Genomic DNA, 72,089 nt, shown 5'->3' on the forward strand with positions numbered 1-72,089 from the left:
CGATAAAAGCCCATCCAGTCTACAGACATGTCCTCGTTCATGTAAGAACCAGGAGCACTTGTTCAGTTCTACCCCAGACCCCTGTTGTTTCTCTGATCTTCTGGACTGCACAGAGGCTTCACCAACCCAAGGCCAGCTGATTGTTGGCTGTTATTTTGAACTTTTATTGCTATTGTCTCCAATAGTTTGTTGAAAGCTACCTCTCACACCCAAAATACAGCTTTGATATCGGACTATGGCAAGCCTTTCACAGTTTTCACCACTGGCACTAAACTATGACTGGTACTTGTGTTCTCCTTGCAGAAGTCTGAGGGGCCAGGCCTGGCAGGCGACACAGACCTCACCATCCCCACGTCCAAAGAGGAGCAGCAGGAGTACCTGCACTGGAAGAAGGAGCGTGAGCAGATCGACCGGGAGCGCGTGGCCCGCCACAGAAATGCCAATGGTCAGTGGAGGCGGGCGTGGGACATGGACAAAACAGAGAATATGTAAGCCCACTCCTCCCATTCCTGGCTGCTTTGCACTTCGCTTTAGTTTGCATTGTCAATAATTTCAGTTTCTGCATGTTTGGCTGTTCCATTTGCTTGATGCATGTTTAAGTGCTCATTTTTCATTTGATTATAAAGTCATGTTACAATTAAAAATGAGTGTACTCTTCTGTATGTGCTCGTCTTCTGGTCTTTTTGTTTTCACATATCAACTTCAGCTTGCAGCTAACTACCACACATGTCATGTCTTACCATGCAATATAGACCATGCTTTTGTCATTGTAACTAAACTAACACATTAACTCACTCCCTCATCAAGCAGATTACCTGCTCTGTTACCTCGTTGTTCAATAGAGGAAGTAGCCCGGTCTCTCTCTTTTCTCTACTTTTTGTCTACTTCTATACATAGCCATTGACTGTTTTCTAAGGAAGCGCAGAATGATGTCTGTGGAGAAGACAGTGGTAAAAACAGGGAGAGCAATACTGTGATGTTTTTATTCTCATGGTTATGGTCCTTTATCAAATTACTGCTAATGAACTAATAGGCTTGTTCCTGTTCTGACTCTCTAAGGTACTTTCAGTATGTTGAATTAGGCTGATGGAAGATGTCAATTGTTTGTAGGTATTAACACAACCCACATTTTGTGTCCTGGGGCCCCAGCCTCCAACCCAAAATAATTATATATTTTTGGTTGGGGGGGCCCCCCCAGAKAGCATATGAACATGTCATAAGGTATGGCAAAATGTTTATAATTGCAGGAAATTTGCTTTAAAACTGCCATTTCCTCTCAGCCTCATGGCAGAATGTGTAGAATAGCAGTGAATTGGCTTTTAAACTGCAACATTTTCTCTCAGCCTCTTGGAAAACATTTTAGAATACTGAACAGCATGAGATTACTATAAAACTAATCCTGGAGGTCGGTGCCCTGTGGCCCCAGATGTGGTGGTCCGGCCCTGCCCGTGCCTCATCCCATGATACTGATTTCACACTGTCACAAGACTTAATCCAAACAAGTCACAAGACCGTAATAACAATTCACAGCAAATTGGAGACTGGCATATAATGCTATTAGAGGGAAGAGGGATGACCTGGCAAAAATGTGTTTGTTTTCTGAGGTAACATCTTTATTGGATCACCTTAGTTTGTGAGCCATTCTTAGAAAAAGGCTTTGTTAGACCTTGAAGGGGGAAAGATGCCCTCTTAAAATATTTATCATGGAGTACTCGAACTACCTTCTCCCTAGTACTCTAACCTCCATCTCCCTTGGTTAGCTATTTTAGACATTGGGCGCTTCCACTAGAATAAGTTGACCTGTGGTTTGTGATAAGCTGAAAGGCAACGTGATGGAACTAGGGAGAAGTAGAGTTGACCTTACTGACTCAACTTTGGTACACATCTTGATAAACCTAGGCCAGTTTAGGCTTACTAGGGAGTTTGTCCACCCTTTGCTGCAATAACAGCTTCCACTCTTCTGGGAAGACTTTCCACTAGATATTGGAACATTGCTGCGGGGACTTGCTTCCATTCAGCCACAAGCGCATTAGTGAGGTCGGGTACTGGGCGATTAGGCCTGGCTCGCAGTCGGTGTTCCAATTCATCCCAAAGGTGTTCGATGGGGTTGAGGTCAGGGCTCTGTGCAGGCTGGTCAAGTTCTTCCACACCGATCTCTACAAACCATTTCTGTATGGTCCTCGCTTTGTGCATGCGGACATTTTCATGCTGAAACAGGAAAGGGCCTTCCCCAAACTGTTGCCACTGAGTTGGAAGCACAGAACCGTCTAGAATGTCATTGTATGCTGTAGCATTAAGATTTCCCTTCACTGGAACTAAGGGGCCTAGCCCGAACCATTATTCCTCCTCCACCAAACGTTACAATTGGCACTATGCATTCGGGCAGGTAGCGTTCTCCTGGCATCCGCCAAACCCAGATTTGTCTGTCGGACTGCCAGATGGTGAAGTGTGATTCATCACTCCAGAGAACGAGTTTCCAATGGCGGTGAGCTTTACAGCACTCCAGCCGACGCTTGGCACTGCGTATGGTGATCATAGGCTTGTGTGCTGCTGCTTGGCCATGGAAACCCATTTCATGAAGCTCCCAACGAAGTTCTTGTGCTGACTTTGCTTCCAGAGGCAGTTTGGAACTCGGTGGTGAGTGTTGCAACCGAGGACAGATGTTTTTTTACGAGCTTCAGCACTCGGCATCCCGTTCTGTGAGCTTGTGTGGCCTATCACTTTGCCGCTGAGACTTTGTTGTTCCTAGACATTTCCACTTCACAATAACAGCACTTACAGTTGACCAGGGCAGCTCTAGCAGGGCGGAAATTTGACAAACTGACTTGTTGGAAAGGTGGCATCCTTTGAGGGTGCCACGTTGAAAGTCACTGAGCTCTTCAGTAAGGCCATTCTACTGCCAATGTTTGTCTATGGAGATTGCATGGCGGTGTGCTCAATTTTATACACCTGTCAGCAACGTGTAGCTGAAATAGCCGAATCGACTAATTTCAAGGCGTGTCCACATACTTTTGTATATAGTGTATAACCTACATTATTTGATTTTGAAACCCACTATTTGGCTATGTATTGAGGCACTATCCTTTCAGACAGTGTCATCCTTACTACCAGGAAAAGAAAAATGAACACCCCCTTCTTTTTCTGTTGTTAGGTTTCTAACACAGCTGATGTGCTGTGAGTGGCCCAGTGYCTGGATAAATAAAAGTACTGTTTAGAAGAAAGAAGCATCTAACTTTAAAGAGAGGAGAGAACAGGAMACTATTTTTAGCTGGGGTTGGGATGCCTTTCCTTTTTTGGCATGGTTTAAAAAAGGCCCCTGAGACTAAATAGAGCAAGAAAAGTATTTTTTTGATTCAGCAGCTTAGATGTTCTCAATGAATGAGGAGTAGAAGCATGACTTCAAGATACCATACTCATKTTTGTACAATGTGTTATTCTATCTCTGAGCTCAGAACATAATGATACAGGGAAATGAATATGGCTGTAAATTGTTAGGTTAGTGGAACAATACAGATATTTAAGAATGTCCAAATGCATGGGATCCTTCATGAACCCTGGCATGAAAGAGTTTGCCTGTTTACTTTTTAACACCAAAACCATGGCTTCATTATCTGGTAGTTATTCTGTTGATGGAACATCCTGGCTGTGTATTTGGTTTTAGTTCTTTCACTGTAAACGAAATGTCTCTATTTAGGTTTTCAGATAAATCTGAGGAGAGAGTACAGGGGCCTCCAGATAGAGGTGAGAAATTCACTCTGTAATAAATTGGAAACATTCTTGTCAACTCAAACACTGAGGAATAGTCAGACCATAWTCAAGTGATACCCAATAATTGTTGAACTTGTTTCATTTCAAGGAGGAAGAAATGCAAGGAGAGGTTACCCCAAATCAAATGCTGAGTCACGGGGTGAGTTGGAATGCTGTAAACTGTGCACCAGCAGCTGAATCAGTTCAACATCAGTGTTGAAGTTCTAAGTACATGCTACTTACTGATCGAGGAACCATTCTGATGTTTCTCTTGTTTGTATTGACAGTTCAGCAACCACGGGGAAGAGACAAGGGGGTTAAAAAAGTGCCAGCGGTCAGCAGTAAAGCCAAGGGCAAGGATCGGCTGACTGGGAGGGCCAGGAGGTGAGTAGCAGCAGATTTAAATTGTAGTAGCAGCCCGTGTTGAGAGAAGGAAACCACACACATACAGTAGCCTGGCTGTATGCAAAACACACTGGGACTTACTCTAAAGGTGCACATTTGTCAAATGATAAAAAAACATTCACTTTCTCACACTTATTTTAAAAAGCCAACTGTTCCAGCGTTTTATACTGTAGCCATTCGTGAGGCTAGAATGCTTTTAGTCTGTTAGCAGTGCTTGAGAGGCAGGTGTAGGTGGCTGTGCAGTTCTCTGAGATTGAGCTAGCCATGGGAAAGAGCAGTCAGGTCTGTCCAGACAGTGGTCCCTGGCCTCAGTGGCCTGTTATTAGGCTTTGCTGCTGGTGCAAATGGGAAAAGAGCAGCGCGTGAAGAGAACTGCTGAGACCAGCCTAGAGCATCTCTCAGGATGTGCAGAGACGATGATTAAACACACACGTGTGTAAGAGGACCTATCATCCTTCTCCATTTTCTTCTCGTCTCACTCACACGCTATATTTATTCTATCTCTCTCTATTTGTGATACCATACAGAACAGAAATAGTGTTTTTTCTGTGTATTTTTCTAAGCGCAAAAGCACTCTTTGTTACCTGGATACTGAAGTACATAGACCACTCATTCTGAATGCTTCTAATTATAAACCTTTTAACATTTCAGATGGGATGCCAGCYAGGATGGGGATGGTTTGCAGGTGGGGTTTAAACTGAATGCTTTGCTTTGATAATGTACACTGAACAAAATATAAACGCAACAAATACTGTAAAGTGTTGGTCCCATGTTTCATGAGCGGAAATAAAAAAATCACAGAAATGTTCGATATGCACAAAAAGCTTATTTCTCTTAAATTWTGTGCACAAATTTGTTTCCATCCCTGTTGGTGAGCATTTTTCCTTTGCCAAGATAATCGCTCCACCTGACAGGTGTGGCATATCAAGAAGCTGATTAACACAACATGATCATTACACAGGTGCACCTTGTGCTGGGGACAATAAAAGGCCACTTTAAAAGTGCCGTTTTGTCACACAACACAACACAATGCCACAGATGTCTCAAGTTTTGAGGGTGTATGCAATTGGCATGTTGACTGCAGGGATGTCCACCAGAGCTTTTGCCAGAGAATTTAATGTTKATTTCTCTACCATAAGCTGCCTCCGACGTTGTTTTAGAGAATTTGGCAGTTCGTCCAACTGGCCTCCAGTTGGTCTACAACCGTAGACGGTCTACAACCGTAGACCACGTGTGCTGAGGAGTATTTCTGTCTGTAATAAAGCCATTTTGTAGCTCAGTAAAATCTTTAAAATTGTATGTTGCGTTTTATATTTTTGTTCTGTATAGCTCTGTGCTTTGATGAAAGATGGCTGTGCTTGGGCTCATATTACCAATGGAATTTGTTTTTGGTTCTTTAGGCCTCCGAGACAAGTTTGGAYGAATTCTTAGAAGAGTTTGATGCTTTGGGTGGGCCTGACGTAGACGACTCCACTGCAGAAACTCCAGAGGTCAAAGATGTTTACCTCAAAATTGAGTCTTTCCTGACCCCGGATGTGGTGAAGACCGAGYAGGTGAGTGGACCCGTCAGTCCTGCCCTGGACCAAGCCGACTGGTTTCAAGCCCCAGCCGACACCTCAGAGGAGGGTACACCCAGACAGGAGAAGGCTAKGGAATCGTCCCCTCGAGCTGCAGAGAAGAAGGTCCGCTTCTCGGTGGAGCTCAAGGGGCCCGGGGCCTACGAGCAGCCCAGTACGGGAGCCCAGAACTCTGCCCGCTCAGAAACCAAGGGAGCCAGCACTTTAAAAGTGTCCTCCCCCAGCAAAAACAGCTATGAGGTGGAGAAGCAGGCCCCCGAGGGCCCTCCGAAGGACGCTGGTAATGCCCTGGACCAGGGTAATAAACCTGCTAAAGCTCTCCAGGCACAAAGCTCATCGGATSGGCAGACACCGGGGCAGGAGGGCTCTGAGCTTGCCGATTCCTCCAAAACAGAGTGTGCTGAAAGCGGCCATGACAGTGTGCCCACCCCTGTTTTTCCCACTTCACACAGCAATGTCAAAGACGCTGCCCCTCCACAGGAGAATGCTGTCCAGCCTTTAGAACATGCTAAGAGCAATAGCAACAGAAATACAGGTAGGCAATTGTTTTGTTCATGGATGCTCCCTGTCAAATAGGTACAGTGAATAGTTATCACTATGATGTAACGTTAAAAAAAATGGGTTCCCTTCACAGAGGAACTGATTGACTCTAGTCTGTCTGTTCTGAGGCTGGAGTCAGGAGAGACTCACCCAACCCACACCACCAGCACTGACAAGGTCAGTACAGACTGAGAGGATGGATGGATGGATGGATGGATGGATGGATGGATGGATGGATGGATGGATGGATGGATGGATGGATGACTCATGTGCATTGTAGTCTGGACTGAGAGATGGAGCGAATGAGACAAAAAAACTGGATGGATAGAGAGATAAGTGTGTATGATTCATCAGGGCTGCAAAATGTGGATATTTGATTGCTGCATGAGGGTTCACTATGCTCTTCTGTAGTGTTCAAGTGGATTTAAAATAGCTGAGAGACCATGCATATTCAGATTCCAGCTCTTCACCACTGTAGCATGGTGCATTACCAACCACTTGTGCAAAAATAAGTACTGTATGCCTACCATTGAGTAAAAACAATAATGTACTTACTTACACTTATTTAAAAATGCACATTGTTTAACCCCTTTTTCATTGTTTTGTTTCATAGGCAAGAGAAAATGGGAAGATTGTTTGAAGGACTTTCAACGTTTATATGAATTAGTCAATATGTAAAACCAAAACATGCTTAAGTAGAGAATTTACCATAAGCCTTTTCAGTTTAAAGTGGAACTCKCAGCACTTTAACTACTTTGCAGATATGAAACAGACAATCATAATATCAGTCAAAAATATCACATTCCCAGTTCATGCTACAAAACCAACTTTTTATAAGAGGTTTTAAAAATAGGTTCTATTTGACAAAAAATTCCATGACGTAGAGTAAGGCATTGTTGGCAGAATAGATGGATGCAGTTCAATGRATGATTCATATAATTCACCAATACATTTCATGGTAGTCCAAAAAATATCGCTATCAGCTTGTAAATCACAGCTGGCCTGGTACATTGTTTGCTGCCTCCATTCGGGATGCACTGTTTCAGTTTCAATGACGCAATATTTTGTCCAAAATATTGACAAATATAATTTAGGCTCGGAATGTCAATACAATAGTGATGGACATTCAGAGTATTTTCTGTGAGTTGGCTAATTTGGCTCCGTTCACTTAAAAGAGCTGGCTCATTTGGCTCTGAAACGGCTCTTTGTTCCAAATGCTTAAAAATGGACTTTGACCCATGATTTTTAGAAKCACCTAGAACCAATCTCCAATGTTAAGCCCAAAAAGTAGGCTACCATTTATATCAGATCGGGAAATTCGGATTCAAATATATTTTTACCTGGCCAAATTTATTCGATTATTATTAGTTTAAGCACTGCAAAAATTAGTGTGGACCCGAATATATGCATAGTATTTGTATAGTAGCAGTATGCAAATCAGGAAGCCAAATGAACGTCTCTTTCAACAATGCAATTCGGTTCCCGATGTTCACCAAAAAGTTATGTTCAAGCTAACGACCCATCACTACAATCAAACTAGCAAGGGCAATGATCACAAGTCAGCCATAACYTGGCTAATAGGCTAGCGTYTCTATTTATGTAGCTATTTATTTAGCAAGCTAAAAACACTGAGCCAAATGAGCTAGCTGCTGGGAGGATGTCATGTCATTGGATGAGTGGGTGAGTGACCGACTTTTTCCACTCATATCGTTTTTCGGTGGCAACAGCTAGAGATTAATTTGGTTAGCTAGCAAGAGATGTGAATCGCTTGGCTAGCTAGCTAGCTATGCTGAACTTGAACGACCGTTACACACAGTTTGCATGCAGATCTCTTAGTTGTCAATCAAATGTATTTGGCATCAATCAAATGGGCGGGCAGGCAGTTCCCATTCAGTTGTCAAAACGTAGGTTGGGACAAGCATGCATTGGCAGGCAAGCTGCAGAAGGGTTAGCAGGCTACTTATTCTCAATCGTTTCAGTGCAATTTTGAGGGCCAACTACAAGCTGAAAAGGTTTGAGAGGGTTTATCTATTCTTGCATCGTTAGATTTTAAATCATCTAGCTCTGGCTAACATTAGTTGTTGATTTTAGGGAGGGATAATCTACCTGTTATTGATTGTTTGTTCAATTGGACGGTAAAGTTCCCAAATGTAAGAGGAGTCCCGTGGTGTTTACATATTTGCAGAAATCCATTTTCAGGTGTATTTTTTGGCTAATGGTTTAAAGTCACGCTGTTGCTACTGCCTGTAAACACACAGTCCAGTTCAAAGTGAAAGATGGCAGGCCCATGTGGCAAATGGCTTATTTGCATATAGACCTACTGTGTAGAGTCCGGTCTGTGTAGAATCCGGTTCTGGACAGGACTGACACGTTTTTAATTAGGTTTTATTTACTGCGGTGTCTATTAATTGTCCAAATGCAGGGCCGCTTTCCCCACTACATATTACTATAGAATTTTCACAAATGCCTTACTCTACATAATTTCCAAGCATTCTATGAAAGTGTGAAAGTAGGAAAAAAAAACATTTTAGTGCTCGCTTGTCAGAAAATGCTGTCAGTTCCACTTTAATAGCACATTTGCTTCCAATAGCTCTTTGAAGATGTCCTGTGCCTAGTTGGTCAAGAGACTAGCATCCACAATGTTCTTTCATTTGAAACGATGCTAGTTGCTCACAGTGGGAAAAGGAAACGATAAATGTTCAAAGTAAGTCATTTTGAGAATTTTGTCTGCTTGAAAATACTTACAAGCACTTTATTCTTTGAGGTATGAGTATTGACATGTCATACATTATGTAAGTGTGCTATTTGAATGGCAAACTTATGTTGAATGGCTGTCTTTGTTTACATTTGAAGTATTATTTCAAAATACCAGTCKTAATGCTTGTATTAGTTCAGTTCCTATGGATGACTAACCTACATGACCTGAACAGGCCCTGCGTTTAAACTTCACCCGCCGCAAGTGATTGTCAATCAAATTACCTGGTGTTGTGTCAATCTTTGCCTTAGCAGTAGGCCTAATTTGAATGATGAAATATAATTAGCATTATAAGCTTATAGTTCTACTGTACACTGGCTGTATTTACAGTGCCGTGAAAGTATTTGTCTCCTTATACRCAATAACTGGTTGTGCCACCTTTAGCTGCAATGACTGCAATGTGCTGCACATATTTTTGTGTCTGAATGTTATCAGATCTTCAACCAAAACCTAATATTAGATAAAGGGAACCTGCTTTTACAAATAACAAAAAAATATGCAGTATATACTTATCTTATTTATTTAATTAACAAAGTTATGCAACACCCAATTCCCCTGTGTGAAAAAGTAACTGCCCCCTTATATTCAAWWACTGGTTGTGCCACTTTAAGCTGCAATAACTCCAACCAAACGCTTCCTGTAGTTGTTGATCAGTCTCTCACGTCACTATGGAGGAATTTTGTCCCAGTCTTGCATGTAGAACTGCTTTAACTCAGCGACATTTCTGGGTTTTTAAGCACGAACTGCTCGTTTCAAGTCCTGCCACAACATCTCAAATTGGGATTAGGTCTGGACTTTAACTAGGCCATTCCAAAACTTCAAATGTGTTGCTTTCTAGCCATTTTCATGTAGACTTGATTGTGTGTTTTGGATCATTGTTTTGCTGCATGACCCAGCTGTGCTTAAGCTTCAGCTCCCAGACGGATGGCCTGACATTCTCCTGTAGAATTCTCTGATACAGAGCAGAATTCATGGTTTCTTCTATTAAGGCAAGTCGTCCAMGTCCTGAGGCAGCAAAGCATCCCCAAACCATCACACTACCACCACCATGCTTGACCGTTGGTATGATGTTCTTACTGTAGAATGCTGTGTTTGGTGTTCTCCAGACATAATGGGACCCATGTCGTTCAAAAAGTTGACTCAAGTTTGTCAAAAAGCACCTGAAAACACCTGGATGATAATCAAGACTTTTGGAAGAATGTTCTATGGACAGATGATTCAAAAGTATAACTTTTTGCACACTGAGTTACAGCAGTTTTGCATTGAAGAGTGGGCCAAAATTCCTTCACAGCGACGTGAGAGACTGATCAACTACTACTGGAAGTTTAGGGTTCCAGTCATTGCAGCTAAAYGTGACACAACCAGTTATTGAGTGTAAGGGGGAAATTACTTTTTCACACATAAAATAACTATGTAATTGTTGTGTTATTTGTTCACTCAGGTTCTATTTATCTAATATTAGGTTTTGGTTGAAGATCTGATAACATTCGGTATCAAAAATATACAAAAGTAGAGAACATTAAAAAGGGGGCAAATACTTTTCATGGCACTGTATGTAACTTTTCTTATTATCAATTAACTAGAAAGCGCCGACCATTGCACTTATCTGTTGATATGATAGCTCATTCATTCATACAGTAGTTTACGGCTTGGTTTGGTGAAACCAGTTACATGAAGTAAAAGTAAATTCAAGTGCATTATTTAAGTGTGGGATTAATATGTAATATAAAGTTCAGTATACATTTTCTGCTATTTTCAAATACAAATCGTATTGGCAAAAAAAGTAAATATAGCTAAAATGCTAGAAGGTTCCTCCTTCAATGATGGTTGTTAATTGTTGCATTGTTTTTCTTCAAAGAAGATGTAGGAACTACTTCACGTTTAGTTTTGAGTGATGTGCTATTAACGAATGGTCAATGTTGATGTATTTCTCTCAATTGGATTGTCAAGTACTATTTGCTGGAGTYTAAACTCTTACTTGTTGACATTAGCAGATGGATTGCTTTATTTAAAGTAAGGAAAAGGTCATTATTCATTTCTCTGTTTTATCATACTTTGATAGACTGACAACAAAATATGACTGAGTGCCTTACCATGTAATAAATAGTAAGTGTATTAATGAAACACTTTCTTCTTTTTAGAGTACTTCTTTATGCAATTCAGTGTACAGCACATGTTGGAGAACATGGTATTAAAAGCACATTGCCATAGCCAAGTGACAATTTACAGGAGCAAGTTGAGGTTCTTTCGATTGTTATTAAAAGGAGCTGTGGAGGTGAAAAATAAAGAGTGAAATTGAGAGTGAACAGAATTGAAGTTATTTGTTGGGAGAAAACAGAAGTGAACAAATTGATCCTGGGAGAGGGAGAAAGGGAGGGAGTTGTACGTAGGGAGTTTTTTGTGCGAAGTAGTGGAATTGACTTCAACCATGTGACTGTAGTGCAAAACGTACTTCTCCTGTTCAGTGCCTGTTCGATTTTAGATAAGGGTTACAGTTTGTTTGTTTGTTTGGTAAGTGTATTTATTGCTTGATATTTACGTCATCACCAAGCCTTGCCTAATGACACTTGAACATTTTAGAAATGATTGTCTGCCATATTACTGCTCCTTTCAACATTAATGTGTATCACTGTGAGCCCTGTGCTCCATGGACTCACACAGGATGTTTGAATAATTCAAAAAAAGTGTGTCCATCGAGCTTTTTTACAGTCAAATTTCTTCTGTGTTTGTATTAACTTGAGTGCAAATTCCATGATTGTAAAACAGTTGTAAGTTAGCATACAACACAATAAAAAAGTACCCCCTGTTTCAGATTCTGTCTTTCTCTTTCTGTCATGCTTTACACAGAGGTGCACAACTGACTGCACAAAAATATTATCTCTTGTCCCCTAACCCAGACCTATAGAAACATCATGAAAACGGCGTGAGTGTGACAAGTATTTTTCCTATGTAATATACACACTGAGTATACAACACATTAAGAAAACCTTCTCTTTCCATGACGTAGACTGACCAGGTGAGAGCTATGATACCTTATTGATGTCACTTGTTAAATCCACTTCAATCATTGTAGATGAAAGGGAGCAGACAGGTTAGAGAACAATTTTTAAGCCTTGGGACAATTGAGACGTTGATGGTGTATGTGTGCCATTGAGGGTGAATGGGCAAGAACATATTTAAGTGCCTTTGAACAGGGGGTAGTCGGTGCCAGGCGCATTTGTTTGTGTCAAGAACTGCAATGCTGCTGGGTTTTTCACACTCAACAGTTTCCCGTGTGTCTCAAGAATGGTCCACCACCCAAAGGACATCCAGCCATCTTGACACAACTGTGGGAAGTATTGGAGTTAACATGGGCCAGCATCCCTGTGGAATGCTTTCTGAGGGGTGCAACTCAACATTAGGAAGGTGTTCCTAATGTTTGGTATACTCAGTGTACACTACAATATGTCATGTTTTATATACACATCTAATTCACTTCACATACTCATTTTGAGCACTGATAAGCAACACCATTACATTTCCCAAGAGAGGTTTCTGATGATTCACATACATGCATGGGAAAGTTGGCTGCTAATATGTATCTAATAGCTTATGTAAAATYCATCACCACCACTGATAGCATGCCAACTTTAGAAAAATATGATTCTGTGTCCCATAAGAGATTGAATAATGTGATATGACAAGATAGCAGCACATGAATACCCTTGATTTGATTACATTTGACTGAACTTACAGTAAAAAACAAATGGGGTTTCAGAGTGGGAGACTGTGACAGTATGGTGTTGCCTGTGTTAAGCTGCCTCCATGTGGGAGTCATTTTTGATTAATTTCAAATGAGCTCTCCATGGGACTGTTGTGTTGGAGACCATTCCCTCCATCTCCTCTGGTGAGAATCCTCCAAGGTGTTACTCTTTTAATTACCTTTTCCACAGGTGTTCTCTAGGGCCACCTTCTACCATTAAGCCCCTGGGTCCTGTGACCTCGGCATAGTGCTTTGTTGCTCCTTGTTTTTCAGTTGAGTCTGCATCAGCCCTTTCATGTTTCATTGCCTGTTGTTTTCTTCCAGGTAATAGGCTATACTCTGTCCCTTTTTAAAACACATCTGATTCTCATTTCATGGCCATGGGGGCACAGTCTCTAGGCTTTCATTACATTACTTACATTTTGTTTATCTCACTGAACCACCAGATGTAACTATTAATCTGCAGTTTGATTACATTTAGTGTGGTCTCCCTCCCCAGTCCTCCCAGTGGCGACTAATAGATGTTGAGGGGTGTGATGCAACTCAATGCTTTAACAGTGGGAGTACAGGTAGCTCTGGGAATTGAAGAGGGCTGTGGGATTATGTCACCAGTATTCATACACAGTGGGATAAGATTTGAAATGCAGAAGGTATTCTGTCATAAAGGAGGTGACAGCAGCTCAGCTGTAAGTCTAAAGCCCTGTAACGTTTGGTAGCAGAAAGGCTCTGAGCGGCAAGCCAAGCCTGTCACCAAGGGCATTCACATGTTTCAGTCCTGACTCCTGCATTCTCACCCGGGGCTGGTACTGAAGCCTCACAAGGTGTCTCCTTCAGACATGCTCTGTCAAAGCCAATTTCTAATCGGAACCAGGCTCAGAGACGCTTGCAGCTCTCAGTGTCGGGGTGAGGAAAGTAAGCTCCTAATGCTACGCTCTTTCTCTCAAGTGTGTGAGAGTGACTCTGAGGCGCCATGACATTTTACATATATGGCTGCGTTTAGACAGGTGGTCTTTGGCAGGTCTCTTCCCCAACTGAGCGTGTGCGTCATCCCTCTGCCTTTATATGGCCCAGGTTGTACCAACCAACCACGCCTCAGCAGCTGGAGTTATCTGAGCGTGTTCTGCTCTTCTTTTCCTCACGCCCCGCTAACAAGGCTGTCAATGTACAGCTTGCCTTATTGATTTGAGCCATGGCGTCATAAAACAGCTCCAGCAGACAGCCTGGCAGACCACTGTATGGATTGTTACTGTGATGTGTTGTATGAAATAGATCTATCGCTCTCTCACTGAAGTCGTACCGATTCCACAGGTTAAAGAGGTCAGTCAATCTGAAGGTCCAGGCAGCCCCCAGTAGCCTTCTATATAACAGAAAATGGTGGGTGTCAGTAACAAACATTTMTTTTCCTGTTCACTGTTGTTCTGAACAGAATATGGATGAGCCAAGATTAATCTTTCCTGTTGGGAACCGTAGCTAAACTGGCTGGAGACCAGCATTTCTGTTGTTCCCTATAATGCATTTTGTTTTGAAAAAGCAGCATAGGGTCTTGGCAGGTGTCGTTTGAGATGTTCAATAGACAGCCTGGTTCTGCAAAGCATAGGGAGAGAAAACAGCATTTAGGTCACCATCTGCTTATTGCATTATGTCATGATTCTCCACCTGTGCCCCATGTTGTCATGGTGAAATCATGCACATCTTCATAGTAAAATGGCCCTGAACTTGAACTTACATTTACACAGTAGCTATTTGTCTCAGGGTCAAATAAATCCCAGCATGGTTTGGGACACTGTATAAACCTCTTGCACTGCACCATATGTTATCTTGCGGTAGAGTGACTGCTACACCATGGGTCTATCTATAGTTTGAGTAATAATGTACGGACCCATAATTCTTCCCTGACGTTAATTGAAGAGCCTATTATGATCGTGCTTTATATTGCTCTCCTGTGTTGCAAACCCTCATGAATTATTCACAAGTATTGTGATAGTGTCTTGTTCAGACAATGAGGTTCTAAAATGCCTTTGTTTTAAAGGTTTCTCCTGGGTGGCATTTTGGCACATTGAAATAATGCTTGGTGTCACTGCAGTACATGCTGAGACTGATGAACAGAAGAAGTTCTGCGAGATCCAAAGTTAGGCTGTGCTATTGCTCTGATAACAAACACTGTCATCAGTATCAACAGTAATTAATCCTCTATAGCTGGCATTAAGCTGTGTAGTCTAATGACCAATGGTAACTCTCAACACCCCGGGACCCAAGATGTTGCCTGCTCAGCATTGCATTGCCCCGGTAGTGGTAGCTGTGCTTGAGCTCAATATACTGTAACATCTAATCGTGCTGCAGCTGTGAGATTGAGAAAAACGTTATATTTTTAAACACATACCTTAAAAAAGAGGACAACAGGACAGCTTTTATATTCTGCTAGATTCTCTGACTCAGGTGTGTTTTATTTCGAGAGGTGTGGTGATGACTAGGGCCAGGTCACATGGTCAGGAAAAACAGAGCAGTGATGAAAGAGCAGCAACCAAAGAATTTGCAATTTAATAGGATCTCTGTTGCAGCAACCGCCATCTCCTACGGAGTACTCCATCCTGTAAACATTCTCCCGGGTGACTGGGAGGTCAAAAGGTAACTAGCCCCTCCCCGTCCTTGTCACGGACATGTTGCAGGGCCTATAGAGAAACTACTGTAGTGATATCCAGTGTGTTCTGTGCACAATTCTGTTCAAAGTACTCTGATACTGCCTGCTCTTTTACAATAGGTGTCGTCATGACAGGGTTGCAGTGCAGCACTACTCAACTGAGGCTTACATTTCACTGTGATGCTCGCCACCAGCAACAAAACCTCTCTACCACTCAGTGAAAAAAAGAAGCCTTTCAAAGAGCGTTATCTGGAAATAGTACCGACCAGTATTGTGTAATGCATTCCTTCTTCCTTTCTGCACCGTAACTACCGAGCGCTCAATCGATACACCTCCCTCACATGCTGTTCAATGTGTTCAGTTCAAGTAGATGCATACATACAGGCTTGTTGTTTTCCCCTCTCCAGAGTTCACCAGAAGTGAGTCAGAAGCAGGAATGAGAGAGAGAGAGAGAGATCTGACTATAAGATGTGGCAGACTGATAAACAATGGGCCATTTTTTTTTTTTTTTTTTACCTCTGTTCACAAACTGAGGCTTGCCTGCTGTAAAACTCAGATTTAATGAAGTGCTAGGCTCACATGAAGACATTGACAGTAAACTGACTGTGCTTTGAGCTGTCGGACTAATAATTGGCCGGAATATTCCTGGTTCTTTGTTCAACTGGGTAGCTGATAAAGAGTGAACTATGTCAACAATAATCCCTTTGACTGGATAGAGATATAATATACCTGATAATCTGATATGTATCATATTTTACCAGAGGATAATTAGACTAGGTGGTTTTAAAACAGCTTCTATCAAACTCCAAAACATCAACACTTGACATTTTTTTCCATGTACGATTTCAGATCACTCAAAATAAAATAATGTTTAATATTAAAGGGGTTATTATTAAGTTGCTTTGCATCTGCTTTGCATGTAAAAACAAAATCTGATCGAAGAAACATTTTATAGGACGTTTATTTTCCTTGTGATTTAGACCTAAGTGACATAGTCTTAATAAAAAGTATCTAATTAGACTAGAAGTTAGATCAAGGCCAAAGGATGTACACTATCTGCCCTATATACATGARCAAATACACAATACATTTACATGGTTATATGCACATATACCTGAGCTTAACTCAATAATACAGGTTCCTATATACCAGGAATCCAGATGTATCCGTGAAATGAAATATAGAGGACACAATGCTTTGTAAATGCATTCCTGTTGTTCAATAGCTCGGCCAATCAATGGCAATAATAAATGGCTATGCTATTGAATAAAATTGGAGGCCCGTAGTTTATGCGTAATTTACATATCCTGCAAACCACGGGCGTATCTCCTGTACCAGTTAAAGCTAGAATCCTTAAGTGCTAAATTGTTTGACTTATTAAGGCTATATACCCATTGATTCTCGAAGAATTGAACTTCTAAATGCCTCAGGAGCTTAGTTCAACTGTCGTACCCCATCAGAACCAACCCAACATATAAGCTTGTTTTACCCCAATGTTTGTAAACAATGTAAATAATAACAAACACTGTATAGCCTCAAAACATGGTTAAACTAGATTTTTTATATAATGACTGGCCAGTCCCTGCACCCATACCCCTGTCTATAACTTTGAGAGTGGTTACATTTCTCCAGGCCCATCCCTTAGCGTTTTACCAAAACAGAGGTGGGATGCCGCTTTGTTATTGTTTCAATTAAGGATTCTAGCTTTAAATACAGGTGTATGTCATGTCCTTGTCCATAATATGGATATAAATAAATGACCTTGGTGGAGATGTCCAAAGGAAAGATGACGTAGGCCTACATCAATTAATGCATAGCCTAAAGTAGCCTAACAGAAAACGCATAGTGTTTTAGGGGAAAACAATATTCCTTTGAAGCAGTTTGTCTATAATTGTCAGTCATACTCATTCAGATTATTGGTATATAACATATCAATAAAATACGTGCATGAAGCCTGTGCAATTCTCGCAGCATCCTCTGTTCTTCGACATCTGTTCCACGAAGACGCCTGTCTGTAGGCTATTATATCCGACCGCAGCATAAGTCTGTCAAACACTGGTTAGATCCCTGTTTAAAGGCCTGGCCAGTCTCATTTGTGCAATCCCTGTTTGCTCGTGGCGGAGGTGCGCAGCTGAGCCTTTGAGGTTTAAGGAGCAGCATCTGCAGCTGCTTGATCCGCACTGGCAGTAGCTGGTCGGTCCGCATCCTTCTCCTCTCTCTCATCATGCATGGTGTTGTGTGCTCCAGTGCGCAACGGACCCCGATTGTCCCCATTGAGCTGAGACGCGTGACTGTCTCTCCCCACAGTGTTTGGTCTATCCGCAGTTTGTGCGGCTGTGTGGCTTTGAGTAGACTCGTAGAGCCGTTTCGGTTGCGAGTGAGCACTTTCTGATAAAACACCGTCGGAGATGATGGCCGGGCTCTTGCTTCTGCCCTCCCAGTTAAATGCCTTGGTCTGAGGCTTTGCGCTAAACCTGGTGTCATTGACAGATAAAAGCTCTGTCTGTGTAGAGTTAGTGTCTAAGACGTTGATGCTTGTGGAGCTGTTTGTTGAGATGTTAGCGGAGGCTGTGACCTCCTCCGGCACCACCGGCTTTCCCGCTGGAGAGGATGCGCTCGTTGGCTTCCATATCAAGCTGTAGTAAATGGCTAGAATAATGGCTGCTAAGGACACAGACAATACATATGCGAAGACAGTGGCTAGTCTCACCCACTTTTTGTTCGTCTTCGCAGCCATCTTAGCCTTTTTGTCCCCCGTATAGGTGGCAGGTTTGCCCCTCTCCATGTTGGGCATAAAGTCCCGCTCTCTCATATTGCCCCGATTTTTCCCTCGATGCTCTACCACCCCGTCCGTCTTGAAGGTTTCTTGTTATCCACAATACAAGAGAACACAGGAACCTATCCGGTCGAGAGAAGACGTAGAGCCACAGCCTTACTGTGGACCGTCCGCGCTCTTTGACTGTCTATTTTACGTCTAAATATATTTTGGGTTCATTCATTTCATCCTAGAAGGCACTGCGGTTTGTCTCAGAAACCCAGTGCAGCATTGCGTTTCATCATGGACATCACGGATGAGGGAATCAGCTCAGGGGCTCTTGTGATTTTCAGCATCCGCCAGCAGAATCCCAGACAACCAATGTTTATTCCAACAATATTTCCTAAGGAATCAGCAATATAGCGAATCAGCAGTAAAGGATTCGATGTAATTTATTAAAACGATTAAGTGAGACCATACGGTAGGCCTACACAACTGTCTGTACGGTTGCCTACAACAAACGAAGTGAATGGCTCAGCTAAAAATACTTAAGGGTGMGGGGGGGGGGGGGGGTGAAGGTTCTTAAAGAGCCAGCAGCTATGCAGCGGGCTGGATTAACTAATGAAACGTCACCAAACGCACAGCTCATCCCAAAACTACTTGAGTAAATACATATATTTATGCGCATGGTGTAACTGTACAGAGCGAGTAGCCTATGTTTACATATTGACATCAACGTGGAACTGGTGACTAGGAATTTATAGTTTGTGATGATCTAGAGACCACTACTGAAGGCTGAAATTGACACATTTAGCAGTCCCAACGCTTGCTGACATGGCGCGCATGATTTCAACCCATTATGATTTCAGGACCTTGGACAGTGGCCAGTAACTGATAATTACGCGATAGTCCTACAAGTGCATATGGCAACAATTGGTCCTAAATTGGCAGAGCAGTCGGACATTGCGTGAAAAATATTTCATATAGCATATGTGAATTAAATACAAACCTTTTATTTAAACATAATTGATTTACGGATTGAGTCAATAGCTTGAAAGGTCAGCTGTTTAAACAAATATGTTAGCGTCTGCGAATCATGGCAGCTCATGGGATCATCTGGGATTATTTGACTCATACCTACTGTATATGTTCTTAGATTAACAAACAGGTTCACATATCTTCTGAGTGCCATTTCTAAATAATGTCTTAAGAGTAAGAATGTAGGTTCATCTCAGACCTCTGGGACCCCATCAAATCATTGCGTGCGCGTGTTCATATGGGATAGCCAGTGGTATTCAAACTTTTTCAGCGAGGACCCCATTTTGTCCTCCAGAATTTCTGGCGACCCCATTTTTTCACCAAGAATTTCTTGCTGACCCCACCCTTCCCCAAATCTAATGACACAACCATAAAATCGTAAAATTTTGATTTTTACATGAACAAATAACCAAAATGAAAAGAAACCAATATATACATTTACTCAATACATTTTTATTTGTCAAATTATCTTTATCAAAAACGTTGTATATTGTCCCATACAATAATCTGTACTGGTAATTTAATAATTATTTGTATTGCTATTTTTTTGGGGGCTACCCCACTGCAGTTCCCCCGCAACCCCACTATGGGTCGCGACCCTGACTGTGAATACCACTGCTCTTCTAGGCTCTAGTTCATCTGTGCCCAGCGTATGGTCAGGTAACACATTACACACGTTCTCACCCAGCTAGCACAGTGGATCTGGGCCGATTCCGGCTGAGATTCGGGGCACTCGGCTGAGAGTCAGACTTGACCGACGTCATGTGGCCCGAGTCTGGGCCGCCTTCGGCAGTATTACTTATGGCTAGGATGCGGGTATTGAGCTCGGGCCGATTCCGGTGTGAGTTATCTGGCCCAAATGTATTACATGGGGCTCGGGGCAACTCGCTGGCAGAAGATTACACAGYCTGCTTTATATAAATAACATTTCATAATTTATTTTTCCATATTTTCTCATTGTTTCTGTGATCAAAAAATACAATTAACATTTCAATGACATTCTTTAAGAGTCCTGTTTAAGTTGTATTTTAGTATTTTGATACTTTGTGCAAGGCAATTGATAAGCATTAAAGACTTTGTGAATGGAGCCTCCCGAGTGGCACAGCGGGCCAGGCGAATGCACGCTGACACGGTCACCAGGTGTACAGTGTTTCCTCCGACATATTTTTTTTTTTGGTGGATGCGTATAATTTGTATGCATAAAATGTATTATAGTAATATTTAAAATGACTAAACCGGGTAATTGTGTATACATTTATTTACATTTGCATCAGGCCGATTCTGGGAAGTCATTCATTTTGATTCCGGGCCGAGTCCGAAACCCGATTCTGTCCCGATTCAATCAGTTCCAGCCCCCCGGAAGAGGGCCACTTCTGGGCCGATTCCTCATTGCTAGCTGGGCAGGTGACTGGGGGCTTGACTGACTTATTTGCCTGCTAGATTTAGATGAGTGAGAAATATGAGTGATCAAAAACAGTTTTTCCGTTTAATCCTGTCCCATCCATTGGTAGGCTACATTACATTTCTATTTTGAATTTATTATGGATCCCCATTAGCAGCTACTCTTTCTGTGGTCTGGCAAAATTAAGGCAGACATTACAATACATTCATAACAGATTTCACAACACACTAAGTGTATGCCCTCAGGCCCCTACTCCACTACCACATATCTGCAACACAAAATCCATGTGTACGTGTGTATAGTGTGTATGTTATCATGTGTGTATCCGTCTGCGCTTATGTTTGTGTTGCTTCACAGTCCTCGCTGTTCCATAAGGTGTATGTTTATCAGTTTTTTTTATTTGATTCTACTGCTTGCATCAGTTAGTCATTTGGTATTTGGTATTTTATTAGGATCCCCACTAGCTGTTGCAAAAAGCAGCAGCTACTCTTCCTGGGGTCCACACAAAACAGGAAACATGACATAATACAGAACATTAATAGACAAAAACAGCTCAAGGACAGAACTACATACATTTTTTGAAAGGCACACGTAGCCTACATACCAATGTATACACGCAAACTATCTAGGTCAAATAGGGGAGAGGCGTTGTGCCGTGAGGTGTTGCTTTATCTGTTTTGTGAAACCAGGTTTGCTGTTTATTTGAGCAATATGAGATGGAAGGAAGTTCCATGTAATAAGGGCTCTATATAATACTGTACGCTTTCTTGAATTTTTTCTGGATTTGGGGACTGTGAAAAGACCCCTGGTGGGATGTCTGGTGGGGTATGTGTGTGTGTCAGAGCTGTGTTTAAGTTGACTATGCAAACATTTTGGGATTTCCAACACATTAATGTTTCTTATAAAAAGAAGTGCAGTCAGTCAGTCAGTCTCTCCTCAACTCTTAGCCAAAATGTGCCACTCTGTTCTGGGTCAGCTGCATCTTAACTAGGTCTTTCCTTGCAGCACTGGACCACATGACTGGACAATAATAAATATTAGACTAAACTTGAGCCTGCAGAACTTGCTTTCTGGAGTGTGGTGTCAAAAAAGCAGAGCATCTCTTTATTACAGACAGACCTCTCCCCATCTTTACTACCATTGAATCTATATGTTTTGGCCATTACAGTTTATAATCTAAGGTAACGCCAAGTAATTTAGTCTCCTCAATTTGTTCAACAGCCACACCATTCATTATCAGATTCAGCTGAGGTCTAGAACTTAAGGAATGATTTGTACCAAATACAATGTTCTGGACCTGTTTATTACTGGCCACCCATTCCAAAACAGACTGCAACTCTTTGTTAAGGATTTCAGTGACATCATTAGCTGTGGATGTTGATGCGTATATGATTTAATTATTAGCATACATGGACACACATACTTTGTTTAATGCCAGTGGCAGGTCATTGGTAAAAATAGAAAAGAGTAGAGGGCCTAGAGAGCTGCCCTGCGGTACTCCACACTTTACATGTTTGACATAAGAGAAGCTTCCATTAAAGAAAACCCTTTGAGTTATATTGGTTTTATTAGATTGCTAGCTCTGAAAAGCTATAACACATATGTTTTTTCAACAACAGGTTATGGTCAGTCATGGCTCTACGTAGTACTGTGCGCCTCCCATATTCTGTTCTGGACTTGGGGACTGTTAAGAGACCTCTGATGGCATGTCTTGTGGGGTATGCATGAGTGTCTGAGCTGTGTGCTAGTCATTTAAACAGACAGCTCGGTGCTTTCAACATGTCGTTACCTCTCACAAATAAGTAGTGATGAAGTCAATCTCTCCTCAACTTTGAGCCAGGAGAGATTGACATGCATATTATTAATGTTTACTCTCTGTGTGCATCCAAGGGCCAGCCGTGCTGCCCTCTTCTGAGCAAATTGCAATTTTCCTAAGTCCCTCTGTGGCACCTGACCACACGACTGAACAGTAGTCCAGGTGCAACAAAACTATAGGCTGTAGGACCTGCCTTAGTGCTGTTAAGAAGGTAGAGCAGCGCTTCATTATGGACAGACTTCTCCCCATCTTAGCTACTGTTGTATCAATATGTTTTGACCATGCCAGTTTACAATCCAGGGTTACTCCAAGCAGTTTAGTCACCTCAACTTGCTCAATTTCCACATAATTTATTACAACATTTAGTTGAGGTTTAGAGTTTAGTGAATGATTTGTCCCAATCACAATGCTTTTAGTTTTTTTTGGTAATATTTAGGACTGACTTATTCCTTGACACCCATTCTGAAACTAACGGCAGCTCTTTGTTTCAGTCGCTGTAGTAGCTGATGTGTATAGGGGCGGCCTGTAACCTAGTGGGCAGCAGGTAGCTTAGTGGTTAGAGCGTTGGACCAGTAACCGAAAGGTTGCTAGATCGAATCCCCGAGCTGACAAGGTAAAAATCTGTTGTTCTGCCCCTGAACAAGGCAGTTAATCCACTGTAAATAAGAATTTGTTCTTATCTGACTTGCCTAGTTAAATAAAGGTTTAAAAAAAATAAACAAATAGTGTTGAGTCATCCGCATGCATAGACACACTGACTTTACTCAAAGCCAGTGGCATGTCGTTAGTAAAGATAMAAAAAAGTAAGGAACAGCTGCCCTGGGGAATTCCTGATTCTACCTGGATTATGTTGGAGAGGCTTCCATTAAAGAACACCCTCTGTGTTCTGTTAGACAGGTAACTCTTTATCTGTAATATAGCAGGAGGTGTAAAGCCGTAACACACAACACGTTTTTCCAGCAGCAGACTATGATCGATAATGTCAAAAGCACCACTTAAGTCTAAAAAAACAGCCTCCATAACCTTTTTATCATCAATTTCTCTCAGTCAATCCTCAGTCATTTGTGTAAGTGCTGTGCTTGTTGAATGTCCATCCCTATAAGCGTGCTGAAAGTCTGTTGTCAATTTGTTTACTGTAAAATAGCATTGTATCTGGTCAAACACATTTATTCCCAAAACTTTACTAAAGGTTGGTAACAGGCTGATTGGTCGGCTATTTGAGCCAGTAAAGAGGGCTTTAATATTCCTAGATAGTGGAATGACACTTGATTCCCTCCAGGCCTGAGGGCACACACTTTCTAGTAGGCTTACATTTAAGATATGGCAAATAGGAGTGGCAATATCGTCTGCTATTATCCTCGGTAATTTTCCATCCAAATTGTCAGACCCCTGTGGCTTGTCATTGTTGATAGACAACAATACTTMTTTCACCTCTACCACACTCACTTTATGGAATTCAAAAGTACAATTCTTGTCTTTCAAAATTTGGTCAGATATACTTGGATGTGTAGTGTCAGCATTTGTTGCTGGCATGTTATGCCTAAGATTGCTAATTTGCCAATGAAAAAATCATTAAAGTAGTTGGCAATATCAGTGGGTTTTGTAATGAATGAGCCATCTGATTCAATGAATGATGGAGCAGAGTTGGCCTTTTTCCCAAAATGTAATTTAAGGTGCTTCAAAGCTTTTTACTATCAGTCTTTATTTCATTTATCTTTGTTTCATAGTATTGTTTCTTCTTCTTTTTATTCAGTTTAGTCACATAATTTCTCAATTTGCAGTATGTTTGCCAATCGGTTGTGCAGCCAGACTTATTTGCCATTCCCTTTGCCTCATCCCTCTCAACCATACCATTTTTCAATTCCTCATCAATCCATCAGGGATTTAACAGTTTTCAGTCATTTTCTTAATGGGTGCATGCTTGTTAGTAACTGGCATAACTAATTTCATAAATGTGTCAAGTGCAGTGTCTGATTGCGCCTCATTACACACCACAGATATTCGTTACATCTTCAACATAGGAATCAGTACAAAACGTTTTGTATGACCTCTTAAACACATATTAGGCACAGCCTTTGGAACTGTGGTTTTCCTAGATATGGCTACTATATTGTGATCACTACATCTGATGGATCTGGATACTGCTTTCAAGCACATTTCTGCAGCATTAGTAAAGATGTGATCAATACATGTTGATGATTTCATTCCTGTGCTGTTTGTAAATACCCTGGTAGGTTGACTGATAACCTGAATCAGGTTGCAGGCACTGGTTACAGTTTGAATCTTTTTCTTGAGATGGCAGCTTGATGAAAGCCAGTCAATATTTAAATAACCCAGAAAATATACCTCTCTGTTGATATCACATATGTTATCAAGCATTTCACACATGTTATCCAGATACTGACTGTTAACACTTGGTGGTCTGTAGCAGCTTCCCACAAGAACGGGTGTTTAGGTGAGGCAGATGAACCTGTAGCCATATTACTTCAACGGTATTTAACATGAGATCCTCTGTAATCTTTACAGGAATGTGGTTCTGAATATAAACAGCAACACCTCCACCACTAGCATTTGTGTATTTTCTGTCAATGTTATAACCTTGTATTTCTACCACTGTATCATCAAATGTATTGTCTAAGTGAGTTTCAGAGATAGTCAGAATATGAATGTCCTTTGTTACTGGCAAGTTGTTAATTGCATGAACCTTCTTTGTGAAGCTACATATGTTAACGTAGGCTATTTTGAGCACTTTTCTGGGATGCTTGCTTGATTTCATTGCTTTACTGGGAAGCTTAGCAGAAGTAGATATTCTCATGTCTTTTATGCTAGTGCTGGGTGAGCTGCATCCAGTGGTCTTCCTACTAGAGCACACCTCCTCAGTGCTCACAGCATAAATCTGGTTCATAGGCACATGATTGCTGCATACAATAGCTGTAGGATCAGCAGAGGCATTCAGGGCAGTTAGAGGGACATACATTAGATTAATTACATGGCGTCTACCAATGCCCCTGCTATAATGTACATTTGCCAAAGCATTATGATGACTCAGCGACACAATGGTAGGGGGTAACTGAGCTGGGCTTGGGTCATGAATCACATACAGGTACTTTTGACTTAGAAACTCTACAGTGTAAATGCTGGATACTGTATGTTGTACATACTGTATGCTTTTATTGCTGCCTTGGAAATATTGCCATACATCAAGTTTCCCCTTGAAAAGTGTGAATGATGTGGTATTTGATCTAATATAATGTTCTATTTGATCTAATGTAAGTAAGACATTATTACTAGGCCTACCACAAACACTCCTGTCCTTATGTAACTTGGGTCCTCCTATCCCTATGCAATTTTCCTAAAGTATTGCTCTCAAGTGGATATTTGCATATCATACAAATTACAGGGAACAGTCAGAAGCAATGAATCAGCATTAATCAGTGCCCTCTCTGCCACCTCTGGCCATCTAACATGATACAGTACATTTAATTTCTCTACACCACATTATTAAAAGCAAATTAAAATCAACATACCATTAGATCAGTAATCCATCACAGATAGACCAAGCATCCTGGCAATTGTCTCTCAATATTGTACAGTATGCAGTCTACATTTGGGAACTGATTGTTATGTCCAGCAGCATGCTGTGATTGGGTTGTAAAATATGTGTCTGGAGAAGAGGAAAAACATTAACAGACTAAATTAAAGCTCAGGTCCATGGAAGTTCAGTCATTATTTGCCAGTGGCAAGGGGTGATCAAAATAAATTAGATTTGTAAACAGAATACTAATTCATATCATCATCAAACATTTTGTGCATTCAGTGTCACACTATTTAAGTTAGATTTTATGACAACCCTTTCACCAAGTCAAATAATGTCATTTTTATTGCTGGGCTCATTTGCAATGCATATTTGTTGGGGTGCCTCCTCCCTTGTCATCCCTACCTGTGTCTGACTGTAGCTACAGTACATCTCTCCAAGGGCACAGTGAGAGTACAGGTAGGGTTGATCAGTCACTGGTCAGCTCCATGGTGTAGAGGGGTCGGTCACCTCCACCAGTCACACAACAGGAGAGGAGACAATAGAGGGACCAACACAATGGACAAGAGACGATATACTCTGGAGCCACCAGAGGTCAAACTCTACTTGGTCAAAGGAGACAGGTTTACCAAATGGTCAGAGGTGAGTTGGCTACTCTTGAAAGTGCAGTAAATTCCTGGAGATAATCTTCTATTGAAAACAGGTTAATTAGTTCACTTTGAATGAGAATCATAGAAAGATCTCTCCAAAATACATTACATTTACAAAGACTCCATTGATGTAAAACATCCATTACAATTTACAGTGTTGCCTCTATAAATAATACAAGTTGGTTGTTCTCAAGACCCTGAGCTATAGCTCTGTCACAAAACTAGCTGGGCCAAGTATAAGTTCTGTGATAAGGTTTGCAATAACTCAAAATGTATTTCTCCTCAATCAGGAGTCAACCAAGACTGTGCCTGTCACCATGAAGATGGACCCTAAGGGCTACTACCTCTACTGGACTAACCAAAGCAAGGTAAGGTAACACAAAGCAAGGTAAGGTGCCTCCTCCCTTGTCATCCCTACCTGTGTCTGACTGTAGCTACAGTACATCTACAGACATTGCACAATGAGATAATTACTGCCAAATAATTGGGTTATAGTGAGTAAATATTGCCACCTTATATAATCTGAATGGTTGCTTAGTTGAGCAGTTTAGATCCTTATGTGTTAAATCCAGACCATATGAAATGTGTTCTGGCTGCCTCAGGCTCCACAGCTCTAGAATGGGGTCCGTCAGGCTGTGGGATGACTTAGAGCCTCAACCGCTGTAACCACAATGTACTGTATGTTAACAGTGAATTAGATTTAGCGGAGGAATGGTTTAGAGCGTTGCATTGCGCCTCACAGTCCCAGCAGCCTTGTGGATTGTATTGATTGAAGCTGATGTGGGTTTTACCAGCCTGCTGCGCTGCAAAGATGAATTCAGAACAATGTTCATTGGGCTTCTCTTCTCTCTTTCTCTTTACTATAGCGCTCTCTCTCTCTCTTTTGCTCTGTCTTTCTTTCCCTCTCTCTCTCCTCTCTCTCGGCACCTTCTGGTCTGCAGTACATTCTGATACCCAATGAGGCTTAAATACACACGTGTGCTTACAGTGTGGGAGCTTCCATACAGAGTATTCATGCAAGTAATAGAAAAGCATATTACAGTTTAATATGGGTGAAGCCTATCTCTTGATGCAATCATAAAATAATAATTGTTTTATCATAGAAAGATATAATTTGTTTTCTCAGTATGCAGTGGGTTCTACTTTACACTGAGTGTACAAAAAATGAAGAACAGCTGCTCTTTTAATGACAGACTGACCAGGTGAATCCAGGTGAAAGCTATGATCCCTTATTGATGTCACTTGTTAAATCCACTTAGTGTAGATGTAGTGGAGGATTTTTAAGCTTTGAGAGAATTGAGACATGGAGTGTGTATGTGTGCCATTCAGAGGGTGAATGGGCGAGACAAAAGATTTAAGAGCCTTTGAACGGGGTATGGTAGTAGGTGCGAGGTGCGAGGTGCACCGGTTTGTGTCAAGAACTGCAACGCTGCTGGGTTTTTAACGCTCAACAGTTTCCTGTGTGTATCAAGAATGGTCCACCACCTAAAGGACATCCAACCAACTTGACACAACTGTGGGAAGCATTGGAGTCAACATTCCCCGACAAATTGAGGCTAGTCTGAGGGAAAAAACTCAATAATTGGAAGGTTTCCTCAATGTTTTGTACACTCAGTGGGTTTTCATTTTATAATTCCCCATTCCTAGGAGACAGAGTTCCTGGATGTTGCAAACATCAGAGATACCAGATCAGGAAAATATGCAAAACTTCCTAAAGTAAGTACCATTATGTAAGAGCTATAATGATTTCACTGCTGCGTGATCCCCTCAATACAACCATTCTCTATCTGTTTGTCTGTAAAAACCTCTGCATGCATTTGGAAGTGTGTTGTATGATTGAGGGGGAATTTGCATTGCAAAATCAGCAATAAACACAATGCCAGTGCACACACACACCCAGACACACACACACCCAGACACACACACACACAGTGTTAGTGATGTGATTGCAGCCAATGCGAGAGCCCAGCTGTGTGATTTCTGTGCTGCAGATCAAGCTGTAGAGAGATGATTGAGTTTGACAGTTTGAATTTCTCCCACTGCTTTCTCCCACACTGAGCTGTCTCCATAGAGAGTTTCAGTATGCAGCCATTACTCCCTACTACTGGGGGAGATCACAGCAATTCCCTGGGGGATAAACAACATCATCCCCATAGCTGGTGTGCCATCTATCGATGCAGTCTGTCTTATGTGTTGCCGTCAAGGAGAGCAGTTGCTCTTCTATAAGCCATGGATACTGTATCAAAACAAAGTAGCATGTAGCATCATTGATCTGTTTGTACTGTAGTAGTTGAGGACATAGTAACTCCCCAGTTCCTCTGCTGAGCTGCTGCTCTCATGTTTCTCAGCTCTGGTCTGGAGTTTGCATGCACTGATTTGCCTGGTCAGGCTTGAGCTCCCAGGCGTCCTGTGTATGGAAAACAGACACCAGGCTGCAGCAGCCTCATTTCCCTCTCTCCAAACAGACATTGCGATAACATAGGTACATAGGAACAATTACTTGTGGTCACTGGAATTGAGGTTTTACAAATGTCTGTCCGTTCTCATCAACAGCACCCTAAAGTCAGGAATGTGTTCAACCTGGATTTTCCAAACAGCGACCATCTAGTCAAAACCCTGACTGTTGTCACAGGCCCTGACATGGTGAATTTGACTTACCACAACTTCTTTGCTTACAAGGAGAAAGTGACACAGGTAATACACACTAATAATCCTTACATCGTTCCATCTTCTTTACAGCAACATGACATAACCAGAGCTTATACTGCCCGTACTGCATGTAACATAACTTCAAATGATTAAGTGTCAATAATATATATATATATTAAACATAATGAGATAGGTAAATTTACTCTCGATGTTTACATACCTATCAGCATCACCTTACCACCAACATTTGTTTAAGTGATATTCGTTGCCTGATTCCATACTGGCTCTGTAGCTCTATCCTCAGGTCAACCACTAACATATAAGCCTTCATTTCCACCACAAAGCAGCCTCTGTCCTTGCCCTCTTTTTGAGTTTACGACTACAATATCCGGTTTTAATAAACTCTAATGAAAATAACAATTGATAGACAGTCAACATTGCGTGACTCTCTCTTCCTGAAGCACAGATCAGTTCCATGCCCCCTAGTGGTCACAAATAWAACAATATTATCAGGACAAGTAGTAAATCCAGACAGCTGTTTCATGCAGCTATGGTGTGATGTTGTAGAACTGGGCTGCTGATATCCTGTCCATTGCTTACAACCCATCGAGGAACAACGCATGCAGACAAGTCTTCATGGAGAAAATGTGAGTGGATATGGTCCGGTCTCTCTATGTTGTTAGCCTGTGAATTAGAMGCCTTTTTTTTGTTGATAAACCTCTCCATTCTAGGTATGTCCGCATCTCCCTTCAGACCAATAAGGATGGCAAGATCCCTGTCAAAAAGTGAGTAACAGACAATGTCATGTAGAATTGGTTTTACACTTACACTCTTAGAAAATAAGGTGCTATTCTTTGGCTGTCCCCATAGGAGGGTTCTACATGGAGGGTTCTACCTGGAACCAAAAAGTGTTCTCCTATGGGGACAGCTGAAGAACCCTTTTGGAACCCTTTTRTCTACCAGTGTACAACAGTTGAACAGATTCAGTCAATTTAAACTACATTCAAGCCTCTCATTAGTTGTCTTTATTTCCACCCTCAGTATTTACAAGATGTTTCCAGCTGATAAGAAGAGGGTGGAGGGAGCTCTAGCTTCAGCACACCTCCCCAAAGGAAAGGTCAGAGAGAAACCCCTGTGTTTTTCAACAGTCACAATTCTGGGGTCTGCACCCATGTAGTCCAAGTACTTATCGTAGTCCTTTTTAAAGGTGTATCATGAATTATTTTCAGTKAAGTGTCATAATGTGACAGGCTGTTGTGTGTTCTCTCAGGGTGACACTATGAAGCCGGACGTCTTCACTGAAGCTGCTTTCAAGCTCTTCCTGATGAGTCTTTGTCCCCGGCCTGAGATCTATGAGATCTTCACATCCTAGTAAGTAACATTCATACCTACCAATTGGAGAATACAGGCATGAGGTGATGCCAGGTGTAATTGTCATCATGTTCTCCTCAATGGTTGGTCGGTCGAGTGTCCAGCTCATGCATTAGTTCCCTGGCTCAGGGTTTGTCTGGGCCCTGGCTGATGTAAGATGCTGTTGATGTGATTGTCACGGCTGATTGTCCCTCCAGCTCTGCCAAGGCTAAGCCCTACATGACCAAGGAGAGCCTGGCCAAGTTCATCAACGAAAAGCAGCGTGACTCCCGCCTCAATGAGGAGCTATTCCCCCGGTTRAGACCTGACCAGGTGAAGGCCCTTATCGAGAAGTATGAGCCCTGCTCCTCCAACTCCAACAGAGGTAAGAGACACATAGATASAGTTTGATTACTAAAGGTCAGGACAGAAGAACTAACATAGAAGCCTAAATCATCACATTACTACTGTATTAGCCAATCTTCATCATTGATTACACTGTATTCCCAATCGTTACTGTATTCTAAATCCAGTGTTTTATAGAAGAGAGATGTGTAACACTGTTATAATATACAGGTATCTTATTCTACAGGTCAGATTTCTCCGGAAGGTCTGCTGTTCTACTTGATGGGGCCTGAGACATCTGTGGTCATARTGGACAAGCTGGCCAAGTGTCAGGACATGAGCCAACCGTTGCCCCACTACCTCATCAAGTCCTCCCATAACACATACCTGACGGGTGAGATGAGAACAGTCTTTAAACTCTCACACATTTCAACAAAGCTATGGTACACAAGGTTGTATCAAAGGCTACTCAGAGCAATGCAAATGGAAATGCCTATTTTTCTTATCAGAAAATGTGAGCCCAGAGCTAGTAGTAGAAGCAATAGAAAGACAATGGCTGAATGATCATTGACAATCCTTTCTGGTTATTTCATTAATTGAAATMACTGGAAATCTTATAGACTGTGGTTTTAATGCGTTTTTGAGTGTCTCTAAAGTGTAAAATGACCCCCAAAAATGTTGTGATTCCTCCACAGCTGGTCAGTTTTCCGGCGTGTCGTCTCCAGAGATGTACCGCCAGTGTCTGCTGGCCGGCTGCCGCTGCCTGGAGCTGGATTGCTGGAAGGGAAAACCACCGGATGAGGAGCCTATCATCACCCACGGCTTCACCATGACAACTGAGATTCTGTTCAAGGTCAGGTGTCAGTCAGCCCTCATCTCTCAGTGCTGGACAGTGCAATAGTGCTGTAAACCAAATATTCATACATTTTCAAAGGAATATACAACCTCTTTTTGGGGGATTCTAGCCTTAGCCTCAACTCAATGCTAGAGAACAGTCCTACTGATCCAATATGGTGCGTYCCAACCAAAGACAAAGCATCTAACTAAATGTACACCATTGACCCATTGTGACCACTGTTGCAGTCCCCATTAACACAGCCCTGATTCATTAAGACTCACAGACAACAGAGATAGTGTCACTAATGCCGGGCCCTGAKTGTTACTGTTACGCAACGGTAGTCCAGACCAAAGCACCTACAGTAACAGTGCCCCAGGAAGCGGCCCCTGCTTTACGTCTCACAGTGACAGCTTCCTTTGTGGCTCTGCCAGCAGGTGTCAATAGAGACACAGCGCAGAGTGTCATGTTGGGCCTGGGCACTGGAGCCCGCGTGCAGCACGGCAGCCTTAGAACACCACACCATACGTCCCCTGGGCCCCTCACTCAACACTGCCATTTAAGGGCATCCAGAGCTCCGCTCTAACTGGCACACAGACCAAACCAAACGCCTCAGCATTGTTTACTGTCAAACACGGATTTCCTCCAGCCTTGATGATGTTTGGCCTGCCTCCAGCTCGTTTAGCTGGGTCTGATAGAGTTGTGTTGATACTGCCAGTCATGCTGTGTGTCTACATAGTATGTCCCAGAGTCCAGATTGGTCTGTCTGTTTGTCTGTGTGACAGGATGTGATTGAGGCCATCGCGGAAAGCGCCTTCAAGACGTCACAGTACCCCGTCATCCTCTCCTTTGAGAACCATGTGGACTCGTAAGACAATGCATTTCACTCCTCTTTTCAAATTAAAAATATGCAAGTTTAGCGTTCGCCATACCAAAAAAGCAGTGCCCCTACCATCACAAACATTTATTTGGGTTCTTAATATCATGTGACTATTTATATCATATGATTGAGCCTGTAACCTGCATGTAGACAATAATTGATTATCATTGAAGCTGTATTATGTTTTTCCAGGGTGAAGCAGCAGGAGAAAATGGCTAACTACTGTAAGACCATATTTGGAGATATGCTGCTAACGGATCCTCTGGACAAGTACCCTGTGAGTGGGACTGTCTATTAGGAACTGACAAGTCCATTTGTCTCAGTCATATCCATTCATAGACAAGCCATATTACTTTTCATCTGTTAAACATAGTGTCCCTAAGTTTCCATGGTGTCACTATAGCCTGGCGTTCGATCCGGGAGCCCTATAGGACAGCGCACAATTGGCCCAGCGCTGTTCCGTGTAAGGGAGTTTGGCCGGTGGGGCTTTCCTTGGCTCATCGTGCTCTAGCGACTACTTTTGACAGGACTGGGRGCCTGCAAGCTGACTCCAGTCGTCAATCGAGCAGTGTTTCCTCCGACACGTTGGTGCGTATGACATCCGGGTTAAGCGAGCAGTGTTTCCTCCGACACGTTGGTGCGTATGACATCCGGGTTAAGGCGGCAGTGTGTAAGAAGTGGGCAGCCAGAGGGCCATGTTTCAGAGGACGCATGACTCGAACTCTTGCAGAGAAGAGCCAAGAGACCTAACGCGAGGAGAAAATGGTGTAAAAAAATACACTTGTGGCCATACCACGCTGAGCACGCCTTTTCAGGGTCGGGCCTGCTAGTACTGGGACGGGAGACCGCTTGGAAACCAGGTGCCATAAAGCTAAAATACAGTGGGGAGAACAAGTATTTGATACACTGCCGATTTTGCAGGTTTTCCTACTTACAAAGCATGTAGAGGTCTGTCATTTTTATCATAGTACACTTCAACTGTGAGAGGCGGAATCTAAACAAAAATCCAGAAAATCACATTGTATGATTTTTAAGTAATTAATTACATTTTATTGCATGACATAAGTATTTTGATCACCCCTACCAACCAGTAAGAATTCCGGCTCTCACAGACCTGTTAGTTTTACTTTAAGAACGCCTCCTGTTCTCCACTCATTACCTGTTATTAACTGCACCTGTTTGAACTCATTACCTGTATAAAAGACACCTGTCCACACACTCAATCAAACAGACTCCAACCTCTCCACAATGGCCAAGACCAGAAAGCTGTGTAAGGACATCAGGGATAAAATTGTAGACCTGCACAAGGCGGGATGGCGTACAGGACAATAGGCAAGCAGCTTGGTGAGAAGGCAACAACTTTTGGCGCAATTATTAGAAAATGGAAGAAGTTCAAGATGACGGTCAATCATCCTCGTCTGGGCTCCATGCAAGATCTCACCTCGTGGGGCATCAATGATCATGAGGAAGGTGAGGGATCAGCCCAGAACTACACGACAGGACCTGGTCAATGACCTGAAGAGAGCTGGGACCACAGTCTCAAAGAAAACCATTAGTAACACATTACGCCGTCATGGATTAAAATACTGCAGCGCACGCAAGGTCCCCTGCTCAAGCCAGCGAATGTCCAGGCCCGTCTGAAGTTTGCCAATGACCATCTGGATGATCCAGAGGAGGAATGGGAGAAGGTCTGGTCTGATGAGAAAAAATAGAGCTTTTTTGGTCTAAACTCCACTTGCCGTGTTTGGAGGAAGAAGAAGGATGAGTACAGCCCCAAGAACACCATCCCAATCGTGAAGCATGGAGGTGGAAACAATCATTCTTTGGGGATGCTTTTCTGCAAAGGGACAGGACGACTGCACCGTTTAGGAGAGGCATGATGGGGCCATGTATCGCGAGTCTTGGCCAAACAACCTCCTTCCCTCAGTAAGAGCATTGAATATGGTCGTGCTGGGTCTTCCAGCATGACAACGACCCGCAACACACAGCCAGGGCAACTAAGGAGTGCTCCGTAAGAAGCATTCGTCAACGTCCCGGAATGGCTAGCCAGTCTCCAGACCTGAACCCATAGAAAATCTTTGAGGGAGCTGAAAGCCGTATTGCCCAGCGGACAGCCGCGAAACCTGAAGATCTGGAAAGTCTGTATGGAGAGTGGGCCAAAATCCCTGCTGCAGTGTGTGCAAACCTGGTCAAGAACTACAGAAACGTATGATCTCTGTAATTGCAAACAAAGGTTTCTGTACTAAATATTAAGTTCTGCTTTTCTGATGTATCAAATACTTATGTCATGCAATAAAATTGCTAATTAATTACTTAAAAATCATACAATGTTGATTTTCTGGATTTTTGTTTTAGATTCCGTCTCTCACAGTTGAAGTGTACCTATGATAAAAATGACAGACCTCTACAGCTTTGTAAGTAGGAAAACCTGCAAATCGGCAGTGTATCAAATACTTGTTCTCCCCACTGTATATAGCTGTGTATATATATATATAAGTACCAGTAAAAGTTGGACTTATTCAAGGGTTTTTCTTTATTTTTACTATTTTCTACATTCTAAATAACACATATGGAATCATGTAGTAAGAAAGAAAGTGTTAAACAAATCTAAAATATATTTTATAATTGAGATTCTTCAAGTAGCCGCCCTTTGCCTTTATGATAGCTTTGCACACTATTGGCATTCTCTCAACCAGCTTCACCTGGAATGCTTTTCTAACAGTCTTTTGAGTTCCCACATATGCTGAGCACTTTTTGGCTGCTTTTCCTTCACTCTGCGGTCCAACTCATCCCAAACTCATCTCAATTTGGTTGAGGTCAGGGATTGTGGAGGCCAGGTCATCTGAGCAGCAGTCCATCACTCTCCTTTGATCAATTAGCCTTTACACAGCCTGGAGGTGTGTTGGGTCATTGTCCTGTTAAAAACAAAGATAGCCCCACTATGTGGCAAACCAGATGATGGCATATCGCTTCAGAAGTGCTGTGGTACCATGCTGGTTAAGTGTGCCTTGAATTCTAAATAAATCACTGACAGTGTCACCAGCAAAGCACCATCACACCTCTCCCATGCTTCACGGTGGGAAGCACACATGCAGGGATCATCGGTTCACCTACACTCACAAAGACAAAGTGGTTGAACCAAAGTCTCTTCTTATTGGTGTCCTTTAGTAGTGGCTTCTTTGCAATTCGACCATGAAGGCCTGATTCACACAGTCTCCTGTGAAGCATGTGATGTGAGAAGTGTCTGTTACTTGAACTTTGTGAAGCATTTATTTGGGCTTCAATTTCTGAGGCTGGTAACTCTAATGAACTTATCCTCTGCAGCAGAGGTAACTCTGGGTCATCCTTTCCTGTGGAGGTCCTCATGAGAGCCAGTTTCATCATAGCACTCGATGGTTTTTGTGACTGCACTTGAAGAAACATTCAAAGTTCTTGACATTTTCTGTATTGACTGACCTTCATGTCTTAAAGTAATGATGGACTGTTGTTTCTCTTTGATTATTTGAGCTGTTCTTGCCATAATATGGACTTGGTCTTTTACCAAATAGGGCTATCTTATGTATACCACCCCTACCTTGTCACAACACAACTGATTGGCTCAAAGGCATTAAGAAGGAAAGCAATTCCACAAATTGACTTTTAACAAGGCACATCTGTTATTTGAAATGCATTCCAGGTGACAAATTCTTGAAGCTGGTTGAGAGAATGCCAAGAGTGTGCAAACCTGTCATCAAGGCAATGGTTGGCTACTTTGAAGAATCTCAAATATAAAATATATTTTGATTTGTTTAATACTTTTTTGGTTACTACATGATTACATATGTATTATTTCATAGTTTTGATGTTTTCACTATTATTCTACAATATAGAAAATAGTACAAACAAAGAAAAACCATTGAATGAGTAGGTGTGTCCAAACTTTTAACTGGTACTGTATATATACGGTCTATGTCCTCAGTTTAATGAATTTAAAGACCGAACCTTCACCCTCACCACCTTTTCCTGTTTCACATGACTACTACAGTTGACTCTTATGAGCCTCTGTAGCCTTCTACACTGATTTATGTGTTAAGCTAACCAATATTTACCTTCCCTGAACAGAGCACAAGTATGTGTGTTGCCACCTGAGTGTGTGTGCGTGTGTGCCTGGCCTCCTTCCCTGAAGTGTGTTTTCTCCCATGTGTGTGTGACTGAGCAGATGAAGCCAGGTCTGCAGATCCCCAGCCCAGCAGAGCTCATGGGGAAGATCCTGATCAAGAACAAGAAGGGCAGCCATGGGAAGCCCAGCCAGGCCTGTCCCAAGAAGACAGAAGGATCAGAGCAGCCCATAGTCACAGCTAGCGCTGGCCAGGAGCCCAACCAGACAGGCCCTACTAACCCTGAGGACCAGTGTGTGACTGGTTTGTAGTACAGGACACAAACCAAATGACATTGTATGGTGGTTGTACTGTATTAATCCTCCAGATAATGTTGCAGCCACATTGTTGTAGTAAGTATTGAGGCTGTATGTGTCTTATGTCCAGAAGGGGAGGTGACCATGACCGGGGAGGAGGTGACCATGACTGATGACCATGAAGAACAGCAGGAGGATGAAGACCAGGATGAGGAGAAGATGAAGAACTCGGACGAGGTATGGCAAGATGGTGTTTCTAAGCCTCTTTCTATGTCAGTAGATGTTTCAGACAGGAGCCAACTTCCTGTCTATCCTCCTATAGGGTACAGCGGGACAGGAAGTGACAGCGTATGAGGAGATGTCTGCTATTGTCAACTACATCCAGCCCACCAAATTCATCTCTTTTGATAACTCCCGAAGTAAGTTGTGATTTGTTGATGCTAAGTTGCGGCAGGGGTTAGATGAGGGTAACTTGTCCCTCTACAAAAATAAGAAGGAGCAGTTTTAAAATAATAACGTTATATGATATAAAACTTTACACAATGTAAATGTTACTGTTTATCTAGTTGTTGTTGCTGATGGAAACTAATATTCTGCTTGATCACTCTCATTCTCCTGTGGACAGAGAAAAACAAGAGCTACCTCATCTCATCTTTTGTGGAGACCAAAGGGGAAAGCATGATCTCCAAGACTGCAGTGGAGTTTGTGGAGTATCCTTTGACAACTGTTTCTTTAGCCCTGATTGAATTACTCTCAAATTCTAATACTAATAAATAATCATCATTTTCTGTCACATTTGTGAATGCAAACTTCCTTAGCATGACAACCCAGATACAACAAGAGGCAGATGAGTAGGATTTACCCTAAAGGAACCAGAATGGACTCTTCCAACTACAGTCCTCAGCCCTTCTGGAATGCTGGCTGCCAGATGGTGGCGCTCAACTACCAAACTATGGGTTAAGCTATATCAGCTGTCTGGGATTGGTATTAGTTTATGGCTGGCAAACTGGTGTGACAACTTCTGATTGTTCCCATTATTGTTGTTAGTCATGATAAGGCACACGTGCAGTTTGTTTCCTGAAATTGTACTCTGAGTTGGAGAGTGAGTAGCGTTTCTTATATCCACCACTGGAGGTCAGTGTTGCACTGTTTTGCGTTGCACAATGCTCTACTGCACATGCCATAAAAAGACAGATCCATCTSACATTTGTGTTATAATGCAGTAATGAAGTAACATGTTTTGAAATTGTGAAATGTTCTGAAAATGTCATTTTTCCCCCCCAGATTTCCCAATGCAGCACAACATGTCTCTATTTGAATTCAACGGGAGGACAGGCTACCTCCTCAAGCATGACCTCCTCCGCCGTAGTGACAAGAAGTTTGACCCCTATTGTGAAAGGATCGACACCATCGTGGCCAACACACTGACCATCAAGGCATGTTTACGCCAACCTCACAGAGAGAGCAGCAGACCTCAGCACTATTCACTATTCTTGCTTTAGGTTTTGGTTGCAGGTTATTTAGACAGTTCATTTAAAAATGATAGGACTAAAATGTGTGAGTTATAATGTAATTATATGACTGTTATGGTCATTATCAAACTTCATTCTGGATCATTATTCATGGTTTAACTTTGGGAGAGCTGCTTCAGCTGGTTGTTTGCAGCTCGGGGCTACTTTCCTCCCACTTGTTTTGATATCCTTAGTCTCTTCTCTCTCTTCTCTCGCTCTCGCTCTCGCTCTCGCTCTCGCTCTCTCTCTCTCCCTCTTCTTCTCTCTCTCTCTCTCTCTCTCTCTCTCTCTCTCTCTCTCTCTCTCTTCTCTCTCTCTCTCTCTCTCTCTCTCTCTCTCTCTCTGTTTGTTCCCTTGGCTGAATATTCCTGTCTGTTTTGTGATATGTGTACAGGCCTGCTGTCAGCTGTATTTTCTTCCTTATTTAATCTCGGCCTACATGTGTTTCTAAAGGTTATAGTATACAGTACACTGTATATCCATTATCATAATTCCCTTCAGATCTACTCAGGCCAGTTCCTGTCAGACAAGAGTGTGAAGACAGGCGTAGAGGTGGAGATCATTGGGTTGCCAGGAGACCCCAAGAAGAAGTACCGGACCAGGTGGTCAACCACACCGAACGCCATTAACCCAGTTTGGAATGAAGAGCCCTTTGTTTTTGAGAAGGTATATTCGTTCAATTATTATTTTTTATAAGCAAACAAATTTGCCTTGTCGAATGCATGTCAGCAGGGTCAAGCTTGTTGTTGTGTGGACAGATCCTGCTGCCTGACATGGCCTCTCTCAGGGTCGTGGTTCACGAGGAGGGAGGGAAGTTTCTGGGCCACAGGATCATCCCCATCGAGGCCCTTCAGTCAGGTCTGTTTGATAACATGTTACAATACCTTTCTCCTATGAACATGGTGTTGTTACAGTGTTTAGTGATTACAGATTTACTACACAGATATAAGAGCAATTTCATGTAAATTGTTACCTATTTCTACCTGGGTTTAAAATTTGACATCTGCCCAGAATTCCAGAGCATGAGGCTGATTGAAGTAGACCTTGCGCCAGAAGGCTTCTGCGTTTGTCTGATTGATTCATGGGGTTTGTGCTCTGCAGGCTTCCAGCACATCTGTCTGCGCAGTGAGAGCAACATGCCGCTCACTCTGCCAGCTCTCTTTGTGTACATCGAGGTCAAGGACTACATCCCTGCTGCTTTTGCAGGTACAGTACAGTTACTTTCAGTTCCTATTTCCAGAAAACGCACCAAATCATTTTAATTTGCATGCTTATGCCTAATTTGGGCAGGTAAGATTTAAGCCTATAGATGGTGTTTTAAGAGTAAATGYTTATTTTGCACTGAGAGTGATTATGAAACACGACTATAACGTGGTGTAATTTCTTCTGTATTGTCTTATTCTGTCCCAGATTTCACAGATGCCTTATTCAACCCAACAAAAAATTCTGAGAAGACAACAAAGACGACAGAGGTAAATCAATTCCAAGACAGAACTCATTGATCCACGTGAAAATGACATGTTTCACTCCCAAGGTCCTCGTCCTTTTACAACAAAGCATGTCCATAGTGAGATGCTTACTGAAAATGGCTTAAGTACTGAAAAGGGATTTGTGGTTTTATAAAGTCTTTCTTATGGGATTGATGCTCTTGTGCTCTGTTCCCGCAGTCATCAGCAGACTACATCTCCCCATACGAGATGCCCCTTGTTAACGTAATACCGACTGTTGGAGAGAAGGCTACATATACAGAAAGAGGTAAAGGAGGCTGTTTCCTGTTGGTAGGGCCAAGTTATCTATTCACTAGAATTTGAGTGCAAAGTGTGTGAAAAGTAATGTTGTTTTGTAGTTCACTGAGCTCTTTGCCAATGCTGTTTCACTAGAGCCTGAGACTAAAGCTTCCTCTCCGYTGGAGGAAGCTGATACTACCACTGGTACCCCGGATACTCCACCTACTCCTGAAGAGGCCCCTCCAGAGCCTGAACCCAACATGGACTCATCGTCTCCCGCAAACACCATCAGTGTGGAGGCTGAACCTGTTCCAATCATTCAGCCATCTGTTGTTGGCCCCATCCAGAGTGTAGAGCACGTTCCAGAGCCTGAGGGCCTCTCTAACAACCCTGATGTGGACCCAGAGGCTGTCCTAGCCACAGAGTTGACCCCTGACCCTAAGGTTGACTCTACTACCTGTACAGACCCCAACAGTATCGTCGACCCCACCCCAAATGTTGACTCCACTCTTGATGTGAACTCCAATGTCGTCCCTACCCCTGATCCAGATGTTGAGTCCACTCCTGTTGCCGACCCTGCTATAGCTCCTGTCCCTCCATCTGAGCCCAGCTCATCCGATCCTACACCTGAGGACTCCACTCCTCCAGATAACAAAGAAGGTAACACCAGTGACTCTTCTATGTCCAGAATATACTTTAAAAAATTWAATGCATACAGTACCAGTCAAAAGTTTGGACACACCTAAACATTCAAGGGTTTTTCTTTATTTTTACTATTTTCTACATTGTAGAATAATAGTGAAGACATCAAAACTATGAAAGAACACATATGGAATCATGTAGTAAGCAAAAAAGTGTTAAACAAATCAAAATATATTTTAGATTTTAGATTCCACAAACTAGCCACCCTTTGCCTTGATGACAGCTTTGCACATTCTTGGCATTCTCTCAAACAGCTTCACCTGGAATGCTTTTCCAACAGTCTTGTAGGAGTTCCCACATATGCTGAGCACTTGGCTGCTTTTCCTTCACTCTGTCTAATGTCCATTGCTCGTGTTTCTTGGCCCAAGCAAGTATTTTCTTATTGCTGTTCTTTAGTAGTGATTTCTTTGCAGCAATTCGACCATGAAGACTTGATTCTCGCAGTCTCCTCTGAACAGTTGAMGTTGAGATGTGTCTGTTACTTGAACTCTGTGAAGCATTTATTTGGGCTCCAATTTCTGAGGCTGATAACTCTAATGAACTCATCCTCTGCATAAGAATAAATAAGAATTTGTTCTTAACTGACATGCCTAGTAAAAGGTTAAATAAAAATAAAGAATAAAAGCAGAGGTAACTCTGGGTCTTCCTTTCCTGTGGCGGTCCTCATGAGAGACAGTTTCGTCATAACATTGATGGTTTTTGCGACTGCACTTGAAGAAACTTGAAGAATTCTTGAAATGTTCCGCATTGACTGACCTTCATGTCTTAAAGTAATGATGGACTGTCATTTCTCTTTGCTTATTTYAGCTGTTCTTGCCATAATATGGACTTTGTCTTTTGCCAAATAGGGCTATATTCTGTATACCACCCCTACCTTGTTACAACACAACTGATTGGCTCAAACGCATTAAGAAGGAAAGAAATTCCACAAATTAACTTTTAACAAGGCACACCTGTTAATTGAAATTCATTCCAGGTGACTACCTCATGAAGCTGGTTGAGAGAATGCCAAAAGTGTGCAAGCCTGTCATCAAGTCAAAGGTTGGCTACTTTGAAGAATCTCAAATGTAAAATATATTTTTTGGTTACTACATGATTCCATATGTGTTATTTCATAGTTTTGATGTCTTCAGTATTATTCTACAATGTAGAAAATTGTAAAAATAAAGAAAAACCCTGAGTAGGTGAGTCCAAACTTTTGACTGGTACTGTATATCAGAAAAAATAGGAGCAGTGTAAAATCTGACAACCTKCAACCATATTGTCCCCTTTCCTCTTCTCCTCTTTTAGAGCCATCCACAGTTCCATGTGAGGAGCTCCTACAGCACAAGAGTTTCCTGAAGGTCACCAAGAGACAGGAGAAAGACATGAAGGAGCTGGAGAAGAAGTTCCAGAAGAAAGGGGAGGAGTTGATCCAGAAATACAGCGACACCTTCAAAGCCCTCAAGAAGAAGAACTCCATGAAGAAGAAAGAGTAATGGAATACAGTCTTTTTATATTTTATTTTAGCCTTGTGTTCATCTTATTCCCATCTCATCCACTAGGTGGTGGCAGACACACCAAATGTAATCAAGTTGTTTTTCTGTTGGCCAGTTTAATTAACAATAATTATAWTTAGACCAATAATKATTAGTTTCAAGGAGATTTGGAATATTCTTTATTTATAGTTKTTTTTTGGTAGAGCAATTAATGAAGGGATAATGATATCCTCTATGAAGATATGTTTTTAACTTGCAAAGACATAAAAAATTGTTTTATTTTTTATTTAACTATGCAAGTCAGTTAAGAACAAATTCTTATTTACAATGACGGCCTACCCCTGACAACGCTGGGCCAATTATGCGCCGCCATATGGGACTCCCAATCACGGCCGGATGTGTTACAGCCTGGATTTGAACKAGGGACTGTAGTGACGCCTCTTACACTMAGATGCAGTGCCTTAGACCGCTGRGCCACTCGGCAGACTTACCCAGTAACCTTTCTTGGAAAAACCATGATTATGCACTGTCAAAGTGCCAACCACATTATTGATACCAGGGACAGCAGTGTTTCCTATCCTCGTATCCTGACCAGTTAAACTTGGGGCCCTGGTCAGGTCACATTATCAGGAAAAAAAACCCTGGCCCTACAATCGTACTTTATTATTTTATTATGAACCTTTATTTTAACAGGGTGTCATATTGAGAKCAATCTCTTTTTCGAATGATCCCTGCAGAATACAAACACAAACATCAATACAAAACACAATAAAATACTACATTCCAAAGCATGATAATAAAAAACAGCGATTAGCCATACTGCTGCTGGGATGAAGTAACAGACCTCCATGTGAGGCAGTGATGTMCAAAGCCCCCTGGTAGAGCCCCTTGGTAGAGCCCCTGGTAGACCCCTGGGTATTACAGGGGTCAGCAGACAGACTCTCTTGTACCGTCTAGTGTCATGTCATGTCCAGTGCCTGGTCCCTGACGTTTTGACTGTGTCCCCCAGGGGAGGGGGTGAAACGGCAGAGCCRGGCCCCAGGGTGGAGAGGGTGATGGAGCAGAAGGAAAGGCTGCAGGTGGAGCTCAAAGCTCTGTGGGTGGAGCAGTGTGATCAGCTGAAGAAGAGGAAGGAGCAGCATGCCACTGAGGTACAGTTAAGTACAGACCAACTCTACCTGCCAGAGTCGGTTTGATATTAAGGATATTATTGATAGTTATTTGTATAAACATACTGTATACTRTTATTCAAGGATGCCTTTCTTTTTACATTTCATCTATGTACTGGATAAGCAGTTGAGGTAAGATTCTGTTTAATCCCCACCACCATGCACCTAACTAACCTCAGAGTGAATCTCACTTCCTGCCTTCAGCTGATGGCTGGGACCAGGCCTGTAGCACAGTATTGATTATCCATCACAGCCAGGTGCTCTGGGGTGCTCTTAGCATAAGCTCTGGATCTGCATCAGATAGAGGTCAATCAGGTTGTGACCTCACCACTCAGGGAATAGACTCCCCTGGCCCGGAAGGTCAATCGAGTGTGTGATAGTAGCAGTCAGAATCACATTCAGCCGGTGTCACAGTCAGAATCACATTCAGCCGGAGTCACAGTCAGAATCACATTCATTCAGAATGCATGGAAATGCATGGCAAAAGTTGTGTTTCAGTAGTTTATTTCTGTCTGAAGTTTAACAGCATACACTGCATGCTGTTTATCAGATCTCTAACACATTTCAGGGGTAACTTCCACTAGGTCTGTTTTGCTGTTGGTAGAGCTGCCACTTTGTCACTGACGCATCTTGTTTCCTTTGTGACTGACAGCGATTAGCCAAACTGTTGGAGATGGCCACAGAGAGACACATCAGTGAACTCAACACTCTGGCGAGGTGGGCAAACACACATCACAGTAGCCTTCTGCCTTCCTAAATGCAGGATCTCTAGATATATAGCAAATATAAGGAACTTATACAGCTAACTGGCAAAATAAAGGAAACACTTGAGTAAATTAGGAATACAACGTATATTGAAAGCAGGTGCTGCCACACAGGTGTGGCTTCTGAGTTAATTAAGCAATGAACATCCCATCATGCTTCGGGTCATGTATAACAATGCCCAGTTCCCCATTATTTTGGCCTCCATGGCTAGAAGAGATCTCAGTGACTATGAAAGAGGGGTCTCAAGGAGCATAGGGGGTTTAAAGGCTGTGTGTGTGTTTCTCAGTCACCAGATCTCAACCCAATTGAACACTTATGGGAGATTCTGGAGCGGTGTCTGAGACAGTGTTTTCCACCCCCATCAACAAAACACCAAATGATGGAATTTCTTGTGGAAGAATGGTGTCACATCCCTCCAATAGAGTTCCAGACACTTGTAGAATCTATGCCAAGACAAATTGAAGCTGTCCTGTAGGCTCATGGTGGCCCAATGCCCTATTAAGACACTTTATGTTGGTGTTTCCTTTATTTAGGCAGTTACTTGTGTGTGCGTGTGTGTGCGTGTGTGTGCGTGTGTGTGCGTGTGTGTGTGTGTGTGTYTGTGTGTGTGTGTGTGTGCGTGTGSGTGTGCGTGTGTGTGTTAGACAGGGAAAGTATTTGACCTTTTACAAAGACAATAACTGAAGTAATAAATGATTCAGCCATCCTTGCAGGTTATTCAGGGACCTCGGGGACCAGGTTATTCAGGGACCTCAGGCGATTTATGCTGGTCTGAAGTGTGTGTGTGTATGTGTGTATGAGAGAGAGAAAGACTGTGCCTATATCTGTGTGTGTGTGTGTGTGTCTGTGCGTATATGTGTCTGTGTGTCTGTGCGTATATGTGTGTGTGTGTATGAGAGAGAGAAAGACTGTGCCTATATCTGTGTGTGTGTGTGTGTCTGTGCGTATATGTGTGTATGCGAGCGACGGTGTGTGAGTGAGCAAGTGAGTGTGTGTGTGTGAGAAAAGAGAGTGTGTGTGAGTGTTATCCAGTTTCCCCAGCTGGCAGAAGGTTATCTAATGCCTGCCATTAGCCACCAGGTGATCAAACAGCAATATGAGGGATAAGAAAGCCTCTGTTTTAACTCATCAAACAGACACTGGACTACTTTATTGACCCTTTTTCACTTAGAAAATATGAACTGGACCATGGTCACACAGCCCAGCTGCATAAGACACTTTTTTGAGTGGGAGTTTTCATGTAATGGGCTGAGTGAGGCTTTCACTTGAATGGCCTTAAAATCACACCCAGTGACGTGCGCTCTCTGTTTCCTCCCCAAGTGAATCGAAGGAGGCAAAGAAGAAAGGGCAGTCAAAGCGCTCAGGTTCAGACAAGGCAAGGTGAGCTGAATGTGTGCTAATGGAATCACATAAAAGGGCGCTAATTTTACTCATTGATTCTGTCATTGTTCGATGTACTGGTACAGTACAAACAGTACAGGGTTCAAGGTTCAAGTGTTAATGTCACATGCACAAGTACAGTAAAATGCCTTTCTTGCAAGCTCCAAACCCAACAATGCAGTAATCCATGTAGCATTAAAAATAACATAAGGTAAAACAAAAACACACAATAATTAGAAATAAGAACACAAGAAATGAAGAAGTTATTTACAGGGTCAGAAAAGTGTAGCAAAAATGCAAAAATGTAAATAAAATACAAGGGTCAACTCAGATCATCCGTGTAGCGATTCTGTAAGCTATTTAGCAGTCTTTTGGATTTGGGATAGAAGCTGATCAGGAACCTGTTGGTGTCAGACTTGATGCACCGGTACCGCTTGCCATGTGGAAGCAGAGAGAGCAGTCAGTGGCTTGGGTGGCTGGAGTCTTTAATGATTTTCCGTGCCTTCCTTTCACACCGCCTGGTATAGAGGTCCTGAATGGCAGGGAGCTCAGACCCAGTGATGTACTGGGCGGTCCGCACCATCCTCTGTAGCGCCATGCGATTGAGGGCGGTGCTGTTGCCATACCAAGCAGTGATGCAGCCAGTCAAGATGCTCAAGATGCTCTCAAGGGTGCAGCTGTATAACTATTTGTGGATTTGAGGGCCCATGCCAAACCTTTTCATATGCAGAGTATACAGAGCTTTAAATGGAGGTTGGAGTGCTGCTGTGTTCTGAGTTGGAASAACTTTGTCATAGACATAGACTACATAGTTTAATGGTAACATAATATATATATATATTTCTCTATACTTAGGCTGAAAAGGGCAATGAGCGTGGACCTGGCTGAGGAGTCTGCCCAGACTGATACAGTGGCAAGTATATTCCTTTTGAGATAAAATAGTCCCGGCTATTCTAGATGTCTCAGGTCTATACTTTAATGGCAACACCTGGACACGTGTCTCTGTAATTAAAGCAGTACTTTCCACATCCATATAGAGAAATTCACATGGTTTTCATTCTCATTTGTCCATCTACTGTGGTAGACTGGGAGAGTAACTATGGTTACACTGAGCTAAAGAGCTTTTACAGAAGTGTACCGTACACAAAAGTGTCTGATTCATTAACATGACCACCCTCTCTGTTTACACACACTCCCACGTGCATGTGCTCTCTCGCTCTCACACACAAAAAAAGAGCACACACACACACATTGAATTGAGTGAGGAGCAGAGCACTCACTCACCTCAGAGAGAGGACGGAGCACATGTAGAGTGGAGAGATGACTCACTGAGAGAGAGGTGGTGTTGTTCTCCTCAGCTGTTTACCATGTTGGCTCATCAGGAGTCATCCCAACTGTCCACAAGCACATCACTTCTACTCTGCTCCTTTCACACCAGTTCAACCAGGTTGATCTGAACACCTCAACGAAGGAGGGTTTAAAAGCATATTTTTTGTCTCTTTCATGAGTCTCTGAGAGGGGTTATGATGTGATAACAGCGTAAAGAGCACTTGTTGGAATTGGTCCAATCTGTTGTGACCCAACAGTGTTGATCTCCTCTCAGGTTGGATCCTCCTGGGTTCACTGTACAAGATATCTCACACTGTCTCTCTCTCTGTGTCTCTCTCTCCTCATCTCTTCTCTCCTCATCTCTCTCTCTCTCTTCTCTCTCCTCTATCTCTCTCACACTGCTCTCTCTCTCCTATCTCTCTCTCTTCTCTGTGTCTCTCTCTCTCCTCATCTCTCTCTCTGTGTCTCTCTCTCACACTGTCTCTCTCTCCTCATCTCTCTCTCTGTGTCTCTCTCTACGTATTCTCTCTCATCTCTCTCTCTGTGTCTCTCTCTGTGTCTCTCTCTCCTCATCTCTCTCTCTGTGTCTCTCTCTGTGTCTCTCTCTCCTCATCTCTCTCTCTGTGTCTCTCTCTCATACTCTTCCTTTCCTTCAAGCATTTACGCTTTCTCGGTGCACACACACACAGCCATACAAAGCCTCTGCTCTCATTGACATGTGTTGGTACTGTACTCTTCTAGTCCACAGACAGCAGTCCTCAGCAGGATGCTCTCGTGAAGAGACAAACAGCCACACTGGACGAGATCAAAGGCATGGCCAATCAGGTACTGTAAACAAATAAACACACACACACACACCTGACCTGGGTTCAAATACTATTTCAAAGATTTAAATGACTTTCACATATATTTTGAAGTAAGTATTCATATTTTTGTGGTTGAAAATACAAGCAGTTGAATATTGGAATGTATTTGGAAATTCACTTTGAAAGCATTGGCATCTTTTTGAAAATACTCAATTACACAGAGTATTTTCAAATACAAACAAATAGTCCCATGCATTGGAACCTAGGTCCTAGGAGTATTTGAAATAATATATTAAGCAAGTATTTGAAWWRWTTTTCAAATAGTAGGCTATTTATAGGAAATTATTTGAAAAAACATTCAAATACTTCCAATATAAGTAATTGATTTGGGACACATTATTAGAAAATACAAAAATACACAGAAAGTAAGTATTGAAATAACAAATAATCAAATACACATGTATTTGAACRCAGGTCTGGCACACACACACACGCAAATGCACACGCACYTACACATACACACCTGTCCACACGTATCCGTATGCATGTATGGGTATAACATGGTGGTTGTCATAAATGTTATTTGAAGAGAATGTACATCCAGGCAAATCAACATCCAATATGTAAATGACATAACACATGTAATGATGCATGATGTATACTGTCTTCAGCATGCACAGAACAGGTCCTATAAGCCTACTGGTAGACTAATCACACATTTGATTAAATCTAACTTGTGTCAGATACAGTATAGTTCAGATATTGATGTGTGAACATTGTATGGAATCTTTTCTTTGATGAACGTATAGATTACACAGTAGATTTTCCAGTTGACCATGTGTCCAAAATGAAAGACGTGGATGAATTCACCTTGCCCTTTGGATAACATATACATCTATAAAGGATAATTATACAGTGCAAATAGAGGCATTTTCAACTCTCACCTCTTCCTCTCTCCTGCTCTCTCTGACCTCTCACCTCCACCTATCTGCAGCTCAATCAGGAGGCCCTGGCGGAGTATGAGAAGAAGATTAGGTCACTTCCGGTTGATCTGCGGGAGGCTGTGAACGTGTGTGTGGGGTCCCACTTCCCTGAGCAGATAGACCAGGCTGGGGAGAAGCAGCAAGATGGGGTGGGCTTCTATGGAAATGTCTTCCTGGGGTAGACATGCTCCTGGACCTTTCTCCTTTCCTCTGTATGTGGTCAATATCTGAGAACATCAGGTGTGACATGTTAGAGGTGTTGATACTACAGTATGGGATACAAATTGGATAGGCCTATAACCGAAAGTTATCAATGAGTTGTAATGATAATGAGTTATCAATGAGTCAATATAGAGATCAGTACACATTTGGGATATTAGGAACACATGCCTCTACCTCTTACTTAAGTCATATTGTCACAGCCTCAAGTGGTTCTCTTTCTGSCTTAACCTTTTACTGCAGTGGGCTAAATCAGGGTCACAGTGTTTCTTGGTAGTCTTCAACAAATCTACTTTGAAACAAAAGTATGCACCACCTCACACACATGGTTATGGGCTTAAAAAAAAGAAGACACCTGTACCATGTCAGAGATGTATTACATTTTGAGTTTGCATCAGAATATTACACTTTATATACATCACAGAAGACTGAAATATAACAAAACCGTTTGACATAGAAACTGTTTTTTCTGCGTTTACATTTTGTTCATGTTTATTAATTATGAAATTATGAAAAAGATGAATAACATTCCACCCATGAGSCCACTAGAGGGGGATTTGGTCATTTGACTACAGGAAAGAGACAATTAGATTGACGAATTAGGTATAATGTGGCGAGAAGTGGCTTTCTCTCAGTCTACTTGAATTGAGTGGATAAGTCAATCTGTCACAGTTCAATTGGACTGGGCTTTATTAATTTGATACTCCCCCACACATTTCAGAGATTGGCTTTATGTACATGAGAGCACAAAATCTATTTCGTGATTGTAATTTGCTGAGAAACTTTAAATMAAGGAAAGGTAGAAGTTTAAACTGTGATCAGAACAGAGGAGTAGGCRGTGATGCTGGCTTTGTGTCAATTATATTCTGATGAACTTAGGTAGACTTACTCTCACTATGGGAGACTATCTTTACCAGCGTCTGTGTGGTTAGTAGCAGTGATGTTATCTATTTATGTGTTTATTAAATTACAATTTCGTACTTAATTATGTCACTGAAGGAACTTTATCTGCATTATGGATTACAGTGCCTTCGGGAAGTATTCAGACCCCTTGACTTTTRCCACATTTTGTTAGGTTACAGCCTTTTTCTAAAATTGTTTAAATAGTTTTTGCCCCTCACCAATCTACACACAATACCCCATAATGACAAAGCAAAAACTGTTTTTTATAKATTTTTGCTCATGTGTTAAAAATATTACATTTACATAAGTATTCAGACCCTTTACTCAGTACTTTGTTGAAGCACCTTTGGCAGCGGTTACAGCCTTGAGTCTTCTTGGGTTTGACGCTACGAGCTTGGCACACCTGGTTTTGGGGAGTTTTTCACATTCTTCTCTGCAGATCCTCTCAAGCWCTGTCAGGTTGGATGGAGAGCGTCGCTGCACAGCTATTTTCAGGTCWCTCCAGAGATGTTCGATCAGGTTCAAGTCCTGGCTCTGGCTGGGCCTCTCAAGGACATTCAGAGACTTGTCCTGAAGCCACTCCTGCGTTGTCTTGGCTGTGTGATTACAGTAGGTCGTTGTCCTGTTGGTAGGTGAACCTTCGCCCCAGTCTGAGGTCCTGAGAGCTCTGGAGCAGGTTTTCATCAAGGATCTCTCTGTACTTTTTTCTGTTAATCTTTGCCTTGATCTTGACTAGTCTCCCAGTCCCTGCCACTGGAAAACATCTCTACAGCATGATTCTGTCAGCACCATGCTTCATCGGAGGGTTGGTGCCAGGTTTCCTCCAGACTTGACACTTAGCATTCAGGCCAAAGAGTTCAACCTTAGTTTCATCAGACCAGATAATCTTGTTTCTCTTGGTCTGAGAGTCTGTAGGTGCCTTTTGGCAAACTCCAAGCGGGCTGTCATGGCCTTTTATTTAGGAGTGGCTTCCGTCTGTCCACTCTACCATAAAGGCCTCATTGGTGGAGTGCTGCAGAGATGGTTGTCCTTCTGGAAGGTTCTCCCATCTCCACAGAGGAACTCTGGAGCTCTGTCAGGGTGACCATCGGGTTCTTGGTCACCTCCCTGACCAAGGCCCTTCTCCAACGATTGCTTAGTTTGGCCGGGGCCGAGCAGCTCTAGGAAGAGTCTTGGTGGGTTCCACAAGGTCATTTTAAGAATGAGGAGGCCACTGTGTTCCTTGGGGACTTTCATGCTGCAGAATGTTTTGGTCCCTTGCCTGATCTGTGCCTCGACGCACATCCTGTCTCGCGCATGACCGGGACATATTCCTTCGACCTTCATTGCTTGGTTTTTGCTCTAACATGCACTGTCAACTGTGTGACGCTTATATATGACAGGTGTGGGCTTTTCCAAATCATATCCAATCAATTGAATTTACCACAGTGGACTCCAATCAAGTTGTAAAACATCTCAAAGATGATCAAGTGAAACAGGATGCACCTGAGCTCAGTTTCAAAGCTCATAGCAAAGGGTCTGAATACTTATGTAAATAAGGTATTTCTGTTTTTAAGGTTTAAATATACTTCACTTTGTCATTATGGGGTATTGTGTGTAAGATTGCTGAGGACTTTTTCCCCATTTAATCCATGTTAGAATAGGCTGTAACGTAACCAAAAATGTGTTAAAAAGTCAAGGGGTCTGAATACTTTCCAAAGGCACTGTATTTACTGTATGGTTTATTGTTATAGACAGTTGTTTACAGAGTTTATGGTTATATATATTACCTTCTGATAATAAACTTTCAGTCACACCTGCTTGTTTGTGTGTGTGTTGTGTGTGTGGTGTGTGGTGTGTGTGTGTGTGTGTGTGTGTTGTGTTGTGTGTGTGGTGTGTGTGTGTGTGTGTGTGTGTGTGTGTGTGTGTGTGTGTGGTGTGTGTGTGTGTGTGTGTTGTGTGTGTTGGTGTGTGTGTATGAGCTTGTAGATCTATGTGAGTGTGCTTGTTTGTATACCGGAATATATTTGTACCCTAATGACAAGCATATACAGGGTGAATCATCAGCAGCATGTCCACTGAGTGCATCTAAATGATAGACACAGTGAAGACAAGGGAGAAGCAATTTAGTAAAGCATGCAAAGGCACTAGGCTATTTGAGCTCACTGGCTCTTTTGTTTTGAAGCAGATCCAATACTGTTTGATGATGGTGGGCATGTGAGTGAAGGCAATGACACATGTGAAGCCTGGTTCCTATTGCCAGAGTGCCTCCGTCTCTCTCTACTTTCAATACAAGGAAACCCGACATTCGGGCGCTGGCAGATCTTTTGCTGTAACTCTGTCTGCCCATGATGGCCATCAATCTGGCAGACAATGGTCTTACTCATTCATAATTACACACAATTGCAATGCTCTTTGTATCTGTCTGTTATGATTTCAAAGCCCTAAATCGCTGATTCATTCCCACAAAAGCGAGGCGATGACAGAGGCATGTGGAAAGTGCGAGTGTCACACCAGACATTTGGGAATACGTTGTCAGGAGCTGAGGAGTTGAGACATTCATCCACAGTGGTAGTTAGATGAGGGAGAGAGCTTTAAGACAATGTTACAAAAAAAAGATACCTTAAGAGGAATGCAGTCACTCTGGATAAGAGAATCTGCGTAATGACTAAAAGGTTTTTAAAAATGCATGGGGACTCGTTTATCAGACCTTCACATGGAGTCTGTGGCCTAATGCTGTTCTACATAATTACAGAAAGTAATGTATTGTAAAAACCATAGCTTAAACAAGCAAGTTGACGTCGACAGATAAGGCAGCTTTGCTTCTAGCTCCTACTGTAAGCAACTTTGCAGTGTTTTCTTTTTGGTTGTTATTTCTGACATTATTAGCCCAAGAAATGTTTTGTGTTATTACATACAGCCGGAAATAACTTTTGGACATTAGAGCGACGGTAACTCACCAGCATTACAACCGGAAATACAACTTTCCCGAATTGGATCCTTTGTTCTTACCCCCCAGGGCAATTGAACTAATTCCAGAGGCTGATCCAAAACACCACCGGCAGAGAAGAGGTATTTGGAGTGGACATCTAGTCCGACTCAGGAGGCACGCACACCATCCACCGCTTCCAAGTATATTACTCGCTAATGTTCAGTCTCTGGATAATGAAGTGGACAAGCTCAAGGCGAGAATCTCCTTCCAGAGAGACATCAGGGATTGTAACATACTCTGTTTCACTGAAACATGGCTCTCTCGGGATATACTGTCTTTGTCTATACAGCCAGCTGGGTTCTCAGTATATAGTGCCGACAGGAATAAAGAATTCTCTGGGAAGAAGAAAGGCGGGGGTGTATGTTTCATGATTCACCACTCATGGTGTGATTGTGATAACATACAGAAACTCAAGTCCTTTTGTTCAACTGATCTAGAATACCTCACAATCAAATGTCGACCGTATTACCTCCCAAGAGAATTCTCTTCGGTTATAGTCCCAGCAGTGTATATTCCCCCTCAATCCAATACCACGARGGCCCTCAAAGAACTTCACTGGACTTTACGCAAACTGGGAACCACTTATCCTGAGGCCGCATTTATTGTAGCTGGGAATTTTAACAAATCAAATTGGAGGAAAATGCTACTGAAGTTCTACCAACACATTGACTGTAGCACTCGCTCTGAGAAAATATTAGACCACTGCTACTCAGCTCCTCCCCCGTTCTCCCTTTGGCAAATCTGATCATGACTCCATTTTGCACCTCCCTTCCTATAGGCAGAAACTCAAATACGAAGTACCCGTGCAACACTGTTCTGACCAATCAGAATCCCACGCTTCAAGATTGTTTTGATCACGCGGACTGGGATATGTTCTGGGTAGCCTCTGAGAATAACATCGACGAACACGGATACGGTGACTGAGTTTATCAGGAAGTGTATAGGAGATGTTGTACCCACTGTGACTATTAAAACCTACCCTAACCAGAAACCGTGGATAGATGGCAGCATTAGCGAAAAACTGAAAGRGCGAACCACTGCATTTAACCATAGCAAGGTGACTGGGAATATGGCCGAATAATAATAGTGTAGTCAATCAAACAGGCAAAATGTCAGTATAGAGACAAAGTTGATTCGCAATTCAACAGCTCAGGCACGAGACACCGGCGTCTTGCTTCTGGACAAGCTAAACACCTTCTTTGCCCGCTTTGAGGAAAACACAGTGCAGCCCACTACCAAGGACTGTGGGCTCTACTTCTCCGTGGCCGACGTGAGTAAGACGTTTAAGCGTGTTAACCCTCGCAAGGCTGCCGGCCCAGACAGCATCCCTTGCCGCGTCCTCAGAACATGCGCAGACTAGCTGGCTGGAGTGTTTACAGAAATATTCAATCTCTCCCTATCCCAGTCTGCTGCCCCCACTTGCTTCAAGATGGCCACCATTGTTCCTGTTCCCAAGAAAGCAAAGCTAACTGAACTAAATGACTATCGCCCCGTGGCWCTCACTCCTGTCATCATGAAGTGCTTTGAGAGGCTAGTTAAGGATCATATCACCTTCACCTTACCTGACACCCTAGACCCCCTTCAATTTGCTTACCGCTCCAATACATCCACAGACGATGCAATTGCCATTGCACTACTCACTGCCCTATCCCATCTGGACAAGAGGAATACCTATGTAAGAATGTTGTTCATTGACTATAGCTCAGSATTCAACACCATAGTACCCTCCAAGCTCATCATTAAGCTTGAGGCCCTGAGTCTCAACCCCACCCTTTGCAATTGGGTCCTGGACTTCCTGACGGGCCYCCCCCAGGTGGTAAGGGTAGGTAACAGCACCTCCACTTCGCTGATCCTCAACACGGGGGCCCCACCAGGGTGCGTGCTCAGCCTCCTCCTGTACTTCCTGTTCACCCATGACTGCGCGGCCATGTACGCTTCCAACTCAATCATCAAGTTTGCAGACGACACAACAATAGTAGACCTGATTACCAACAATGACGAGACAGCCTACAAAGAGAAGTCGAGGGCCCTGGGAGTGTGGTACCAGGGAAATAACCTCTCACTCAATCTCGACAAAACAAAGGAGCTGATCGTGGACTTCAGGAAACAGCAGAGGGAGCACGCCCCTATCCACATCGATGGGACCGCAGTGGAGAAGGTGGAAAGCTTCAAGTTCCTCGGGGTACACATCACTGACAATCTGAAATGGTCCACCCACACAGACAGTGTGGTGAAGAAGGCACACCTAAAACCCTCACAAYWTTTTACAGATGCACAATTTAGAGTATCCTGTCGGGCTGTATCAGCGCCTTGTACGGCAACTGCACCACCCGCAACCGCAGGGTTCTCCAGAGGATGGTGGGGTCTGCCCAACGCCTCCAGGACACCTACAGCACCTGATGTCACAGGAAGTCCAAAAAGATCATTAAGGACAACAAACACCCGAGCCACTGCATGTTCACCCCACTATCATCCAGAAGGAGAGGTCAGTACAGGTGTATCAAAGCTGGACCGAGAGACTGAAAAACAGCTTCTATCTCAAGGCCATCAGAATGTTAAATAGCCATCACTAGGCGGCTTCCACCTGGTTACGTAACCCTGCACCTTAGTGGCTGCTGCCCCATATACATAGACTTGAAATCACTGGCCACTTTAATAATGGAACTATATTCACTTTTATAATGTTTACATATTTTTGCTTTACTCATCTCATATGTGTATATACTGTAGTCTATTCTACCGTATTTTAGTCTGTGCCACTCTGACATTGCTCATCCTAATATTGATATATTCCTTAATTCCATTCTTTTACTTTTAGGTTGTGTGTATTGTTGTGAATTGTTAGATATTACTGCACTGTTGGAGCTAAAACCACAAGCATTTCGCTACACCCACAATAATATCTGCTAAACATGTGTATGTGACAAATAACATTTGATTTGATTTGACATTATGGGGGCCGATTCCGACCCGAGCTACAGTAGTAAATGGTACGCTATTCTCCTTTTATGCACTTTTCTCTACACATATTCTGACCTTGAACTTCAGCATGAMAATAGCATGCTATTCACCAACTATTCGTTTGGGGTGGAGATGGAATAAATGAAGGTGTGGTGGAGGTGTGTCTACAGACATGCCATATTCTGACCTTGACTTAATTGCCTCATAATTCCACCACCTGTACACGTGCGAGGAAACCATGAATAAGGTCGAGCGAACCAAGTGGAAAAAACATCTAATTTCTTTTTGAGATAGAAATAACAGCATTTTTCATGCACTGTAATTTACACATTTATAAGAGCTATTGATAAGAGCTAGGTAAATTAGTAATCTGTTTGGAGAAGGGGATTGTAAATTAACATAACACTTGTTTTAGATGATTTTTCCTTATGATCCCTGGAGACGAATGTAAAACCAGTCATTTGGAGGCAAACTGAAAATCATATTAACATGACATGTATTTCGGCCCCTTTTCCACAGTTAAGTAGGCTATGAATAAACGTGCCATTATTCCGAATTTGAATTGTGTGCCCTCATAATTTGCGTGGATGAAATTTGGAGACCCAAGCTTTAGACTTCTGTAGGGATGAACCTGCTGAGTTGATGTAATGTGTGCGCTTTAGAATGTTTTAATTATATCCCCAGGCTTTTCTCCATTTTATTTTAAAATGTGTATCATGGTAAATATTTGCCACTATCGGGAGCCACCGTCAGTAATACCCACATACATTTATAACTAACTTTAGTGTTCTTTTTCTTAAATTTGTAACTTCCATTTTGCATAATTCCATTCAATTCCGTTTACATTTCTTCTGTCACATCTGTGTAGTTGTTCCTGAGAGTCACTAGCATCAGTGAATCATATTAGGCTAACGTTGTGCAATACATCATGATACTCCGACTACACGTAGCAGGTTAAACCTGGAGCCTGGTGCACTGTTCACGACGACTGGACCGTTGTCATACAGTTCCAGGGTTAGTGAGGATTAGGGTAGATTTATAGGACTATTGTTCAACCCTTATTGTACAATTTTTTCCCTCCTTCTGATATTTCATGCTTTGAACTTGAGTACGACCCTCAGGACGACCTGGCATGATGACTCCTTGCTGTCCCCAGTCCACCTGGCCGTGTTGCTGCTCCAGTTTCAACTGTTCTGCCTGCGGCTATGGAACCCTGACCTGTTCACCGGATGTGCTACCTGTCCCAGACCTGCTGTTTTCAACTCTCTAGAGACCGCAGGAGCGGTAGAGATACTCTTAATGATCGGCTATGAAAAGCCAACTGACATTTACTCCTGAGGTGCTGGCTTGCTGCACCCTCGACAACTACTGTGATTATTATTATTTGACCATGCTGGTCATTTATGAACATTTGAACATCTTGGCCATGTTCTGTTATAATCTCCACCCGGCACAGCCAGAAGAGGACTGGCCACCCCTCATAGCCTGGTTCCTCTCTAGGTTTCTTCCTAGGTTTTGGCCTTTCTAGGGAGTTTTTCCTAGCCACTGTGCTTCTACACCTGCATTGCTTGCTGTTAGGGGTTTTAGGCTGGGTTTCTGTACAGCACTTTGAGATATCAGCTGATGTACGAAGGGCTATATAAATAAATTTGATTTGAAATTTGATTTGAGTATAACTTTCAGGATGACTCAAACCACCGAACCAAACGGAGACGAATATGTATATATTTAGATGACATTCTTTCATTGATCCCTATATTCTGAACCTGTTCTTGATGTATTCTGTTGTCAAAATTCAAATTAAAGGTATATCMTATTTAAAGAGATGGCTTAAGATAAATGTACTGAAAACCCTATTGAATGAAAACTCCACAATAAAATCTGTTGGCCAGCAAGTGGGAGGGTTTTCAGCTGTTTAATTAAATGTATTCAGCAWGCGCAAGGGAACCATGCCTGCAAAGCCCATTATGCACCTGCTTAATGTAAGTCTGAATTCCATCTACTGAGAAGTGCYTAGGAAAGACATACATTTCTTAAGTCGGAATCTGCACCTATGAGCACTTCCAAGGGACTGTAGCTAATGTGCTTACTGGTTCTCCCGAGTGGCGCAGCGGTCTAAGGCACTGCATCTCAGTGCTAGAGATGTCACTACAGACCCTGGTTTGATTCCAGGCTGTATCACAACCGGCTGTGATTGGGAGTCCCATAGGGCGGTGCACAATTGGCCCAGCGTCGTCCAGGTTAGGGTTTGGACGGGGTAGGCCYTCATTATAAATAAGAATTTGTTCTTAACTGACTTGCCTAGTTAAATAAAAGTTAAATGAACTTCAGGTTCAGAAGGTTGGAAGTTCCATTCTCTTGTGATTGCTCCCATCTTCTAATGCTTTGAAATTTTAAAAATGAGGATTTCAGTGTCCACAGGCCATTTGCTCAGGACAGCTTGTGCCTGAGATTACTGTGCCCTCACACACTGCTGAACATGTGATACCACTCAGTCTTGAGTCACTACTATCATACTGTTACATAAGGGCCAGCAGCTTCTCACCCACCAGCTAGAGAGGGAAGGCCCCATGCAGGGAGCATGCTCTCCGGTCGTCACTGTGGACAGCTCACTGTCCAGGGAACACAGCACTCCGCTTAGATTAGAAAAAACACAGGCTTAACAATCAATCCCTTTGGTGATCAACAACTACGGGACAAATACATTCCTTTGCTGGAAATGCACCTTCCTGTTGAGAATCAGTCAGAATCAAATCATCTGTGGTGCTTGTGATTATGATTCGATTTTATTGCTCTGTACGTGATGAGAGAGTGTGAAATTGACCAGGTGTCACGAACGTCGTAATCCTCCTCGTCTGAGGAGGAGTAAGGATCGGACCAAAGCGCAGCGTGGTTTGATGAATACATACTAGATTTATTTAACGAAGACAAAAACAATAAACGAACTTACAAAAAACAACAAAACGAACGTGACGCTATAAAACAAAAGTYCAGACACAAGCAACCAGCGTATAGACATAGACAATAACCCACAACCCACAATACAAAACAGGCTACCTAAATATGGTTCCCAATCAGAGACAACGCAAAACACCTGTCTCTGATTGAGAACCATATCAGGCCAAACACAGAAATAGACAAACCAGACAAACAACATAGAATGCCCACACAGATCACACCCTGACCAACCAAAACATAAAACATACAAAGCAAACTCTGGTCAGGGCGTGACACCAGGAGAGAACGAGAAAAGAGAGTGAGTAGAGGAAAAGTAGGCAGAGAAAATAAGAATTAAAAAAAGAGTCAGCTATGACATGGTAATTTCAGTTGACTGAAATGATAAAGAATAGATGGGTTGTATGAGAAATAAATAAAGCCGATAGGAAATGAGTCTGAATGAGAGAGAGAGCTCGAAAGAAAGATCAAAAGAGAGATGGAAAGAGTAAAGGACAAGACAGAAGGTGGAAGGCTCCTCTCTCCTGTTCCCTAAGATACTCAGCTAGCCTGTGTGGGCTGAGAAGGGGTGGGTTATGAACAACACTATGTGTGGGCTGGAGAGGGATATGAGCATCCTAAACCATCCTACACAAAAGGGTAGACATTCACAGCCCAAGGATACCAGGGGTTTTCAAGAGTCCAATCAAATTTACAACCCAAGGCGTATTGAAAAAATGGATTGAACAGGTCCATATCCTCTAGTTATAACAAATTAATGCTACGGGTCCATAAGAGGGTCTATGTTGGTGGACAGTGAGGGGCGAACTGACTCATTCGTTATCCCCCCAAATCTTCCACTAACACGTGTGGTTTGACAAAGCCAGTTTCCCTCAATCTTTCTCCTCCTCCTCCTCCTCCTCCTACTCTAATCCCTCCTTACCCAGGCTCCATCAGGGAAGCTCCGTGAATCAGACGTGTGGACATGAGTCACGTGACTTGAGACTGTACTGGGTTGTACAGATGTAGGATCTTAATTTGAGCCAATTTGCTACAGCAYGAAAATAATCATGCAGCAACAGGAAATGTGAATTATTATGTGGATTATAATTAATGGAWTTTTTTGGATCCTTTTTTCGTTAAGACAAATCAAGTCTCCAATTTTAAAGTGGAAAATACAAACTTTACTTGTGACTCAAAAAAGAGTGACTTGGTCCCACCTCTGGCTTGAACCCTAATGCCCTCCCTCTTGTTTGCCAGGCAGCTCCTTCCCCTGTAATATTTCCCTTCAGACCTGCGCAGGTGATTCATTCTGCTCTACCTCTGCCTCGCTGCACCATCTAAAAAAACACTGTTGCCTAGTAATACCACCATAATGGCTCCAAGATTCTTCTTAAATGGGTCTATGACTCACAGTGAGCTGAATAGCTATCGCTGCATGAGTTTAGAGAGAGCAAGAGCATGGCAAAACAACAACAGTTACACAAAGGCCGAGTCAAGACCTAGACCGAGAGGGGACGAGAGGTGCGAGACCGAGTCAAGACTGAGACCAGAAAAATGCGAGTCCAATTCAAGACCATGATTGTAATTTTGTCAAATCATCACCATAATAAGAGTTCAAAATGTCCAGTATTTCTGTGTTCATATTTCAGAACAACATATGGATTCTTTAAACATTCAGAAAAGTGAAAAAATGCATTCTGAGGGCAAATAGAGCRAAACATTATTATTAACCCAAACACAGTGGGGAACAATGAGGGCCTTCTACGCTTTCCGAGAAAGGCTAAGGAATTATAAAATAATATAAATAATAATAATGATATTATTATTTTCAATGTTCTGATTTAATCTCTTCAGTTTTTGTTAGAAAGGAAAAAGTTAACGCAAGTGAAAAAAAGATCCAATCAGGATTTTTCTTTGGTGGTCTCTGGGAAGATAAATCTAGCTAGCTAAGTCAGCCATTGGCTAGGTCATCAGAAGCTTGACAGAAGGCATCTGCCATTCAACTGCATTAGGGAAACATTTTGGAGTGACAGTGGAATCAACCAATCACATTGACCAACAGCTCGAAGGCCAACAGGTCACTGTGCAATAGCGGGCAGTAGTTTTCCCACGGTCTAGCTAGCTAGCTTTTGTTGTAGGCTAGTTTGCAGCGGCTGTAGCAGCAGGTGTTATTGAAGAGGATGTTGTTGCTAATTTGTTAGCTTCTCCCTTTTGAAGACTAACTTAAAACAAGAAGTTACGTTTCAAATGATCATCATCTGGTGAGTGGAACTGTCACGCCCTGACCGTAGATTGCTTTGTATGTTTCTATTTTTAGTTTGGTCAGGGTGTGATGTGGGTGGGTATTCTATGTTGTAGGTCTAGGTTTTCTATTTCTATGTGTTTGGCCTGGTATGGTTCTCAATCATGGCAGCTGTCTATCGTTGTCTCTGATTGAGAGCCATACTTAGGTAGCCTGTTTTCCCACTTTTGTTTGTGGGTGGTTATTTTCTGTGTAGTGTTTTCGTCACCTTACAGGACTGTTCGTTTGTCGTTTTTGTTGTTTTTGTTCAGTGTTCAGTTGTTTAATTAAAATAACACTTATCACGCTGCACCTTGGTCCTCCTCTCCTTCTCCCGACGACGTTTGTTACAGGAACTGTGTTTTTCTTGCAGCTCGCATGCTGTTGTTAGCCATCTCTTTGAAAATAACTTCTGTGTGAAACATTGTTGCATTTAAACTTTAGTGAAAAACACTGTTTCATCAGGAGCCAATTTCTTTGAGGAGAAATTGAAAAAATATTTTTTTGGGGGGGTAGTKGTTTCCCTTTAATTAATTTTAGCAAAACAAAATGCCCTCCCCATTGATACAAATCAGCATTATATCATTCTGTCAGGTAGGCCTACATTGCAGTCAACATTTAATCAGGAGTTTTTTGGGGGAAAGCCTTTAGAAATGTTTATGCAAACAGCGCATGATGACTAAATTGCACATTGCAAATAGCCTACTAACCAAGACTAAGGACCACACTTTTTCAATACCTGGCTTGCATACTAATTGTTGCCTTAGTTAGTATTTACTGGTAGATATCATCAATTGAAACGTCTTTCCTACATACCGGCTACCGACGTCATTCMTCTGAGCTGCTCCAMGTGACAACCAGTTGAGAGTTGAGCGCTCTTGCTGTCTGCAGATTATATTCCYCTGAAACTAGGCTATGTGTGCTGCACACATGWGAATATATTTGATGTGCTTTGCGATTGTGTAGGATACTGTGTGCATGATTTCTCTATTGTACTACATCATTAATAAATCGTATACCTCCACTACACTACTTTGATACGCAACAGATGGGATTAAGAAGTGAGTATAGGCAATGCCCACTCAAAATAAAAGTGGGTATATACGCTATACCTGRGTATAGCCTCCACTACACCACTGGCCCTTTGTGTATTACAAAAAGTGCACTCTCCTACATGAGCGCGCTGGTATTGTGGTTGCTGTCCTTTCAGCCTCACGAGCCTGTCACACACTGGAGGCCTAGGTCCAATAGGTTCGCCACTGTGCAAACATGTCTATAGATAGATATAGATAGATAGATATAAATAGATAGATATAGATAGATATAAAGACTGTTACAATTACCCCGTCTCACCTTTACTAATAGCGAGCGTCCAACTTTCCAACATTTCCACTACTCTTCCCTACCAGCGAGTCAAGGAAATTGGGACAAAGAAATTAGGAGTAAAAATGTATCTGACACCAAGACAAGACCAAGACACTCAATATGTGGTCCCGGTCTGGAGTACTACAACACTGCTTTATATTTTTCCTTTCTGTTCCTTTTAAATCTTTGAAAGATTTTTTTTTTTTTACATTTAGCTCAACAATAAATCACTTCACCAATCATTGCGGTTTGAGGAGCTTGCTATATGGAGCAGGCAASCAATAGTTGTTTACATGCATTGGACAGACAAGTGTAGGGCGTGAGATGCGACTGAAATTTTGTGGTGGGGAGAGAGTGAGAGCGGGTGGAGGCTTGGCTTGAAGCACTGTGTATCTTGTTATGACATGAGTTAGCTACAGTATCTGAATTAGGCCCACAGAATTATACCAACGGAGGAGCTGCTTCTATGAAGGAGCTTTGAATGTCTTTGAACTTCTGAGAGTAAGCTTGAGAAGCTTGTGTGTGCAGAGCGGCACCAGCTTTAAAATAATTACCTTTTCGTAGTTAATAAATCCAATGTGAAACATAATAACTATAGTATCCTTAACTAACATTGAAAGAGTTAATCCATTCTTCTCTAAATAAAAATGTCTCCCTGATTTCTGCATCATGCTTGTAATGCTTGTACCCACACACACACTGGCAAAGATTTTCAGCTGGTAGGAAGCCACTGGAATAAGTTTCTGAGTGACAGAGTGAGGGCTTTGCATAGGCGCTTTGTTTCGTTTTTTTGTGTGGGATGGGGYAAAAATGCCCAGAATGTAAAAGAACGTTATTAACCAGTTCCCATGCTTTTAAAATAATGGTTTTGTTCCGGAACAGTATAGATCACTTTCGTTCCCGGTTCTGATGCTGTTCCTTGAACATTTTTGTTATTTTCTGGTTTTCAGTTCTGTTCCCTGAACCGTTTCCAACCCCTGGTTTGAAACCAATTAGTTTAAGATTGGCAGGTGCAGATCTCAGGTGAGATCAAATGGAAATGGACTGACGTGGAAATGGACTGATGTGGAAGAGGAACTCAAAAACATCCATACAATGAACAAAAGAAACCTCCAGTTTTCATATAGTAGCTTAGTAATAGCATACTCATAAAGTAATACTCTGTTGATGATTAAAAAGAGAGGGTAAGAAATGTCAGAGCCATTTGTCAAGCAAGCTTTGAGTCTTTGTAACAACTAGAAATCTTCAGTCTCTGTGTGAATTTTTGCTTCAATAAAATAAGTGTCTATTTRAAAAGAACTTGAAAACTTTTTTGTAAGTGGCCACCGTATGATTCCAAGCTGTCCGAAAAGCAGAGAAATGTTGGTTCAAATCCCGTTGTACCCGAGAATTTCAGTTTTTCATCTAATAACATGCTGAACAACATGCTGAACTCCATTGCTATGCCAGAACAAAGSAATTATTAAATTACTATGTTGTTACAAGAGTAATTACAGTGTTACTAGACAGGTAAGCGCAACATAATATAAAATGCCATCTAGTTTTTACCTTGCTTTCAAATGTTGTCTGTAGGCTAACTGTCACGCCCTGACCGTAGAGATCCTTTTATTCTCTATGTTTGTTTGGTCAGGGTGTGACTCGGGTGGGAAAGTCTATGGTTTCTGGTTCTTTGTTTTTTGGCCGGTATGATTCTCAATCAGGGACAGCTGTCTATCGTTGTCTCTGATTGGGAATCAGACTTAGGCAGCCTTTTTTCCTTTTCTCATTTGTGGGTTGTTYTCTTTGTTAGTGGCATGTATAGCCTTACAGAGCTTCACGTTCGTTTTGTTGTTTATTGTTTTTGTTGGCGACATMAAAAAAATAAAAGAATGTACGCTTACCACGCTGCACCTTGGTCCGGTCATTTCCTTGACGACGATCGTGACACTAACATTGTTTGTCAAGTTTTCCAGATTCTCTGCCAGTGGAGCTAAGTTTTCATTACCAGGTGCATCGCCTGCTTAGAACCAGATAAATGTAGCTAAATGTYATCAAAAATGTAATCTATGTAATCCCCAAAAGTAATTATTTATCATGAAAGGGCCATAAGCATTAACTAGAAATGCTGCATACTCCAAAAAATTCTAATCTTTCTGGTAAAAATAGATAAAAATTGCTGAGGTGTAGTCACTTTTGAGGAAACAAGCTCAAGTACACCAACCTGGTCTCAGAACATTTTGTATTATTCTGTACGTGGTGTTAAGGTTAGGGATACAATTTAGTAGTTATGTTAAAGGGTTAAGGTTAAGGCTAGGGGAAGGGTTAGCTAAAAGGGTTAAGGTTAGGGTCAGGGGAAGGGTTAGCTGAAAGGGTTAAGCTTAGGGGAAGGGTTACTTATCATGCTAAGTAGTTGCAAAGTAGCTAAAAAAGCAAAAGTTGTCCGTGATGAAATTCAAACTCGCAACTTTTGGGTTGCTAGACCCCGATCAACCACCCTACTTTAATTTTTGACTTAAGTAACCATCTGTCTTATGTAATCATACCAAACTTAACATATCATAATAATTTGAGTGTCCCGGATTTACATTGTGAATGTGCTACAGCAACGAAACCACTCTATCCTGCTGCGGTACGATGTAAGGATTCCAGGCATATGTTAATGGCTCCAACATTACGTTTTTTCCCGTACTCCTGCTTTTATTCTCTTTTGCTAGTCCACCCGGTTTTTGACCCTTGCCTGTTTTCTGGACTTCGTACCCGCCTGCCTGACCATTCTGCCTGCCCTGACCTCGAGCATGCCTGCCACTCTGTACCTCCTGGACTCTGAACTGGTTTTGACCTTTTGCCTGTCCACGACCATTCTCTTGCCTACCCCTTTTGGATTGTTTAATAAATATCAAGACTCAAACCATCTGCCTCCTGTGTCTGCATCTGGGTCTCACCTTGTGCCCTCATAAACATAGAACAACATTGTAAAACCACAAACTAAACCCAGGAATGTCACGATCGTGTGGAGGAGAGACGGACCAAAACGCAGCATGTGGAAAATAAGCCATCTRCTTTWATTTTTACTACGAAGATGAACATGAAACGAAACACTATTACAAACTATACAAAAACAACAAACGACCGTGAAGCTATAAACGTAGTGCACACACACAGGCTACAAACGTTCAACATAGACAATTACCCAAGACAAGACAAAAACACAAACATACCCCATGTCACACCCTGACCTAACTAAAATAATAAAGAAAACAAAGAATACTAAGGCCAGGGTGTGACAAGGAAAGAGATTTTCCAGCAAAGACTGAATTACGAAGAAGAAAGGAAGAAAGGTACAAGAACTAAAAAATCAACTGGCAGCACAAAAATAKATTTTCACAAGSCCTGTGACCAAAGGGAAGGTGGCAACCATAGCATCTTATCGGGTGAGTCACATTCTTGCTAAGCATAAAAAGTCATTCAAAGATGGGGAGATGATKAAAGAAGCATTTATTGAGGCTGCAGACTCGCTGTTTGGGGATCTTAAGAATAAGACAGATATTATGAATGCCATCAATGACATTCAGTTGTCCAGAAATACGGTGACAAGAAGATGTGAGGGAATAGCGGAGAACCTTGAGAATCAACTGAAGAAGGATATTGACAACTGCGAGTGTTATTCCCTTCAGTTTGACGAGTCCACAGATATGGTAGATGTGGCACGGTCATGCATTTTCATCAGAATGGTATTTGACAACATGTACAAAGGAGGAACTAATCGCAGTTTTGCCACTGAAAGGACATACACGGGGCAAATATATTTTTCAAGCTTTTATGGAGTTTGCTAACAAATTCCAACTGCCCTTTTGTAAGCTTGTCTCCATTACTACCGATGGGGCATCCGCTATGGTAGGACGCATTGTGCAAACGGGATGWTTCTTTCCCTGACTTTCTTAGTTATCACTGCGTAAMTCATCAGCAAGCTTTGTGAGGGAAGATGTTAAACATGAAAGAGGTGATGGATGTTYCAATGAAGATTGTGTGTTCTATTCGAGCAAGAAGCCTACAGCGGAGGCTATTTCGTGTTCACTTAGAAGAGACTGAAGCGGAGCACACAGACCTGCTGCTGCACACGGATGTGTGGTGGCTGAGCCGAGATACATGTTTAGGGAGATTCAGTGAGTTGTTGCCTGAAATCAAGGAGTTTCTCAAGGTCTCCAAACATGCAGAATATGCCCAGCTAGAGGACACGCAGTGACTCCTGGATTTAGCTTTTCTCACTGACCTAACTTACATGCTTAATGAATTGAATGTAGAGCTGCAAGGAAAAGGCAAACATGTAATCGACAAGATCAGCTCTGTGAACACTTTTAAATGCAAACTACAACTGCTCACAAGAAAGCTGCAATGTGAGGACCTGCACTTCTTTCAACACATGCATTCAGAACTTGAACGTCCTGGCATGGATACAGCACAGCTTGACAGTGCACGTTACACGGAGCAAGTCCAGAGCATCTTATCTGAGTTTGACAGTCGCTTTACTGCCTTTGCATCACTTGATCCTATTGCCACTTATATGTGCTTTCCATTTGGCACAGACATAAATGTGGAAGTCATTGCCTCCAAAATGGGATCACTTTTTCAGTTGGACACAACTATAGCAGAAACTGAAATTCTCACCCTTCAAATTGACATTCAGCTGAAATCCAGGGCAACCACTGAGATGAAGGAAGTTCTGGGAGCTGCTGCTAGATGAGAAGTATCCCAACATAAGAAGATGTGCTCTCAACTTATCAGCCCTTTGTGGATCAACCTACCTCTCTGAGTCTGCATTTTCTCACATGAGGATAATAAAGTCCAAGCACAGACCTACTATGACTGATGACCACCTTGTTGCCTGCATGAGACTTGCAACAAGCTGCTCCAGCCCTGACTATGAAAAACTACTTGCCTCCACCCAATGCCAAAAGTCACACTAAGATAGGAAATTAAATTAGTTGCACTTATTTGTGGAAAACATGTTATTGGTCCACATTATATTTGGGTCTCAAATAGGTATCATAGCAGCAAGTCCATACTCAGTGGTGTGTTGCGTTTCTTACATTTTGTTGGTTGGTTTAGATTTAGAGACTGGTAGATCTCATCAGGCTGGCAAATGAAAAAGTAGATCTCAAGTCAAAGAAGGTTGAGCACACCTGGTTTAGAAGAACTGCAAAGGCGAATTGAGTCATTGCACATGTGCACTTCACAGAGTACGCGTTCCCTACCGGAAATATGCAAATATATGCTAAAATGCACCAATAGGATCTAGCAAGCTTGTGCTTGTCTCTGCCCAGCTCCTTGTTTGTTCTGCCCACTATCACTATTGTTCCCATTTGAAACGACGGGCTGTGGTCTATCTTGGTTTAGCTATAAAAATGTTCAATAGTCCTGTGTCCGTGAGAATCAAGGCTACCGCAGTGCAAGYCGTTACGATTTATGGTGTCCATAGATCGATTTATAAGCGAAAATGTCGGCCGGAACCGGTACCAGAACCACACAGGTCCCCAAAACAGGGGAATTTACATCTAAGAGGTCTTAATTTTCCTGAAAACATTGCAGTGTCATCCTACGGTAATAAAACAGCACAACACATTACACTCTTCCTGTTCCTCTGCATTCAACTTGAGACTAAAAACAGATCTGAACATCAGGCAGGTGAAGGATTTAGTTTGAAGACAGAAAGTAAACAATTTGAGAGGCTGGTCATGTGCGGAGAGTGAATATTACATATAAAAATAAAATGTGATTCTTTTAAAGGCACAGTGTCAAATACTAAGTTTTCAATTAGTTTGTCCTGTGATGCGGAAATGGATAACCTTGGGCCTAAGGGCACTAGCTAATCTGAAAAGAAAGTATGTTCCTCTAGTCTGCATCTTTCTTGTTTGGACCCCAGGATAAACCTAGGAAGAGMAGCTGCTGCCTTGGCAACAGCTAATGGCAATCCTAATAAAATACTAAATAGTCTAGAGAGAGTGCTCAAAGAGCTGTATTCCAGACATTAACAAAGCTTTGTGATGTTGCGGACTGAACAACCTTTCCATCATCAACAGAGTTTGATTGCACTGCACTTAAATAATTTGCCTTGAAGAAATTACTTTGCCAGCATATATACAATGCTTGTTGTGCCCCTTGACATTTCTATTCAGTCATGTTATTGAAAAGACCTGAAGAACCTTACTTTTAGAAATGTGTTATTCCTTTTCAGCCAATACAATGACACTGCTTCCATCGCACAGGCTGGGAGGGAGATGTGTTGAACCATCCTGACTTCCAGTCATTGACTAACTCGGACACTTTCCTCCAATCTGAAATAATTAAAAGCATTTAGAAACTCAATATTTTAAAAAACAAAAATTGTCATGAATTTTAATTGAGAACTGTTGCTATGTTGCCAAGAGCATTGCATTTGACAATTCAAAGTAACATTCCATCCATTTTTATGTCAATTGATTTATCAAAAATGAACCACCTTGAGTGATATCCTCTGTGATTTGCTTTCAACCTTTTAGCATATTAACATCTACCTCCTCAACAGACAGGGATATATACACAGCACACAATATCTGGGGATGTTACTGTGTCTACTGGTATTAGTCACAGTGAGCTACACGTGGTGGTTGTTTTAATGTCCCAGACGGTGGGTAATGCTTTCTCTTCTTTTTCTGTCCCAGCCAGAGACTGTGGGCCGCTTTCGCAGAAGCTTCCTGTGTGAATGGGATTACCTGGCAGGCCATTACTCCAGGTGCGGCTGAGCATGGCCCGTATGCCAACGATGTGGACATCACAGAAATATATTTGTTATCCAATTGTCCAATTTATTGAGCTGTCACAGGCAAGCGAGGATGGAAGGCCACAAATAGGGCCTGTAAGGGGGAGAGATGGAGAGGAGGCTCTGCGGGCCTCTGTCTCCTTCTCAGAGCGCATCCAAAGACAGGCAGTGAATTTCAATCAGAGCCAGACATGATAGATCAATGATGTGGCACAGGTGGCTCCTGGTGCACAGAGCATGGTGTCGCTGTTGTTAATGATGTTATTATCGTAACAAATTCAGGTGTTTTTGTCCTACATAAATGCAGACTGTATCGATCTGACTTGTTAGAACAATGTTGGTGTGTCAAATCGATCCTCCACAAAATATGTTCCATTGAGAATCCCACCTTTATGGCAATAAAGGTTATTTAAATAATGGTTAGGGACGTTAATAAAATCACGCTTGATTAGAGCCACATGTGTAACGGTCGTCGTCGTCTGATGAGGAAGAATCGGACCAAAGCGCAGCGTGGTAAGTGTTCATGATTTTATTAAACTGAACACTATAACGAAATAACAAAGTGAATAAACGAAAACGAAACAGTCCTGTCAGGTGCAGAACACTAAACAGAAGACAACTACCCACAAAACACAGGTGGGAAAAGGCTACCTAAGTATGGTTCCCAATCAGAGACAACGATAGACAGCTGTCCCTGATTGAGAACCATACCCTGCCAAAAACAAAGAAATACAAAACATAGAAAAATGAACATAGAATGCCCACCCAAATCACACCCTGACCAAACCAAAATAGAGACATAAAAAGCTCTCTAAGGTCAGGGCGTTACAACATGAACAAAGGGAAAAGAATGTCCAGACATGTTGATCAAGCGATAATAGATGGGAGAGCAGAGGGAGTGGTGACTCTGAAGGACCCAACTTCATGGTCAATAACATGCTGAGGCCCCTATGATTGACCGGTGCCAGCATGCTGCCAGACTCCAGACTCCTCTCACAGTAATACTGTAGTGCTCTCAGTCAACGCTGTGCTGGCCTTGATTTCTTCACTGAAATACAACCCTCAACAACAACATCAAAGCACTTTGAATGTCTCTATCTTTTATTCTTGTGAAGTGAACACTGAATGCTAGAGATTAAATTTAGCAGTTGAAACAAAAGTAAAGTATTTTTACCAGCCACTGTTTTGGTAAAAAGCTGAGAGATGGGGCTAGAGAAAATGTAATCCCTCTCAAATTCATAGACAGAGGTATGGATGCAAGGACTGACCATCCAGGATATCAAAATTATTGTTCTAACCATGTTCTGAGGCTATACAGTGTTTTTTTTTTTTACATTACATTGGAGTAAAACAAGTTTATATTTTGGGTTCTGATGGGGTACGACAGTTAAACTAACTCATGAGGCATTTTCAAGTTATATTCTTCAAGAATCAATGGGTACATATCATTAATTTATGAGTCAAAAAATTGATGTAGCAACTGCTGATTGCCCCTTTAAAGTTTGAAAAACATTTTAGCAAAGAGAGGCTGTGCAGTTGAAAAGGGCATTCTCTCTATTGTGCGCCGCCAACGGTAGCACTGACCTCCACTGAGCCTCCTTAGAGAGAGGCACATTGAGCGGCCCTATGACAGGAGGCCAGCTGCTTCCTTCCTGTGTGTGAAAACTTCCCCTGAAACCAAGCTGTCGTGTCCTTGTACCAAATCAAAGGGCATTAGTGCAATAAGAAGAAGATGAGGAAAGCAAGACACTCGAGCAGACACCTCTCTGCTGCATACTGAGAGATCAATCTAGTGAGCCCCAGTCAGTTATCTTCCACCCCCCAACCAGAGAGGTAGCGTTCAGCTGATTATGGGTGCGTTCATAAACTCCCTCTGGCTATCTACTCCGATTTTAGAGCACTCTGTTTGTGTGCCAGAGCGCAGAATAACTGATGAATTTACAAACGCTCAACACCCCTTGAATATGGCTGGTGTCAGTAAACGTAGGCAAACAAGCGTAATTAAATTGTTGCCAGCAGCACAGTTACAGTCACCAACGCTCTGGATAACATGAAAACAGCCTAACCATCTCTCAGTAGCTAGCAAGCGTTAGCCAGTTAGCTTGGGTGCTTCACTGCCGTTGTGAGGTCAGAATGCTCGATTAACCCTACTCCTCGGCCAGATCGTCCAGTCTCTCCGAGAGAGAAAAYCGCTCTGAATTTAAGAACTGACAATCTGACAATGGTTTGAATTTACGAACGCCCAGAGCGCACTCTGAGCGCACTCTGGCACTCCAGAGTGAATTTACGAACACACCCTAAGTAACAGTGGAAAAACAGGGCGACACAGGGATCTGTGCACATAAAGTGTATGGACTGGTGTTCTGTCCTGTCCACACTGATGTATAAAATAGTGTATAATCMGATATTGTTGACAGACACATTGATACCATGTGTTAAATAATAGTGCAACATTAGCATCCCAGGGAGGTAATACAGTACTATATTTGAATATAAAAGCTTGGCCAATTAATATGGAGGGCCCTTCATTATTGTTTTTTGTTTTTTTGTTTTGTTGGGAAGTCGTCGAGGGAGAAGCAGATTAATGATAGTGAAGGAGATGCATCCTGTTTTCCTCAGTGTGTTCTGGGTAATCCCAGACCCAGGCAGGCATCCTCAGGTGTGCTCCAATTAGGACGGACAAGATGAAACAAGAAAAAATGGGCTGTGTGCTTTTTGACAACAGTTAGGAGGCATTTACAGGTCGCAAAATCAGGTCCCAGACTAATTCCTGTT

At 42.2% G+C, this 72,089-nt stretch overlaps 2 protein-coding genes across 4 annotated transcripts in view; both read left to right on the plus strand.

Annotated features, from left to right (window-relative positions):
* LOC111963212 (coiled-coil domain-containing protein 9B-like) overlaps positions 1-11,837 on the plus strand; it is a 30,830-nt gene extending 18,993 nt beyond the window's left edge. For all 3 annotated transcript variants that reach the window (XM_023986511.2, XM_023986513.2, XM_023986512.3), the window contains 8 exons: positions 304-488; positions 3,695-3,741; positions 3,857-3,907; positions 4,035-4,131; positions 4,804-4,837; positions 5,553-6,264; positions 6,364-6,446; positions 6,883-11,837. In XM_023986511.2, the coding sequence (XP_023842279.1) occupies positions 304-488; positions 3,695-3,741; positions 3,857-3,907; positions 4,035-4,131; positions 4,804-4,837; positions 5,553-6,264; positions 6,364-6,446; positions 6,883-6,909 (1,236 nt within the window). In that variant the 3' untranslated portion in view covers positions 6,910-11,837. The remainder of the gene's footprint in view (positions 1-303; positions 489-3,694; positions 3,742-3,856; positions 3,908-4,034; positions 4,132-4,803; positions 4,838-5,552; positions 6,265-6,363; positions 6,447-6,882) is intronic.
* Positions 11,838-26,480: 14,643 nt separating this feature from the next.
* Positions 26,481-51,153, plus strand: plcb2 (phospholipase C, beta 2). The gene is made up of 32 exons (XM_023986241.2): positions 26,481-26,592; positions 26,891-26,968; positions 28,248-28,316; positions 29,154-29,294; positions 29,817-29,896; positions 29,981-30,034; positions 30,291-30,366; positions 30,520-30,620; positions 30,818-30,984; positions 31,192-31,338; positions 31,640-31,797; positions 32,565-32,647; positions 32,852-32,936; positions 36,858-37,059; positions 37,183-37,289; positions 37,375-37,471; positions 37,678-37,762; positions 37,884-38,008; positions 38,337-38,488; positions 39,065-39,229; positions 39,322-39,421; positions 39,665-39,769; positions 39,974-40,035; positions 40,231-40,318; positions 40,444-40,950; positions 42,283-42,466; positions 43,480-43,621; positions 44,292-44,356; positions 45,725-45,784; positions 46,640-46,705; positions 47,860-47,938; positions 48,914-51,153. Exons 1-32 carry the CDS (start codon positions 26,509-26,511, stop codon positions 49,082-49,084), a joined length of 3,885 nt encoding a protein of 1,294 aa, XP_023842009.1. The 5' UTR covers positions 26,481-26,508; the 3' UTR covers positions 49,085-51,153.
* Positions 51,154-72,089: the final 20,936 nt, after the last annotated feature.

This window comes from Salvelinus sp. IW2-2015, linkage group LG4q.2 (assembly GCF_002910315.2).
Source record: "Salvelinus sp. IW2-2015 linkage group LG4q.2, ASM291031v2, whole genome shotgun sequence".
In the NCBI taxonomy this organism is placed as follows: Eukaryota; Metazoa; Chordata; class Actinopteri; order Salmoniformes; family Salmonidae; genus Salvelinus; species Salvelinus sp. IW2-2015.